Consider the following 72,089-nt stretch of genomic DNA (forward strand, 5'->3'; position numbering starts at 1 on the left):
TGATGAGACTTGTGACTATCAACAGAAACGAAAAGGTCAAACAGGTTATGGCGCTATAGCTCATCAAGGAAACCAAAAAACTTACGAACTCAACTGTCTGCTGGGAAAGATACGCTCATTCTCATCGGAGATGAAAATGGAGGGATTCTGGAGTACTAGATGGATAGGGGAGCTACAGTAACCAGCAATTCTTACTCAGGCATCCTGAAAGATCAACTTCACCGTGCAGTCAGGGGTAAACGAAGCTGACCTCTGACTTCAGGAGTGTTGCTACTGCATGACAACAACGGACTGCATACAGCCAGTAACGAAATTAAATTTGAGCAGCGATAGGTAGCCGCGCGGTCTGAGGCGCCCTGCCGTGTTTTGCGCGGCTCCCGTCGTCGGAAGTTCGAATCCTCCCTCGGACATAGGTGTGTGTGCTGTATTTAGCGTAAGTTAGTTTAACTTAGATTAAGTAGTGTGTGAGCTTAGGGACCGATGACCTCAGCAGTTTCGTCCCAAAAGACCCAACCACAAATTTCCAAAATTAAATTTGATTGTCTAATACATCCTCCTTTTCACCACATGTCGCTTCTAGTGGTTTTCATCTGTTAGATATATTAAAGGAAGAAATGGGAGGCAGGCGTTTCAGAAGTGACAAAGAGGTGAAAACCGCCGTGCACGATTGGTTGCTTATATGGCCAGAAGAATTCTTTCATCGCGGTGTCTATACACTTCCAAAGCGGTGGAATACGTGCATGCAACGTAAGGGAGACTATGCCGAAAATTACACTTGAGTTTTCTGGTCATCCTTACAATAAACATATTCTAGCAATTCTCAGTTTTTAATTTGAATCACCGCGTTTCTCATGGTACACCACATATTCCCCCTACATCGTGTTCGTATTATCTGCCGTCGCTACGAGGTAAGTATCCTGTGAATTATTAGCTGACCTGCGACATGAATATTTTAATAATTCACAGAACACTTTACTTTTTTTGTAGGTAGCCAACTACTGTCAGTATTTTATTCATATTGATAACGGTCTTGCGTTGACACACAACAAATAAATGTTTCAAGTGTGAGACTAAAATTTTAAACTTAATGGTCACCGTCGATCAGTCTGATAGAAAAGAAAGATGAGAAGTTTCCATAATTTATCTCCATCGACGAATTACGTTTGTTTCGTGTTATATAACTCAGATTGGACCACTTGCAAAAGGACCTAAATAAGTCATCCACAAAATGCTGCAGTGGGTCCTCATAATTCAGAACTTACTTCCACCACTGCAATTTGTAAGATTTTGCAATGACATAGATGTATTTATATATAAATGACAGCCTCACCGTCGAAGTGACAGAAGAGAGTGAGTAAACCACAGAGGCGGTGAGTCGACTTTCTTCAGCTCTGTATCTCACCATGGTTAGCTGACAAGGACAGCTGTCGTCAGAGTGGAGTATTCAAATAGAAAGTAGAGTAATCACCAAACTATCTTAGGTACTCGCTGTTATATTGCTCTGATAAAACATTCAAAGATCGCTAAAATGAACGATAATTTGTCCTGGACAGCCAGTGGCAAATCTGTCCTAATGCTCAACATCCGCCACCTGTGGGTGCTGGGAATTTGGGAGCTGGGTGAAACCAACCTGTTCATACTACAGTCTATCATAGCGGTCGGGATGGGCGCTTTCGTCATCGTGGATCGTGCTGTAGCTGTTTACTTCATCTGGGGGAACTTTGAGTTAACCACGCTTGTTCTGCTCATTACTTTCATCGGCGGCAGTGGCGTCGTGAAAATGGCAGTCTTCGTCCACAACAGACGGCAGTACCACTCCCTGGCTAACCAGCTAGACGAGCTGCTGTCCCTCCAACGTGGGTCCTGCTCAGAGGACCCTAACTTGGCAGCCATTTTAGCATCGTCCCGCCGGAAAGCTGCGCGCCTCACGAAGGGGCTGCTACTGCTCATGCTGTCGCAGACTCTCTTGTGGATCTCGGTGCCGCTCGTAGCCTACCCAGAGGAGAGCCGTCTGCCATTTGTTCAGCACCAGTGGGACCACAACAACAACTTTTATGAGATCTCCTATATCGTACAAAGCCTGTCGGCTGTCTGGGTGAGTCAGATAAGCTTGGGTGTGGACTGCCTGTTCGCAGCCGTCTTGATTCTTGTGGCTGCCCAGCTGGAAATCCTCGTACACCGTCTCTTGAACATCAGAAACGACGTGGACATAGTGTGCAAAGAGACAGCCATTTTGGAGAAGACGGAACTTGACAGCAAATCTGATGAAAACATGTACGACGAATTGCGCCTTTGTATTAAAACTCACCAAGATATCCTAAGGTAAGTCACAGGGCACGATATATCTGATTACAAACACATGCTGACACGTATTTTTTTTTTTTTTCGCTTACGAAATATGTCGAAATTTTTCTTTAACTATTATATTGCTTATTAAATGTTGCAACAAATAGTTTGCCAACTTTCAAAATCATGTTGGCGCTACGTCACATTCATTCCAGCTTATTCCCTCTCTGTCGTTTCTTCATTAATTCTGTGCTATTATTAATATCGTTACTATTACTAGCTTCTTGGAGAAGTCGTCCGTCTGTGGAACTAAGTGAACAGCTATTTGATTTCGTGCTATATACATTCAGTAGTTGTATAGACGGACCACATCTCAAAGAATATCCTAACAATAAACTAGCTTACTTTGGACTGTGCTCGAGAAACCAACCGAAATTGTTTATGACGAATAGTAGTATCATCTTAAGTTGAAGAAGCTCGTATCTAAATACTGTTCCATAAAAATATTTCTCTCGTTCCGAAGGTTTAAATATTGGTAGATATTGTTCCATTGCCAAATTATACTAAGTTATAGACACGACATACACTAAGAACATGCAGATAAGCTGTAATACATTTAAATTTATTCGTCAGGAAATGTCCGATACGTGTACTCTGCCTCCCTACACCTCACTGTAATCGAGATGTTGTTAAATTGTCTCTGGCGCTCAGCAGATAAGTTACTGAATGAAAATATTGAAGTTTTCGCTACGTCAGTAAGATAATTGACTAAATGAATCACCCTGATTATTGCTGAAACAGTCGGAATTGTAACGAATTCTTCTACAGTTTATTCGTGCACACTTCATATGAAATGCCTTTACTATCCAGTACTAGAAGTTACAGTTTGGTACAGAACCTTGTAGCTTTACATTTACATTCTACTTACATTTACCGTATACAAACACATGTACAAAGTAGCTTGTATATTAATAAATAACTAAAAACAAACGGAGGGTGATGTGTTGTTCCAACAAGATAATGCTCGCTCACACACTGCCTATGAAACTCAACGTGTCCTGCAAGACATGCAGCAACTTCCCTGGCCAGCATGATCTCCGGGCTTGTCTCTAATCGAGTACGTGTGGGATATGATAGATAACTAAAAACAAACGAAACAATTTTTAGAGTTTTACAGTTTCATGCGTACATTACTGAACTCGTTTATGTACATAGATATAAGCGTTAGTGGTGCAAATGGTTCAAATGGCTCTGAGCACTATGGGACTCAACTGCTGTGGTCATCAGTCCCCTAGAACTTAGAACTACTTAAACCTAACTAACCTAAGGACATCACACACATCCATGCCCGAGGCAGGATTCGAACCTGCGACCGTAGCAGTCGCACGGTTCCGGACTGCGCGCCTAGAACCGCGAGACCACCGCGGCCGGCATAAGCGTTAGTGATTAGCTGCAACTTTTCTCGTGTGCAACTGAATATGTGTGGCCGGATGACATGTCTACCGTAGCGGCAACAAATTATAAATACAGATAACCAGTCTATCTCACAGTGAAAATTGTGTCAAAATCCCTACAACTGCTCTCGAGATTAGTCTTCACATATAGACAGAAAAAAGCGACAAGGGACTTTATAATATGATCCAGCGCTTCCCACCTATTCTTACGCGTATAACTATTCTGCCGGAAGAAATGTAATTGTACGTCCTTTCATAGGTTTCCAATTCACTCAAAATTTATTACTGGAACTGTGCATATGGAGTACAAGAAATGATTACATTTACGGATCAATAGCACAGGCGGTTCTGAGTTATCAAGTACTGACCCATATTGGAACACCCATATTAGCACGTGGTGTAGCCTGCACGGACAGTAATGCAGGATCTGACTTTGATATCCAGTCGATCCCACAGACGGCCAGTACTGTCCTGGGGGACGTTCACGCCCGCTCGACGTGTTCACTTAATTCTCTGACAGTTGTTTGTTGACAAGTCACACGAGCCACTTGTCGTCCTATCATATCCCACACGTACTCGATTAGAGACAAGCCCGGAGATCATGCTGGCCAGGGAAGTTGCTGCATGTCTTGCAGGACACGTTGAGTTTCATAGGCAGTGTGTGAGCGAGCATTATCTTGTTGGAACAACACATCACCCTCCTTTTGTATGAATGGAAAAAGAAAAGGTTCAGTAACATTCTGCACGTACCGAGCGTTCTTTACCATCCCCTCCAGAAACAAAAATTTTGAACGAGAGTTCTGGCTTATCGCACCCCAGGACATAACGCCTGGAGGTGGGACCAGTATGTCTTGGGCGAATTTAGTATCACGAAGGTAGTAGGATTAATCCACTACGTTACAGGCTCATATCGTTAACGTCGATATGCAGCAGGATTTTAGAACATATATTGTGTTCGAACATTATGAATTACCTCGAAGAAAACTGTCTATTGACACACAGTCAATTTGGGTTTAGAAAACATCGTTTCTATGAAACACAACTATCTCTTTATTCACATGAAGTGTTGAGTGCTATTGACAAGGGATTTCAGATCGATTCCGAATTTCTGGATTCCCGGAAGACTTTTGACACTGTAACACACGAGCGGCTCGTAGTGAAATTACGTGCTTATGGAATATCGTCTCAGTTTTTTGACTGGATTTGCGAGTTCCCGTCAGAGAGGTCACAGTTCGTAGTCATTGACGGAAGTCATCGAGTACAACAAAAGTGATTTCTGGCGTTCCCCAAGGTAGTCTTATAGGCCTTTGCTGTTCCTTATCTATATAAACGATTTTGTAGACAATCGGAGCAGCCGTCTTCGATTGTTTGCAGTTGACGCTGTCGTTTATCGACTAATAAAGTCATCAGAAGATCAAAACAGTCAGAAAAACGATTCAGAAAAGATATCTGAATAGTGCGAAAAGTGGCAGTTGACCATAAATAACGAAACTTCGGTTACACGATCAATCAGTCCAATCTAAGAGCTGTAAATTCCACTAAATACCTAGCTGTTACCATTACGAACAACTTAAATTGGAAGGAACGCATAGAAAATGTTGTAGGGAAGGCTAACCAAAGACTGCGTTTTATTGGCAGGACACTTAGAAAATGTAACAGACCTACTAAGGAGACTGCCTACACTACACTTGTCCGTCCTCTTTTAGAATACCGCTGCGCGGTGTGGGATCGTTACTAGATAGGACTGACGGAGTACATCGGAAAAGTTCAAAGAAAGGCAGCACGTTTTGTATTATGGAGAAACATGGGAGAGAATGTCACAGAAATGATACAGGATTTAGGCTGGAAATCATTAAAGGAAGCGTTTTTCGTTGCGACGGAATCTTCTCACGAAATTACAATCACCAACTTTCTCCTCCATATGCGAAAATATTTTGCTGACACCGACCTATATAGGGAGGAACGATCACCACGATGAAATAAGGGAAATCAGAGCTCGTACGGAATGATGTAGGTGTTCATTCTTTCCGCGCGCTGTACGAGATTGGAATAATAGAGAATTGCGAAGATGGTTCGATGAACCCTCTGTCAGGTACTTCAGTGTGACATGCAGAGTAACCATGAAGATGTAGATGAAGCACTCTACGAGCCAGCGTTCACGTGATCTACGTCGTAAGCGCAAACGACCATCCCTTGCGTACAGTCAGAATCCGCTTACATCGCTGAAGGCCACGGCGCACCATTCCAAGTGATGCTCTGACGGCGCCAGCCGAGCCGTGCATGTCGGTGCCGTGGCGTGAGTGGAAGATGGGCTAGAGGGGTGGGTACAGAAATGGCTCTGAGCACCACGGGACTTAACATCTGAATTCATCACTCCCCTAGAACTTAGGACTACTTAAACCTAACCAACCTAAGGACATCACACACATCCATGCCCGCGGCAGGATTCGAACCTGCGACCGTAGCGGTCGCGCGGTTCCAGACTGAAGCGCCTAGAGCCGCTCGGCCACAGAGGGGTGGGTGCCCGTAGTCCCACTGCTAATAAGCGGTTCACAACTGCTTCTGTTCACACCTCTGGCCTCACAAGCCCTCTTACCTGTGCTGTGGTAGCTGTACGATATAGCAATGATGCCCATACGATACGACGATCCTGGCGGGCGTCTGTGGTGGGTAGGCGTCCACAACCTCTTCTACGGGCGTGAGAAAATTCCCCTGAACTCTGATACCAGCACCGTTGCACAACTCACGCAGCACGTCCAACTCCAGTGGCAGGTCTCCCAAAGAACCGTCTAGAGACTCGGAAGGTCAGACTCCACAGTTTGACCCCTTTCAAATTTGCTCACTTGGTTGTAGAGAGCACGAGTGCGTCTCCGTGGCATGGCTGCGTCCTTGCTTCATACGTTTGCACCAAACTAGTTCTCCTGTTAGTGAGCATTCCCTGTTAAAGGGTAGACACAGATGGTGCTCTGATAGCTATGCCACTACACTATCTCTTGGCGGGCGACGTTGAAATCATTATCACTACGTCCACTATATCCCAGGCATAGGCGGTCATCGGATTAAAGTCGACGTCATCTTTGCAGGAGGACTAATTTCTTTCGGCAGTGTATTTGTCTGGCGTAGAGGCAGCTTTGAAGGGGCTCTACGTGGAATTATGAATAACTATCAGTGAACTACTTGAGGTATCTGAGTATCATCGCTTTCATATAACTTAAACGATTTAAGCAGCATGGACCTCTTGCCTGGTGGCTGCTGCGCCGAAAAGTGTGAGCACTCTTTCAGACGGCAACCCACTAAGGGTGTGACCCTTTCATCAAAGGCACCGCGGTCGATCATTTGTCGACAAGGAAGACTGTGCCCCTCCATCGGATGAATCAAAATCTGTACAGTAGTATCTCAGAGAAGCCTTCATATGCAGACATAAAAACGTATTCAGGGACTGTTATTCACCAAATCTCAGTAAATATGCATCAAATATTTATATATACACCAACCTCTCTTGTCTGGAACCGCGAGACCGCTACGGTCGCAGGTTCGAATTCTGCCTCGGGGATGGATGTGTGTGATGTCCTTATTTTAGTTAGGTTTAACTAGTTCTAAGTTCTAGGGGCTAATGACCTCAGAAGTTGAGTCCCATAGTGCTCAGAGCCATTTGAACCAACACCAACCCCCCTCGTTAGTCAATGTCTCTATTCGAGAAACCGTATCAAAATCCCTACTACACTCCTGGAAATGGAAAAAAGAACACATTGACACCGGTGTGTCAGACCCACCATACCTGCTCCGGACACTGCAAGAGGGCTGTACAAGCAGTGATCACACGCACGGCATAGCGGACACACCAGGAGCCGCGGTGTTGGCCGTCGAATGGCGCTAGCTGCGCAGCATTTGTGCACCGCCGCCGTCAGTGTCAGCCAGTTTGCCGTGGCATACGGAGCTCCATCGCAGTCTTTAACACTGGTAGCATGCCGCGACAGCGTGGACGTGAACCGTATGTGCAGTTGACGGACTTTGAGCGAGGGCGTATAGTAGGCATGCGGGAGGGGCGTGAGGTCTCCACAGTACATCGATGTTGTCGCCAGTGGTCGGCGGAAGGTGCACGTGCCCGTCGACCTGGGACCAGACCGCAGCGACGCACGGATGCACGCCAAGACCGTAGGATCCTACGCAGTGCCGTAGGGGACCGCACCGCCACTTCCCAGCAAATTAGGGACACTGTTGCTCCTGGGGTATCGGCGAGGACCATTCGCAACCGTCTCCATGAAGCTGGGCTACGGTCCCGCACACCGTTAGGCCGTCTTCCGCTCACGCCCCAACATCGTGCAGCCCGCCTCCAGTGGTGTCGCGACAGGCGTGAATGGAGGGACGAATGGAGACGTGTCGTCTTCAGCGATGAGAGTCGCTTCTGCCTTGGTGCCAATGATGGTCGTATGCGTGTTTGGCGCCGTGCAGGTGAGCGCCACAATCAGGACTGCATACGACCGAGGCACACAGGGCCAACACCCGGCATCGTGGTGTGGGGAGCGATCTCCTACACTGGCCGTACACCACTGGTGATCGTCGAGGGGACACTGAATAGTGCACGGTACATCCAAACCGTCATCGAACCCATAGTTCTACCATTCCTAGACCGGCAAAGGAACTTGCTGTTCCAACAGGACAATGCACGTCCGCATGTATCCCGTGCCACCCAACGTGCTCTAGAAGGTGTAAGTCAACTACCCTGGCCAGCAAGATCTCCGGATCTGTCCCCCACTGAGCATGTTTGGGACTGGATGAAGCGTCGTCTCATGCGGTCTGGACGTCCAGCACGAACGCTGGTCCAACTGAGGCGCCAGGTGGAAATGGCATGGCAAGCCGTTCCACAGGACTACGTCCAGCATCTCTACGATCGTCTCCATGGGAGAATAGCAGCCTGCATTGCTGCGAAAGGTGGATATACACTGTACTAGTGCCGCCATTGTGCATGCTCTGTTGCCTGGGTCTATGTGCCTGTGGTTCTGGCAGTGTGATCATGTGATGTATCTGACCCCAGGAATGTGTCAATAAAGTTTCCCCTTCCTGGGACAATGAATTCACGGTGTTCTTATTTCAATTTCCAGGAGTGTAGTTCCTGCGGTTAGCCTCGAAGTATAAGTATAAAAGGACTGCGTGGAACTTAGATTTACAACACATATAGAAGGAGGATTTTCGTATAAACACTTTCGCGTGGTTTGTCGTCCCGTGGTGAGTGTTCTGATTCGACGTCATATCGACGAATTGCGTTTTCTTAGCCAGTTATCCAACAGACAAAATGGAATCCAAAACACGTTTTGTTTGTGGTGAATCTCTATATTATTGAGAGGTGATTGCTACATAAAAGACAGACAAGAAATTCGTTTCCCACCTAAGATACGTCCCGTGATGTATCCGTTATCAAGCAAGCGCCTTACCATAGCCCACTTCGTTTTCTTTTCTTTTTTCTTGTGGGAGGCGGGGGTTGGGGAACTTCCTTCTTCCCCTTCAGCCACGTCTTGCGCTCTCCAAATTCGCCTTCTTTTGCGTCGGCATCAACTATCTTGAAATGAAAATAACTTTACCATGAAATGTTTTATTCGCCTTGAATTTGGAGCATTTTCTATTGCGCATCTTCTAATCCTCACAGTAGGAAATTAAAGATTGGTGTGAGATAAACATAAATTGTAACTCAACTCTCTTCACAGAATACAAGAAAATGTCATCCTCCTGATTTAAAAAAATTGTGGGAAAGAATCATGCACTATAAAACGAATAGGATTGCTTTCCTTTCTTGTGTCATCTAGTTTTCTTTTTTAAATAATACTAAACTCTGTTAGTTTCATTCGCAGTGATTAACTTATCCATGTTCTTCTGCACATTATTGTTATCCAAATGAATGAGAAAAAGTAATTGACATGTAACCAAAAAGGCACACTGTTCCATAACGCAACACAATGGTGATTCTACCTCACGTGTTGTGTATTTCAAAAAAATTACATGTGTCTTCTTACATTTTTTCGTCTCGGATAATTTGTGATTCTGCGTGGTAAGATATACCAAAAAACCTTCCTTACATTTGGCATCTCCTGTGAGGATCCAATGAATAGAATGTAGCTTATACCAACTGTAGGCATTCCTTTTCGTTTTCGGGTATTCAGCTTCATCTGTGTGTAAAAGGTCTGCTGGTGTGACACTGGTGCTATCTTAAAGATGCAATCTAACTTCTGCGTAATAGTTTGCCAGATGTCCTACACTTTATCACAAATTAATGTGTGTTCCTCAGTATCTATTCAAATACAGGAAGCATACAGAGAGGGCCCTGTTAGGTGGATGGAGTGAAATTTGGAGTTGGTAGGTGTTTTTCTGTTCACAGCCTTGTACCAAGACGCTTTCACATGCGAAGGTAAGTTCCAGTACTAATGTTTTTTCCAAATATTCTTCCTGTCGTAGTGAGGGTATGTCTGCTCTGTCACATTCCTGTTCTTATACTCTCTTAATTTCAATCTTTAACTTTTGCCACACTTTTAGCAGTGAGTGCCATTTGGATACAACTAAATTATATTAAAAATTACTTGAAATGATAAAAACGGTTTGGAATGTGCTGCACATGTAAGGGCGTATTCACATTAATAGGAGTGATCTCATTCAGTAAATGGGGTGTTAAACTATTGGGCTTGAAGGTGTTACACAAGTATACAATTGCGATTTAACACTGACGTCAGTGAGGTATAGCCCTCCGTTTTCTACCGAAAGAGATAGGCTGCCGAATTTTACTGTGAAATTATTGCCGCAGCTCATGTAGCGTCCCAATGCTGACATTATTCTCATATATATGTCCTTTGGTATTGGTAACAACTGGGCCACATAGTTCATTTATGATATTATGTGTATATTTGCCAGTCCTGCTCTCTGAACATCGTGCAGGTTTCTGAAGCGTGTGCCTGGACTGCAATATGCAGCCAGATGTTCTTGTAGCTGGCCAAGATGGTGTTTGTTATGTTACACCTATACTCGATTACTAATGTATGCGTGTGGGAGACCACTTTTACTTCCTCAGTGCTTTGCCCGAGAAGTCATCGCCCTATATTCATTATCCTTGATTTTGCCTACTTGCACCTGACCCTATTTCGTATGTGCGTATAATGTGTATTGCGACCTGTATGTCGTTTACGTTTGTTATTACAAACTTACATCGTCGGCGTATCCCTTGCAGACTCGCCCGTGTAATCCTCGAAGCTAATGCTGCAGAGTGACGAGCAGAGGTTTAATAGCGATGGAAGGAACACAAGGCCATCGAAATCGGGCAGCAATGCACCCCTGAACTATTCAAATCATAGCTCCTCGACAACTGACCGTTGATCATAATTCTTGATGACTCGTTCTTAATTATTCTACGTAACATTTTAATAAAGCATAGCGAAAACCTCAAGGCGCTCGTTGTTTCTAGGAGATATCGATGGTTGACCATGTCAAAAAACTTTTCAAAGTCAAGTGACTTTATTGTATATCCAATTTCAAGAGCTTCCACTGTAGCTGTAATGCCTATATAACAATACATAGGATCGATATATCCTTGCCTCTACTTGTTTAATCGGCTCGTTTGCCCTCATGTATCATTCTTTTGAGACTACGTGCTATGATGCCGGCAATTATTTTGTAGTCACTGCTAAGCTGTGCGATGTGTCATAGGTGCCCGCATCTCGTGGTCGTGCGGTAGCGTTCTTGCTTCCCACGCCCGGGTTCCCGGGTTCGATTCCCGGCGGGGTCAGGGATTTTCTCTGCCTCGTGATGGCTGGGTGTTGTGTGATGTCCTTAGGTTAGTTAGGTTTAAGTAGTTCTAAGTTCTAGGGGACTGATGACCTAAGATGTTAAGTCCCATAGTGCTCAGAGCCATTTGAACCATTTGTGTCATAGGTTTCCAAGAGACACTCTGTGGGTGTCTTGGAATGAGTACAACCGTTTCTTCCATGTAGTCTTTCTGGATTTCGAGTCAAGTCTCGTAAGTTCGTTATATATTTGTAACAATTTACGTGTCAGTGGGGCCTAGAAGACCTGGAAAACTCTGCAGGTTTGCCATCTTGATCAGGCGATTTCTTTTCCGGACTAAATGCTATTGCGGTATGTGTATCACCTTCATCTATCTCCTCTGTAAGAATGTGAGACTCTATAATGAAAAGTTTCCCGTGAAAATTTCTGCACAGTTTTTCTGCCTGTGCGTTGTTATCAATAGCACTCTGGGACATAATTTGTGCAAAATGTCTATATATTTCTTCTTTAATTTTATGTTGGGTGGTTAAAACGGTTCCATTTTCGCTTGTGTAAAAATTTTCGCTTGCACCCTGTTTCTTTCGCGTGCAACGTAAGAAACCGATGCTTTTTCGTGGAAAACGGTGTCCTGTCTTCTCAACTAAACTTCGTGTTCTCGTAAATGTTTGCGCTTCAGAGCTAAAATTTTTGATTTTATGTTCTTGATCTGGATATATAGTTTCCAGTGGCCGTTGCATCTAGTTTGTAGCGATCTCTCGGACACTGATAAAAAAATGCAACCGTTTTCTTATACCAGAAAGTTTTTTCGCGCGAATAATCAATTACCGCTTTTCATAGTTTCGGTTAAGCTTATTGAATTCACCATGTCAAAGCAAAGTTATAAGAAGTAAACTTCCTCTCATATTTCCTCCTTGCTAGGAAGTTCGCGACCTGCGGCATCCTGCAGATACCCGTCATTTAATGCCCATGTCCCTGCAGTCAACGGCTTTCTGGCGTTCCATATCTAATGTGGATATGTAACTAGCATGGTTGGAAAAGCTTACGGCCCACACCTCGGTTGGAATCATTCAGTTTTTCAAGTTGCTAGACACGTAGATCTTCTCAAGTGGCTCACTGAAGTGTTCGAAATGAAAATAAAGTCAGGCACGTCGTCGTTTTTAATCACTCACATATAATATAGTCCAAACTCTTTGACTATGTATGCTATCTCAATGGACGCGCTAAAACTGGAGTCTTGGTCTTTCTGATTTAAAACACGGTTAAAGTCTCCCGAAATTATGATGCTGTCGTGGCGCACACCAAACAGATGAGTAATTTCCTGTTTGAGAAACTGCTCTGTCGCGTCGGGTACTGCTTCCTTGCGGTGCGTAGATATTGATAATACTCGTGTTACGGAACGTGCAAGCAATTCCTCTACTACTAGGAAGTGTTCCAACGTCATTAACGACAATTCCTTCTTTCGTTAGTATCGCTGACCCTAGTTCACTTCAATTCCCAGAGTTAAAAATAGCATTATACCCATTTACTCTTGAACCAAGCATAGTCGATATCGACTGCATATAAAAAATCGTTCAGGCTATTTAACTTACGTGAACGGAAAATACCATTTATATTCAAGTTTGCAGTTCGGTAGGCTTGAAGAAGAGGCGCATAATTTTTTGTGCATTGTTGATGCCAGCTATGCTTTGCCAGTTTTAGTATGTATCTGACATATGATGACTTCCCATTGTCTCTTCCTTTAGCGTCAATCATTCCCTGTCCTACAGATCCTTAGTAGAGTCAATCTTTGCTTCCTCCGTAGGTGTCGACATTTCGTTCATATGGAGATGATGGAGCTAGCTGCCGCTTAGAAGGGCCTTGTTTCCCATGAATGAGACGCTCTGTTGCCTCAGTAGATGGTGGTTTTGGACACTGCACTTCATTTTTCCCCTGGAACTGTGTAAAGGCTCTATCGTTTTTCGGTATACAGAAGAAAGATAAACTGACAATGGAAACCTGTGTCCATTACCGCCATCCACCAAGGCAACAGTCTATCTTATTCATAGGAGAAAACCGAGCGAGGTGGCGCAGTGATTACCACACTGGACTCACGTTCGGGAGGACGATGGTCCAAACCCGCGTCAGGTCATCCCGAATTAGATATTCCGTGATTTCCCTAGATCGCTTCAAGCAAATTCCGGGAAGGGTCCTTTGAAAGGGCATAGCCGATTTCCTTCCCGATCCTCCCCTAATCCGAGCTTGAGCTACGTCTCTAATGACCTCGACGTCGACGGGATGTTAAACTCTAATGTCCTCCTCCACCTCCTCACGGGAGTAAGGGCTTGTCCACGAAGCAGCGGGCTTCATCTTCCCCACTAGCAGTCACGGCAGTCAGTCGCGGTCACTGCATAACAAGCAACATTCCGAGACGTTCCTCCTATGATTCATTAGCGTAGAAAGGCACGTCCGCGGCCGAAGGGGTGGTCTAATTGCAGGCGCCAGCGCCTACAGCTTCAGCTCTCTGTAGCATCGTTGGAGGGCTTTTACGGACACTGATTGCTCTCCTAGAATTGTTTTTCAACACACTCTCTAAAGCTATTCGAAGCTCGTCACGACATTTCTGGAACACCCTGTGTTAGTCAGGCACAGCGATATCTAATAGTCCATACTACTATTGCGCCACATCATGTACACACACTATTTACAAATAAACTCTCATCTACTCTCAATAACTCAAGTGAATACTGTGCTACCGGGAGGGTTCGGATCATATCGTCACAGATGAACTGTCTGTCAACATGACATGATAGACCCACATTCAGCTGTGATGCACTGTGTACCCCCTTGTCTCTCAGTCGAACCACCACCTAGCGGCCCATATGCTGAGGTCGAGACGGAGAACTACTGACACCACCGAGCAGACACTCCTTCTAATCACTGACTGAAAGTTATTGAGTTCACACGATACACAGCCTTATCCCGACTTTGGTTGAAATTTTGTTTGTTTATGGTACGTATAAACTTTCTATGTAAGCCCCACGAACTTGCCTTTGTGTACGTCTGCATACAATAGCAATCCCCACTGAGAATTCTGTGTTCGAAAAAGAGTAGCATGTCAACATCTTTCGACAGTTAGATGCTGACACATGTTTTTTTATCCACTGTGTCCCACGAAAGCCCTGATGTGGTGTAATAGAAGGCTGTGTCCAGTGTGTATATATGCGCTCACCCTGGAATTTCTCAAAATTATCTGCAAGCCGGTGTAAGTCTGCATTCAGGTATATTCTAGCATACTCCCATACATCAGGAATGTTGAAATCCTGCCAAACATTGACTGCATGCCTGTATCCACCATCAATTGTGTCTGTGCCTGTAAGTTTACTGGAGATTGTGTCTATGCCTGGCAATAGCTTTCCATCGAGTCTCATCTTCGAATCCAGGTACTTTTCACAAGCCGAACTTTGCATCATATGAATATGTATCTGCTATGACATCCACGTTCTCCTGACAATTGTTTCAGAAAGTTTTTGAAGAAACACATGCATAAAACGTAGCGTATCCAGGAAACAGAGCGTTATTCTCAATGCGGTACGCTCGAAAAGTGAAATATATGCTTTGAAAGTGTCACATGCGACCCTGATTTTTTTCATTTTCAGCCCTAAATTATCCCTAGTTATGAAAAAGGAAGTAAGAAACATACTTTCTCAAATTATGGAAGAGAACAGGTAAGTCTTATGGTAGTTGGTATTTCAAGTCGCACCCATTTTCTGCTGAACCAGAGATCTTCCCGCTTGATGACAGTGGTCTCTTCACGGAGTTTCCAATTTTGCTACACAATAGCAGCCAATACAGATGACAGTCAACTGCCTCCTCATAATAAGGCATTCTCCAGCAAATTAATTATGGAAATGTTGTGATAAAGTGGATCAACATGTCATATAAGATCTTCAAGGTTAGTGAGCAACCATTCCACTGCATTATGTTCAATAGATGACACGAGGTATTCCACAGTGGTATCATACGAGCATACAATTTTGTGTGCTACCACATATGGCACATGCTGTTCTGTGAAGGTTATATGGGAGGCAATGTGGTCATCTTCACAGGATTCTACAAGGCGTAGGAAGCATTGGAAACCCACATATACAACAAAGGGACATCCCTACTGCTGGTGTGCATTCTCAAACTTTAAGAAGTTGTTTGTTTCAGAAGGCACTTTCCACATGTACCTGTTCCTGACTGGAGCAATGAGTTAGATGCTTTTCTAAATACTTCTGCATACAGAATCGGTTGAGGCTTCTGACAAAAATGCGTTGGAATGCTATATTTTGACAACTGGAATAAAAATTGGCGAGGCATATTTTTAATCGAGAAGTAGTGTTGTGTCTCAGCCTCAGAGAATAACAACGAATTTGTTACTTTTGAGGAGCAGTCCATCTACTTTACGCTGTCGATCTTTGTTTTTATTTTGCACTGTGTGCTCTTCAACTTCTTTCGGCTTTCTATCGCATAGTTCTAGGCCACTTATGTTTTACCTGTTTGTTCAGCACAGTGTGTTCTTTATCATCTTTTGACTTTATGACATATACCTCCAAATCCTGATTCTTCATATCAAATTTGGTAGGGGAACGTGATATCTTGTAATGCTCCCAAACATTAAATATGTGGTACATTGATGTATGATCTATATACATCGGGCACTTTCTATTGCAAGCTAGATATCGTTATATAAAGTAAAAATCACCAGCAGTAATTTGGACATTAAAGGATGTCTGATTAGTGGAGGTATCCTTTGGAAGAAAGAAAAGGCTGCACCCACATTTACTGAATCATACACAAGGGAGTACTTATAGAGTACATGGCTGAGTGCCTTACCGGATCCTCTTCCCTGGAATTCAGATTAATGGTCGATTATGACACTCATGATACTAGTTCTGAAGAAATGTTCAACTGAGTGCCCCACATGTAGACAATGCTTTTTTGCTCCACATCACTACCTTCTTTCGTTGAATGTGTGACGTAATGACATAGACCTACACTTCATTTAATGGGAGGATACCACTGGCTGTTGACGATTCTGAGAATCACACATTCCAGATTAGTTTGAAATGCATTAAGGATAGAGGCAGGGTCTTGGTAGCATTAGGCTTTTCTGTGTGTGCATGTGAGATCTACCACCCCAAAGCGCCTGCAACCACAGAGAAGTTCAAGCCCGGCTTATGCCTGACCTGTTACTCTTTAACAGGGCAGGCCGCTTTTCCATAATCTACATGTCGATACACAATAATATTTGTGCTATAATTGCTTACAGTACCAGAGTTCTTTAGCACCCAACGGGGATGGAATTGACACACCAGGCCAGCAAGAATCTACAAAGCTACTGCGAAATCACTTGTTCCTCTTCTTTTTGTTCCACTCGTCAAACGAGGAAAAAACCTCCTATTAACATACACTACTGGCCATTAAAATTGCTACACCAAGACCAAATGCAGATGATAAACGGGTATTCATTGGACAAATATATTATACTAGAACTCACATGTGATTACATTTTCACGCAATTTGGGTGCATAGGTCCTGAGAAATCAGTACCCAGAACAACCACCTATGGCCGTAATAACGGCCTTGGTACGCCTGGGCATTGAGTCAAACTCAGCTTGGATGGCGTGTACAGGTACAGATGCCCATGCAACTTCAACACGATACATTACGAGTAGTAACTGGCGTATTGTGACGAGTCAGTTGCTCGGCCACCATTCACCAGACGCTTTCAGTTGGTGAGAGATCTGGAGAATGTGCTGGCCAGGGCAGGAGTCGAACATTTTCTGTATCCAGAAAGGCCCGTACAGGACCTGCAACAAGCGGTCGTGCATTAACCTGCTGAAATATATGGTTTCGCAGGGATCGAATGAGGAGTAGAGCCACGGTCGTAACACATATGAAATGTAACGTCCACTGTTCAAAGTGCTGTCAATGCGGACAAGAGGTGACCGCAACGTGTAATCAATGGCACCCCATACCATCACGCCGGGTGATACGCCAGTATGGCGATGACTAATACACGCTTCCAATGTGCGTTAGCCGCGATGTCGCCAAACACGGATGCGACCATCATGATGCTGTAAACTGAACCTGGATTCATCCAAAAAAATGACATTTTGCCATTCGTGCACCTAGGTTCGTCGTTGAGTAACACCATCGCAGGCGCTCCTGTCTGTGATGCAGCGTCAAGGGTAACCGCAGCCATGGTCTCCGAGCTGATAGTCCATGCTGCTGCAAACGTCGTCGAACTGTCCGTGCAGATAGTTGTTGTCTTGCAAACGTCCCCATCTGTTGAGTCAGGGATTGAGACGTGGCTGCACGATCCGTTACAGCCATGCAGATAAGATGCCTGTCATCTCGACTGCTAGTGATACGAGGCTCTTGGGATCGAGCACGGCGTTCCGTATTACCCTCCTGAACCCACCTATTCCATATTCTGCTAACAGTCATTGGATCTCGACCAACGCGAGCAGCAGTGTCGCAATAAGATAAACCGCAATTCGCGATACGTTACAATCCGACCTTTATCAAAGTCGGAAACGTGATGGTACGCATTTCTCTTCCTTACACGAGGCATCACAACAACGTTTTACCAGGCAACGCCGGTCAACTGCTGTTTGTGTATGAGAAATCTGTTGGATACTTTCCTCATGTCAGCACGTTGTAGGTGTCGCCACCGGCGCCATCCTTGTGTGAATGCTCTGAAAAGCTAATCATTTTCATATCACAGCATCTTCTTCCTGTCGATTAAATTTTGCGTCTGTAGCACGTCATCTTCGTGGTGTATCAATTTTAATGGCCAGTAGTGTACAGTGCTGATTGCAGCCCTTACATGCGCTAAACAACACATTGACTGCAGTGGTTGTGATGTGCTGACTTCAGGCAATTTAAAAAATACACTTTTATTCATACTGATTCATACAAAATGTCACTCCATGACCACATGAGAACGATGACATACATTTGTAGTGTCTCATATGTTAATCAGAAAAAAACAGTCCAACAATGGGTGTCAAAACTTTGTATACACTCTAAAGCTACAAAATGCATGTAACAGATTGAAATAATAAATGAGACACTGGCTTTATCCTATTGTTAATACGCATTGCCTAAATGTGCTATTTTTGTATGTGCATGTGTTGATTACTCTCTTCGGTTCCCCACTGTCCACTGTATTTTAGGGATAGAGTCAGGGGTAGCGTTCAGAGGTGAATCTACCCTGTGTTTGATCTGAGGAAGCTTTTGAGCTGGATCCACCAGTGTTACAACTGTGATAGTCCAGAGGTGGGTGCTCTCCACATTCAGTCTGAGGTAGCTACTGGAGAGGGATCCACCCATGTTACGTCCGAGGTAGGTCCAGAGATGGATACATCGGCGATAGGTCCGAGGGGTATGGTCTGGGAGCCCCTGCACGAGATACAGAAACATGCACACACAGAGTAATTGGGCTATATGTGTTCACAATAGAAGAAAGACAGTTCGTCAAGCATTATCAGTTTCAACTGTTACACAGATACATCCTAGATCTCCAGATCACACTGACCAGCCAGAAAAGTATGACTAACCACCTAATAGCCAGGATGTCCAACTCTGACACGGATAACAGTGGTGATGCATCATGTCATGGAAGCAATGAGGCCCTGATAGGTCGCTGGAGGGAGTGGGCACCACATCTGGACACACATTTCACTTAATTCTCATAAATTATGGAGAGGGGGCAATGATCCTTTGATGCCCCATTCGATCAGATCCGAGATGTGGTTTCAGATCTGGCTGGTTGAGGGAGGGGGGGGGGGGCAGCACATCACCTGGAACTCGCCCTGTGTTGCCTGACCCACTCCATCGGACTCTTGGTCTTTTGATAAGGTGCATTGTCTTGCTGAAAAATGCCCCTGTGATCGGGAAACATTATATCATGAAGGGGTGTATGAGATCGGAAACCAGTGTATGATTGTCCTTGGCCATCATGGTGCCTTCCACTGCTTTCACTGGCCCCATGGATGTCCATGTGAATGTTCCCCAGAGCTTAATGGAGCCGCTGTCAGCTTGTCTCTGCCCTAAGTTTGGTTGGCAAGGAGCCGTTTCCCTGGAAGATGATGGATTCGAGCCATCCCATCGGCAAGGTTAAAGTTATTGGGATTTTTCAGATCATGCAATGATTTGCCATTGTGCCAAGGTCCAGTGCTGATGGCCATGTGCCCATTTCAGTCGTAGTTGGCGATGACATTGGGTTAACATTGATACACGCATGGCTTGTCAACTGAGGGGACACATCGTCAGGAGTGTTCAGTGCACTATGTGGTGAGACACACTTGTACTCTGCCCATCATTTAAGTCTGATATTAGTTCCACCACAGTTGCCGCCTGTCCAGCTTTACCAGTCTGCCCAGACTACGACATCTGATATCGGTAACAAGATGTGGTCACCCAACCCCACGGTGTCAGGATGTGATTTCTCCTTGGTTTGGCCATGTGTTTAAGACTGCACGTCAGCACTCCTTCAACACGCGGCAAGTCGTGTATTTTCTGAAACGCTCATGCCAAGCTTCCAGGCCATCAAAATCTGCCCTCGACAAACAAAGATAGATCCCTCTCTTTCCCAATTCTACACATGGACAGCGCACTCACTGGCTGTACATGCACTGTGCGAGTGTCTGACTAGCAGTCATTCTTCGCCAGGTGACGCTTCTATCGCCTGAATGGGTCATAATGTTCTGGATGATCAGTGTATATTATACCGATAACAGAAGTCACCGAGCGTTCTCAACGCCATGTGACACGTACCTTGCAGTTTCGGATCGTATATACGAAGCTTTGGCAACAGTAGTTGAACTACACTGTGTGTTATTAATGTAGGAGAAAGTCAAAACAGATGTCATCATTCTTAGGTGTCTAAGAACCAATATTTTGTAAGAATCAGAAGGTGTAGAACAGATATCTAAAGACAGCGTTCCTAAACCACAGCAATCCATGTGTGGCTTAGCGTATATAAAGGTTCATTGAAGTTTGTTTCTCGGTTGAGATTTGGAAAAGGAAGAACAGAAATAAGTGACCTGGGAACCACTTCGGGGATTTTTTCTCACTTGGTGGGTTAATCCGAATCCATGTTAGATGCTAAAAAACCTGGTAAGACAAGAAATAAAAGCACAAAAATAATTGTGAATTTAGACATAAAATATGGAAAACAACATTAGAAAGCATTAAAATATTGGAAATATAGAGAAATGTGGAACAAATTTCACTAAAAGCGTTAGAGCAATGGTGAAAGACCAATCTGACTCATCTTCAGAGGCTGCAAGTGCAATCGAATTGAAGACATTGCTCGAATATATTTCAGTCGGTAGCTGCGGACAGAAGTGCACCTTTTCGACTAAAGCATGTCAGACAGTACCTTAGAAGTTCTAGTGGGGGTAATAGGCACTTCAGAAACTGATTAATGGTTCATACTTGGTGAACCAAAACCATTAACAGGTGAATTTTGTGACGGTAAGTAAACGTTTCTTCTCTCTCAGTATGTTTGAATAATAATGATAATAATTATGGTATCCAAGGTGTTGCCTTTTATGTGTAGAATTTGTCAGGGTGGTTGCGGGAATGGGGGTGGATGAAGGAAAGCCCAATGATCGTGCACTCACAGATTATATCCAGTCGTTATGGTATAATTAAAGTTGACACACTGCCCCTACCATCTCCGTGAGAAATCCGACTGAATGATCAGTACCAAGCTGTGGCATCTTTTTCCAAATGGGTTATGGGGAAAGAGACAGATACCTAAGTTGTAGTAGTAAATTACTTTTTTGTCATCGACAATAATAATTTTCCACGCTTGAATGTATTGCTTATGTGATTTATTTCCTACTATTTTGATGGTGCATAAATCAGAAATCCAGACGCCGAGTGTCGACTCAGCAGGCACACCATTTGTTTATAAATCGCTTGTGAGGAATGGCGCCGAAAGCCTTCTGGAAATCTAAAAATCTGGAGCCAGTTAACTTCCGCCATCGATAGCAGTCAGTTCGTGAGGTTAAGGAGCTGGCTGTTTTTCACAAGAATGATATTTTCTAAATCAGTGTTGGCCATTCGTCAATGCGTGTTTGTCATCGAGGTAATTCATAATGTTTGAAAACAGTATATTCTCCAAAAGCCTACCGTAAATCGACGTCAGTGACGTAGGACTCTAATTGAGCGAATTACTCCTATACCACTACTTCTTTCCTGAATATTGGTGTGTCTGTGCAACTACCCAGTGTGTAGGTACGGATCTTTCATCGAGTGATAAGATTGTGAAAAGGGTATCTATGGAAAATTGGTGAAAAATGTAGAAATTTTTTGCCACCAGATAGACCTGTAGCACCTTACAAATATTGTCTCCAGTTTTCAGAGTTTCATCTGTGCCACAAAGGATATAAAAGTTACCTTGTTTCAACCAAAATGCTGTGCCACACCAACTTTTCTACATGACCCTGTCCTTGCTTTCGATATTTTTTTACTTTCTGCGATAAGGGAAAAATTTTGTAGAGTATATGATTCTACGAGCCCATTTACGATGCGACTAATTACGATTTATTATAGAAATGCACATATGTTGCGACATAAAACCCAAACTAAGCCTTTCATGTTCTCGTCTAAAAGAGACGCCGCATACGTTATGCACACCTACTGTTGTTAAGATTTGTTCATGTGATGCTTGTCTGGTGTTCAGTAATGGTAACACTGGATGAATGAGCACCCTAATGAGACTGGGATCTGTTGCATCTTGCTTCACTGAAACATACTGAATAAGGTGGGCAGTGATAGTTCTTTTAGATGAATGCGAGGTGCCTGTTCTTCCGGACATGTCCGAAAGAACAGACACCATCCATTCAATTGATTTATTTGCCTAAAAGGGCAGTGGATACACGACATACAGTGCGGATGCACCACTACGTCAGACCTTCTACGGGAATCTCTCACTTGTGAACAGGTAGGACATAGATGGTAACTGCGCATATGTGGGGCGAGGCGAGAGTAAGGCTCGGCTGATAGGCATGCCGAGTGAGTCTGCGAGGGTGCGACAAACACTGTGTCCTGGTGGCGCAGTTGTTAGTGCAAATGTCTAGTAAGCAAATGGTCCCGAGTTCGAATCCCTGTCTGGCACTCATTTTCAGTTGTTGCCGCTGATGTTGCACACTGCTGATGCAGCTGGCAACGGCAATCCCTTCCCTTTACTTCCTGCCCCTCCTCCTTTAATCTACATAAAGTGCTGGATCTGAAGAGTCAGTGAGGGATTTTGCCAAAAGGATTAGACTAGAGTAAAAGAGGTACATGAAGACAAAAAAAAAACACCTAACGTATGGATATGCCCAGCATTAAGGTACTTTTTTCTGGCATAAATGCAAATAAAATATTTTTTTCTGCATTTCCCGCAGGTCATTTATCAGCTCATAAGAAACATTCTCTGCTTACCCACTGCAGATAAAAAGACCAAATTTTGTACTGACTTTGTAAGTACTATAACGCAGCTCGATGTGATACAAAATTTTTCATACTGCGTTACTGTCAGCTTTATGTAAATTTATGTGAAACAAGAAAACTGCTGTGTATTATGCACATAAACTTAAAAAAATTTTAGCGAAAGTTGTAAGTAATATTTAAAAACCGGTACACACATTTGTTTACCTAATTACTAAGAATAACCTACCATTTTTTTAAGTAACTATTGAGGAAATATTCCTCAGGCGACAGTATGTGGTCTAAAAGTACTGAGCAGCATCCAGATCAAATCATTTGAAAAAAAATGTACATTACAGCAAATAACGTATTGAAAACATGTGCAACATTTGATTGAATTATCTTTCAAACTACGAAAGTTACTTTACCTTATAGCACGTGGTTGTGTATTCTCTCATCCATCCCCCATTAAATATGAACATATTATATCAGTACAGTATGAAAGAAATCTAATTGGAAGACTCACCTATATTAAGTTATTTTAATTGCTTTATTATACAAATAATACCTTTTTCTAAGTCCCTCCTGTTGGCAGTAGTTCTTGATTCAGAGTCGGGACTATTTGTTTCGTGTTCTTTGGCAAAGAAATTTGGAAACCTTCAGTCATTGATTCTGCTTTAATGCCACTATCATCGCTAATATTTACTTTTATTGCTAGATTTAGATATAGAGAAGGACTGTTCACACTCTGTCAACATGGATTCAGAAAGTATCACTTTTGCACAGGTCAACTAGCTCCCAATCACATAAAGTAATGAGTGCTATTGACAGGGGATCTCAAACTGATCCCATGGTTTTATAATTCCAAAGTACATTTGATACGGTTCTCCGCAAACGAATTCTAAGCAAACTGCGTGCCTATGGAGTATCGTACAATTTGTGTGAGTGGATTCGTGATTTTGTATGGGTAAAACAAACAGTTTGTAATAATTATAAAACTGAAGTGATATCTGGCGCTTCCCAAAGAAATTTTATAAACGGTCTGCTGTTTATAATCCATATAAATGATTTAGGAGATATTTTGAGCAACCATCTTCGGCTGTTTGCAGATGATGCAGTCATTTACCATCTAGTATAGTCGTCAGAGAATCGAAACCAAGTGCAAATTGATTTATACAAGATATCTATGTGGTGTGAAAAATGGTAGTTGAAACTAAATAACGAAAAGCGAGTAAATCATCGAAATGAGTACTAAAGGTAATCCGTCAAATCTCGCATTCACAAAAATTCACACAAAGTTCAGAGCTTTTCATTCAACTACATATCTAAAACTCAGAATTACGAAGCAGTTGAATTGGAACGAGCACATCGTTAATCTGGTGGAGATGTCGAACCAAAGACAGTGTCTTATTATGAAGACACTTAGACGTTGCAACAAGCCCTGTTGAGCAGCAGTATAAATTTATTGTTCATATTTGGATTTTTTAAAGTTCTACCAGGTAAACTCAGAACAGAGAAGGTTATCTCTTGGCTGTTGTGTCACTTGGTATGTCAACAACATGCGCCGCTCATGTTGCGGATGTTAGGAGGTGAAGCGAGCATTGTCACAGAACCACCAAGGCATGAAGGCAGAAGAGTAAATGTGTCAGTGGTGCATATCAAAGTAATGTGAAGTAACACTTCGAAACTTCAGCGGCAGAACGCCACTGCAAAGTCAAACGTAGGCACAAAGACCTAAGATCAGCAATCCAGAATAATTGTACACTTACTAAACAAGGCAAGTAGCGCTGATGGCACAGATGAAGGAAGGACCAACGCACTCATACACCCAGAGACACTATTTTATAGGTAGGGCTCGGTTCTTTGATTAGCGAGGCTTTCACAACTCACAGAAACATTCATTCATTCTGCCATTGTGTCCACGTTGCTAGAACCAGACATAATGACGATTTATTGAGCTTCAGTGAAACCACTACAAGCTTATCGATAACGATCTGACAGCCAACTGCTTGATAACTTCAACATGGAGACACAGACAACCCGGTGCATTACACAGCCCTGACCTCCCGTTGAAGTCTACAATGGTTTAGCGAATGAGGAAAATGAGGGTGTGGGGCCAACCCTTCTCCTGTGAGAGTCGTCGCGGAAGATCTGCAACCTGTCATCTCCACACAGACCACATGCAGCGCCTTCGATCAGACCTCTGACCGACTCCAATCCAGTATGGATCGACCAAGGCTGCAGCACTGCTGCCTTGATGGATCCATTCTGGATGACCAGATCCTAATCTTCACCATAACCGACATCCTGTACCACTGTCAGCTGACCTCACCTAAGCACACGAGGAGATGTGTTCGAGAACACTGTCCTGTAAAACGTCTGGGATGACGATGCTTTCATGCCTCCCCTCCCCCTCCTTGCCCCGGCTGCCGCCAGCAGAACTCGTGGCCATGGCTCACTGTCCTATTGGGCGATATCAGCACTCGCTGATGAAACTCAGTTAAAGGGTGTGTGAAATCTTATGGGACTTAAATGCTAAGGTCATCAGTCACTAAGCTGACACAATACTTAACCTAAATTACCCTAAGGACAAACAAACACACTCATGCCCGAGGGAAGACTCAAACCTCTGCCTGGACCAGCCGCACAGACCATGACTGCAGCGCCTGAGACCGCTCGGCTAATCCTGCGCGGCCGAAGCTCAGTACTTCTTCGCAGGACTCGTTTACACCTGGACACTGACAGGCACCCTGAACGCACTGTATAGCTCTGTAAAGTCGACCTCACAAATAAATGTTATTGCTTATACCACTTCGTTACTGATGCCTCTGGGATTAAACTGGTACACTAATACTCATTTCATCCCCTTATTTTTACACACAATTCAACAGTAGCTCTCTGTGTCGCAAAATCGGTGTCGTGATTGGCTGTCACAACAGGCAATTGTGGCATGTCTACTTCATGGACCGTCGTCGATATGTACCAGCACAGTGTTGTGTGGTGGGTAAGCTTTTTCTTTGTTGATGGCCTTTCTACTGCATTTGTGTATCTATTTGGGCCATATCAAGTCACAGAGGCATCAGGAGCACCCTTAAGGTGTAACTTCAGAAACCAAAAGAATCTCCTGATTTGTTATCGTTTAGAAAGAATGTTATACGAACTTATTTAACACTAATCTGGATTAAGACATACGTGTTGTGTCACGAAGAAACATTCCAGCAGTTAGCTAATGATTTTCGGAAAGCATATGAGAAGCAATATAGCACGAATTTTTCCGGGGAAAAACTGAATACGTTAAGGCAGGAGGATAAGGAATGAGTGGAAACCCTATCATATAGGATCCGGAGTATCAATGCGCAGACATAAAATGTGATGCAAAACGCAGAAGCGGACAGAGCCATCCTCCAGGAAACAGATAATGTGGTTTTGGATGTTCTTCTGCATGGTATCACCGCCGAGATGTCACGTAGGGATGGAAAATCCTGGAATTGGTTTGGGGCTCTTATGGGTATAATGAAATTACACGGTCTAGTCACATTAATGTAACGGCCACCCAAGCTATACGTCAACGTACAGTAACGATTCACGGACGGCAGGTGTTAACAGTAACAGTGGAGCATATATAGAGTGGAGTCGTTCTCACAATGCAGAAACAGAATGATTTATCTGGTGTCCAAACAGGAATGATCATTGGATTTGGGGCCAAGGATGGAAGCATTTTCTCCCACGCCCGGGTTCCCGGGTTCGATTCCCGGCGGGGTCATGGATTTTCTCTGCCTCGTGATGACTGGGTGTTGTGTGATGTCCTTAGGTTAGTTAGGTTTAAGTATTTCTAAGTTCTAGGGGACTGATGACCATAGATGTTAAGTCCCATAGTGCTCAGAGCCATTTGAATAATTTTTTGAAGCATTTTCGAAATGGCTAAGTTTGTAAAGAGTTCGCATGGGAAAATAACAATATTCCGAACCGGTGCCTCGGAAAGATTACTGCACCAAAGTCCATACATGACAGGGGTGCATAGTGGCAGCTGAGATGTTTACGGACGAATATACGCGCAACTGCAGCTGACCACTCAGACGAACCAAAGGGCTACCAACAGCGTCTGTCAATGACTTCAGCGAATGTTGCTGAGGATGTGCAGCCGCACAGACGACTGTTTCATGCTCCCATGCTGACCGCTATACGTTGCAGATTCTAACCTACTTTAATGATACACTGAATCCTGATCTCCTACACTCTTCGGGAACAATTATAGCGCCACAGCAAGGCAAAACTTCCATGCATTAAATACTGCAACATATACAGCAATATTGAGTCCGACATACGGTAACCATAGGGAATGATACCACCAGTGTTGCAATATATGTGATAGCAATTTACGTACTTCTCCTTTGTCTCAGACCAGAAGTATCCATTTTCCAATATCACCGACATAACATATACCTGTAGATTGATTAACTAACATAACTCGAGAATTATAGCCTAACAATCTGCGAATATGAACAACCGTAACCTGTTTCCCGCTAACTGCGAGCGTCGCATTACTATTAGGCTAACCTCGCAAGCTCCACGGCTAGACGAAAACTTCCAGGTCATCAACCATCTGTCTACAACCTGTATTAGTTCGTTCACTATGTATATTCCCGTACAGGGGAGACATTTTCACTGAAAGTCGAATTGCGGCGACTACAGCCATTGTGAACCTCATGAAATCTATTCGCAGTTGTAAATATTTACAACCATCGGCTGTATAATGGAATGACGACAACGTAAATAAGTGCCGGATCGGGACTCGGACGCAGATATCACGCATATCACGTGCGGCAGCCTTACCGTTAGGCTTTCCGCGCACGCTCTGCGGCCAGACACGAACTTCCCTTACGTCGCCCACCAGGTGTCTTCAGTCCGTACTCGTACATCCATCCCGCAAAGGAGTTGCCTGTCTGGTGTCGGCAAATAAATACGATACTGCAGTGGTGGTGTTGCTCAGAATTACGATGCAAAGTTCCTTCGGACATGCTTGCATGTGCGAAGGAAAAGGCACTTCTCCGCCTACAGCTCTTATGAAATACTAGAAATGTATTCGCAGGATATATGGAAAACCATCAGCTGTATAAGGGAATGATGGGATTGAAAAATTGTGCCGGACCTGGACTCGAATCCGGATTTTCGCTTTCTGCGAGTGGTTGTCTTACTATTACGCTTGCAATATTGCTTCGTAATTCTGAACAACACATGAACTGCAATATTGTATATGAAACTTCCTGGCAGATTAAAACTGTGTGGCGGACCGAATCTCGAACTCGGGACTTTGCCTTTCGCGGGAAAGTGCTATACCGTCTGAGCTACCCAAGCACGACTCACGGGGCGTGAGTCGTGCTTGGGTAGCTCAGACGGTATAGAACTTTCCCGCGAAAGGCAAAGTCCCGAGTTCGAGATTCGGTCCGCCACACAGTTTTAATCTGCCAGGAAGTTTCATATCAGTGTACTCTCCGCTGGAGAGTGAAAATCTCATTCTGGGAATATTGTATATATTCGCTGACACCAGACAAGCTACCTTTAATTAAAATGCCTCCCCCTAAGCAGGACCACACATAATGAATGTACGAGTACAGATCGTAAAAGCGTGACTGATGACATATGGAGGTCTGGATCTGATCGTGGAGCGTGTTCGTATAGCCTAACGGTAAGGCGACCGCTCGCGATAAGAGGGATATTCGGATTGAGTCCCGATCCGGCACAAGTTTTCCATGTCGTCATCCATTATATAGCTAATGGTTGTCCATATTTGCCACAGCGAACACATTTCAGGTAGTTCATAACAGCTATAGTCAGCGCAGTGCCTTTTTCTTCGCACAAGCATGCATGTTTGAAGGAACATTGTATCTTAATTCTGAAAAATACAGGCGCTGGAGTATCGTATAGCAAATATACACTAGGATAACTAACCCCGGGCCGCTGTAACATGTCACTTCAAGGTCACTCACCGAACGCCGTAGAGTTGGTGGTATAACCTACAAGCAAGTGAGGAACGGGGCGCCGCGTCTACTGAACCAATAACAGTACCGAACAAAAGCCGGTTCCGGCGTCGACGCTACCACGTTGCCAGCTACCGTGTAAACATTTTGTGTTAGTTCGCGAACGCCTGCTGTTGTGTTGTGCTACCGCCTCGACTACAGTTTTTGTTTGTTGAACAATGTCTCCCAAACCATTTCGTTCACCAAGCGACAATCCATTGCGCCGTGGAGTGCCATTAAATAGTCAGGCTTAAGAATTACTACGGAGGACGCGTAAGTCTTATGAGCAAGAAAAAGAATTTGTTTCTCTTCATGGGCATGCGTCAATTCCTGCCGATAGAGTTTCAGAGCGTACCTCAAAAACTCTACGACTCAGTGAAAGAACAGTTATAAGGAAATGGGTGCTACTTAAAGACTTACAAGACTGTGAAATTAATAGCGTGGAAGAAAGCCCCTGTGGAACAAACTGTTTTTAAGTACTCCGGGCAAGAAAAAGAAGCAGCCTCGTCCTATTACAGATATTGATTCTTTCCAATCCGATGCAATTCGTCGGCACATATACGGATACTATAAAAGGAAAGAGCACCCCACAATAGCGAAGTTGCTAATTTCTTTAAAAGAAAGTGATCTTTTCTCAGGGGGGAAACCGTCACTTAAGATGATATTAAAAAGTATGGGCTTCCGTTTTAAAAAGTTAGATGGACGAAAACTGTTACTAGAAAACGCTCATGTCGTTGCAGCTTGTACCATTTTCTTACACAAAATTGTAGGAAAGGACATACACTCAGTCATTTGGTTAGACTAAACCTGGGTCAACGGTGGAGAATCAGTTGAGAAATGCTGGACAGATGATACACCGAGTGGCAGCGGTCATCAGCCAACAGGAAGAGTATCACGATTAATTGTGGCCCATGCAGGATCTTCAGAGGGCTATGTGCCTGAAGGACTTCTAGTTCTTCGATCGAAAAAATCCGATGACTATCATGAGAATATGGACCACCCACGGTTTCTACAGTGGTTTAAAAATTTGTTGCTCCAGTTTAGTGTTCCGACAGTTTTTGTGATGGACAATGCACCGTACCATTCCGTGATCTTAGATAAAGCTCCCACCACTAGCGACCGTAAAGAAAGTATGATGCAGTGATTGCAGGAGAGAGAGATTGTTGCGAACATGAGCATGATAAAGCTGCTGTTATTACTCGCTCGTGAAAAAAACTAAGCCTGTGACGCCTAAATACATCGTAGATGAAATTGCAAGCGAGCAGCGTCACTTTGTAATTAGGCTACCGCGTTATCACTGTCATTTTGATCCAATTGAATTGGTATGGAGTGAAGTCAAGGCGTACATTACAAGTAACAACAAGACTTTTACTGTAACGGAAGTGGAAAGACTGCTACATGAAGGTCTTGCTACGGTAGACGCCACCTCATGGAGGAAAAAAGTAGACCATGTTGCTAAACTAATAAGAGAAGCACAGACTATAGATGGTATTATAAATGAAAACGAACAGTTAATGATTTCTCTTAATGATGATGATGATGACGAAGACAACGGTTTTGGCGCCGATTCCGATGACAGTGAAGGAGAACTGGATGGAATTGCGCCATTGACATTTCAAAAAATGGTTCAAATGGCTCTGAGCACTATGGGACTTAACGTCTGAGGTCATCAGTCGCCTAGAACGTAGAACTACTTAAACCTAACTAACATAAGGACACCACACACATCCATGCCCGAGGCAGGATTCGAACCGGCGACCGTAGCAGTCACGCGGTTCCGGATTGAAGCGCCTAGAACCGCTCGACCACCGCGGCCGGCATTGACATCGTAAATTGGTGAGCGTAAATGTGTGCAGAATTAATTCTTTTTCTCTCTACAGTCGGGTAGGCTACGTATTTTTTGCTTTATTTCTTTCTATGAGTGTGGATAGCGAGTTATTTGGCATGCTTAGATTTGCATTATTACTGCAACAATTTGGATGACTTTTCATAGATAATGTCATTAACTCAAGGTGTTGTCATTTCCCGGTTTAATATACCATCAAACGCTTAGTCTTCGTCGTCGTTCTCTCCATTGTTAGAAAAACTTACTTTGTTGCACTTACGTGTTTTTATTGCGGTTTTCAGTCCAGAGACCGGTTTGATGCAGCTTTACATGCTACTCTATCCTGTGCAAGCTTCTTCATCTCCCAGTACCTACTGCAACCTACATCCTTCTGAATCTGTTTAGTGTATTCATCTCTTGGTCTCCCTCTACGACTTTTACCCTCCACGCTGCCCTCCAATACGAAATTGGGATCCCTTGATGCCTCAGAATATATGCTATCAAGCGATCCCTTCTTCTAGTCAAGTTGTGCCACAAATTTCTCTTCTTCCCAATTCTATTAAATACCTCCTCATTAGTTATGCGATCCACCCATCTAATCTTCAGCATTCTTCTGTAGCACCACATTTCGAAATCTTCTATTCTCTTCTTGTCTAAACTGTTTATCGTCCACGTTTCACTTCCATACATGGCTACACTCCATGCAAATACTTTCAGAAACGACTTCGTGACATGGCTGTTGATATACTTTCCGGGATGTGACGTCGTGGTCCAAGAACTTTTCTGCTCCTTACGTTTCGTCCAGGACTGCGCTGGACTTCCTCAGAGGTGCTGCTCAGACTCAGTCGGCAAGACTCAGCGGAGCAGCGCCTCTGAGGAAGTCCAGCGCAGTCCTGGACGAAACGTAAGGAGCAGAAAAGTTCTAGGACCACGACCTCACATACCGGAAAGTATATCAACAGCCATGTCACCCGGTCGTGAAAGTCTTCATTCTACGACTTCGTGACACGTGTGAACGTTGATTGTAGCTTACGTACTTGGGAGTTGTGGGCGTGTGCGGTGGCAGCTATTGCAACCTCGCAGTCGCAGTGAGGCCAACCACACGCGAGCTGTCAAGTACATGTTTCACTGGCCCTGGTATATAGTACTATAGTAACTCGCAAACACGAAAATAAGTAATATGCAGAATGACTGTGCGAAGGGCTTAGTTAACTGAAACGTAAGAACAATGGTATATAATTAGGAAACAAAGACAAAATTAATATGAGCCAGCACTCACGAGCAAAAAGGTTGGTACTGTTACGTAAGTAGATCTGCGTGATAGTTGCAGAGGATAACCACAGGCAACATTCGGGACTTTTTTTTTAAATAAGGGAGGAGTATTGCACAGCAGAATAGCTTTATGGTACATGTTTAAATATTTTAAAGTTTTACCAGGCGAGCTCACAAGAGAGAAGGCTGTCTCTGATTCGTTGTGCCAATTGGAATGTCAGCATGAGGTACCGCCGACGTAACGGACGTCAGAACATGAATCAGGCATTGCCAGACGACGCCAGCGGTAGAACAGCCGGAGAGCAAATATCGCAGTGCTACACAACAAGGTTATGAGAAGTAGCACCTCAGAACTTCAGCAGCGGAGTGTCACTGCAAAGCCAAACATAGACAGCTATTGCCTTCTTCTTTTCAGTGTTTACCAGATGTCCCACTCCACGCCGATTCTTCGGAGAACCGCCTCATTCCTTACCTTACCAGTCCAAGTGATTTTTGACATTCTTCTGTAGTACCTCGACTCAAAGGCTTCGATGCTCTTCTGTTCTGGATTTTCCACAGACCAAGTCAGTAACAATGCTGTACTGGAAATATACATTCTTAGAAATTTTGGATACCAGCAGACTTCTCTTGGCCAGGAATGCCTTTTTCCCCAGTGTTAGTCTCAATTTTATGTCCTCCTTGCTCCGTCCGTCATAGGTTATTTTCCTACCTAGGTAAAAGAATTCCTTAACTTCGTCTACTTCGTGATCCCCGGTTGTAATGTTAAGTTTCTTGCTGTTATCATTTGAGCTACCTCTCATTACCATGATCTTTATTCGATGTCCTCTTCATTCAATTTACTCCACAACCTATACTAATTAGAGGGTTCACTCCGTTCAAAGCATACCGCAATTCCCCTTCACTGACGATAGCAAAGCCATCTACGAATGTTTTCATTGAAATACTTTCACCCTGAATTTTAATCCTACTCTTGAACCTATCTTTCATTCCCTCATTCTTATTCGATGTAACTATTGAACAGTGGGAGGAAAGACTGCATCTCTGTATTACGTCCTTTTTAATCCGACAACTTTGTTCTTGGTCTTCCAGTCTTAATTTTCCCTCTTGGTTCTTATATATACTGTATATTGCTCGCCTTTTCCTGTAGATTGCCCCTATTTTTCTCAAATTTCAAACATTTTGCGCCATTTTACATTGACGAACGCTATTTACAGGTCGACAAATTCAATGAACATGTCTTGATTTTCCTTCAGTCTTAGTTCCATTATCAACCGCAACGTTACTGCTGCCTCTCTGGTACTTTACCTTTCCTAACCCTAAAATGATCGTCATCTAACACATACTCAGTTTTCTTTTCCATTTTCCTGTATAATATTCTTGTCATCCACTTGGATCTATGATCTGTTAAACTTATTGCGCGATAATTGTCGCACTTGTCCACTTCTGCAGTCTTCGTAATTGTACGGATTATATTTTTCCGAAAGTCACATGGTATGTCACCAGACTCGTACGTTCCACACACCAACGTGAATAGTCGTTTTGTTTTCACTTACCCCAACGATTTTAGATATTCCTATGGCATGTTAATTAACCCTTGTGCCTTATTTGATCTTGTGTCTTCTGATTATAATACGAGACAACCTAACTCTTCTCTGTCGACTTCTGTTTCTTCTATCAAGTCATCAGATAAGTCCTCTCCTCTGCCATTTTATGGTGGAATTCCCACTGAACTCGTGATGTTGCCACACTTGCTTTTAATTCAACTGAAGACAGTTTTGACTCTCCTGTGTGCTGAAGCCATCTTTCTGGCAATGATTACTTTTCCGATGTCTTCACATTTTTCATTCAGCTTTGTGTCGTATCTTCCCTGTCTGTCTATTTCTTTTATAAGTGACTTTTATTTCTGTCTTCCTGAATTTCCTTGCATATTTTTTGTTCTTTTTCTTTCGACGATCAGCTGAAGTATATCGCCTGTCATCCATGCTTTCTTCTTTCCATCTTCTGTGGATGTCCGAATTCTGAGTATCTGCTGCAGTCTTTCGGGATCCATGGTGGATGACTAGAGCCTTGTCTTCAAAACAACTGGCATCCTGGAGCACAGTGGGCTGCACTCACCTAAGTGCCCAACGGGCTGTATTTGAGAGTAGTGATGTGGGGGGCGTGCACTGTGCCACAGAGTGTCTGGGTAGGCGACGTCTTCTCATCTCCCGAACTACCGCCGAACAACTCGTGGCTGTGGCTCTCTGCTTTACAGGGCTACGTCACGTCTCGCTGAGGAGGTGTTAGCAAGTCTTCGGGGCACGAGCCTATGCCTGGCTGCAGACTCTGCCAAGAAGATGCAAACGCAGCCTGCGAAATGAACGTTATTGCTAATAACACTGTACCAATGACACCTTTGGGCGTAAACCCGAACTCTCGGTAACACTCGGTGCCTGAACTTCCCCATACAATGCGACCAAGCTGTGTGGATCGCAATGGTGCTAAAGAAACTGCCTACACTATGATTGTTCATCATCTGATAGAATACTGCAGTGCGGTATGGGATACTTACCAGATAGTACTGACGGAGGACACTGACAAAATTTGAAGAAGGGCACTGCGTATTGTATTGTGGCGAAACAGGGGAGAGACTGTTATGGACATGATGCTGGAGTTAGGGTTGGAAAGGCGGTTTTCGTTTCGGTGAGATCTCCAACTTTCTCCTCCGAATGTGAAAATATTTTGTTGACACCCAACTTCATAGGGAGTCATCATCATTGTAATAAAATAAGACAGACCAGAGCTCATACGAAAACATGTAAGCGTTCATTTCTCCAGAGCACTGTTCGATAGTAGAATGGAAGAGAAATTGAGTGAAAGTTGTTCTATGAATGCTCTGCTTGCCCTCATGCTTTCCTCGGTCGTTTCTTGTTTCATCCCGGACCTGTCCATTCACCTCAAATGTCATCCACTGAACAATTTGCCATCTGCTTACGCTTGGCGCTCATCCACAACCAACCACATGAGTTCGTTGACTATGTGGTCTGTCGATCCTAAGACTTAAATTAAGTACAAGTTGATGAATTCAGAATCTTGGCCGTATTTTGATTTATTTAAATATATTTCCTGTTACGGGTTTACAGCCATCATCTGAGAGTAAAAATAGCAACAATGTGTTGTACCCACAGCAGTCAAATCGGACATAAAACATTGCATTCTGTGCTTTCCTGAACATGCTACGATTTGAAAAGGTTGTTGGGGTCGTTCCACCAAATTCCAGTGTTGGGCAACGAATCCCATTCTGTTGCTGTAAACATTTAATCTCTAGTAGACATACAGACCAATTTCGCTAATTAATAACGTTTTCTACATATTTTGTGAAAGAAGATTAAATAATTTAGTTCAGCAGGTGTAACTTATTTTACTTATTTAACTTCAAAAGCGTTCGGGGCATTTTATACATACAACACAGCGCAAAATTCAGAAATCTGTGACAAAATTGTAATACAGCAGGACATGAAACACGCCTTAAGAAAATTAATATCCGCATACTTTATCTTGAATGTAAAGACGTTGAAGATTGTGTCATTCAAAGTTAAGTTGACCCACTACCTAATCAAATTAAAAAATCACGATGTTTTGTTTATCAGAGAAATAGCATTATTTGCATTTACCCATCGCCTGTCTGGCTTCTAGACTGCATAATCTCAGAAAATGAAATTAACTTACGAATTTCACGTTCTATTAATGTTCTCGAGTGCATGTTTGATGACTACATCAAACTTGCTATAGTACATTTCGTTTTATGGTGTTGCTTAAAACATTTTCTTATTCCAGGTTCGTCGCGTTCCTCCAGGACATCATGAGCCCCATTGCAATGACGCAGTTCGTCATGAGCGTTGTCATCACATGCATGGCGTTATTTCAGGCAACTTATGTAAGTATTCTTCTTCACGATATCACAGTATACATTTCATAACTGGCACCAAAGCAACAATTTGAAGAAACGCCATTCCTATAAGGCTACACCCTAGATTAAAAATGGAAGTTTTCCGTGAATCAGTGCTTCCATTGTCTCCGTACTACCATTCTCCTACTTCGACGGAGTCTGGCAGGACCACCCCTGAAGCTTACATCAAATGCCCTTCTTCATACGCAATTAATCACACTGTTCTTCGGTTTCTATTCACTTCCTCGAAGGGATATTAAGCTAGGAATGACTACCCGCAACACTAGTAAAAACAACGAAGTCTCCTAGAAGACTGAAAGAGACATCAAGTGAGCTGCTGCTGAAAAATGTTCCAAATATGTAGCAAGAGCTCAACGTCTGTTACATCAAATCCACATAAGATTTGGAAACATTGTTTATTAAAACGTGATGAACTACCAGAAACAAGTCATTCTAAAAAGATTGGAAAGGATTTAGGAAACGATAATCGTATGTCTTAAGGACACTACCAATTCGTTGGCTTCGCCTGGACACGGTAGTTTACACTTCCCTATCACACACTTGTAATAACAGAAAAAGTCATACATATGAACTTACGACCAGTAAACATGTTCTTGTCGCAAAGAAATCTATACGGACTAATGTTTATCTTTCGTCCGTTAACCATGAAAGTCTTGAGTGTGTGTAAATGAATTTAACTGAACTAGAACTAATCGTGATACGGACACATCCTTGAGAACCAAGACTAGAATAAACATAGGCCACGAACTGACAAACACTATGAAAGATCGTGGCCCTAGCATTGAATCTTAAGGTGGGGACTTTACATTTTATCAGATGTAATAAGGGAGACCAAATTTACACGAATCAAGGACATGATTTAAGTGAACTCTTCGCATTACTACTAAAAGCATTGGAATGGACTGACATCTAAACAATTCATTGAGCAGAGAGATGTACAAGCCCAGAACATGGTCTACGAGAGTCAGAAAAGTAGACTATCAGTTGGCAATGTGATTTGGTGGGAGTGCTATACATATCTGGGAGTCACATAAGTATCAGACTTTGTGCATTTATGTCAACCTGGCTACTGTATCTATTACGGTGAGTGTTTGTATGTGCGGAAAGCAAAAGAAGACCCATGCAAATGAGAATGCACTGACGAACGAGAGAGAGAGCGATATAAATCATGAACCTGTGCTCCTAGCTTGTGATAGTCGTAACATGCCTCAGCTCCTAATTATGCTCACCACTTCGGTCCGCGCGATATGTGCAGGGCGGCGACACCGTACGATGCTAGAATCACCCTGCCTAAGAGTCGAATACTGGTCCCCAGCCTGCTGAAGGAGTCTGCTAATCCAGTTGAGAGTGCAGCTCGTGGAGTACCAAGTCCAGAAATGAAGACATTTTCTCCGTTGTCAGTTAAGAACTGACTGTACCGTTATTCCCACCAAGAATCTTGGCAACCAATGATCTTTATAGTTATAATGGTCCACCAGTGCATTAATTGTTTCCTTAACAGAGTATTCCTTCAAAAAGAGACAAAACGTAAATAAAAACAGCAGTCTTCATTTCTTTCCCACTATTCTAAAAAGCTTTCAGCTACCTGTTAATACCTAATGATGACACAACAATGTCAACAGTCAGTGCCCTCTCAAGCAGCGGCCAGCCTTGCATCACTGGTTCCGGGGTAAGCTAGAAACGCTTTTCTCGAGGCTAGCTGCAAACTCTACGGCGTCATCTGAACCTCTGGTATGTCAGAGCTGTTTTACGAAGTTTTTTGGGAAGATGGGAGACGTTTATAAGCTGATTGCACCTACCTAAACGTGGCTATAATGCTAAGCTCCTCTCCACAGGGTTCTGACACGTGGAACGAATTCTTGCGACTTGGCCGTCCAAACTGGATACTTGCAATAAATCGCACAGTATGCTTGGGGCCAGTATGTCTTGGAACATAAGACACAAACAGCCGATTGAGATGGCAGAGACTGGACATTCGCACGTGCAACATGAAGCTCGGTTCATCTGCTGAGCAGAGCTGCAACTCTGGGTCAGCGCTGGTGAGGGACCGATGCATAACTAAATGGACTGAGATGGGGGACAGCCGGTTCTCGGAAGTGAAATCTGCAGGTATCTTTTCGGAGGACGGCGCTCTTGTGGCCACGGACAGAGGGTTTTGTATAGGAGTAAGCGCATGATTGTATGTATGTGCTGGAGCGCTGTATATTAAATGAATATATATATATATATATATATATATATATATATATATATATATATATATATATATATGTTGTAAGCGTGTAAGTGTAAAAAACGAATTGTTCGTATGGCATTGACGGACGGTAGTTCCCACCTGGGGGAGTTCGGGAGTCGAGTTGCAAGGCTTTCCAATTGACGGCACACTCGACGATTTGCATTCCATGATGATGAGGACAACACAATACCCAGTCCCATGTGGAGAATATAGATATACACCATATGGTACTTTAGTAGGTATATATTAACACACGAATGTTCGAGTGCAACATTGTGTCAAAATTTCAAAGCCGTCATTGGAGAAGTTCAATACACGTATATAAATAATAATATAACGTATAAATATATAAACACAAATTTAAGTGTTCTTCGGTTCAAAGTCTTAAATCTCCTATTCACTGACAGCTTTGAAATTGGGACACAGTGTTGCATTCAAATACATGTATGTTTCTACATATCTTCTACAGTATCACATATAACGCGAATATGTAAGAATCATTGGGAAATAGGAGATGGGTAGAAACAGGGGACAGAAGGAGATAGACAAAGAGGGCGACGAGAAGATGCACATAGGGGAGGTGGACATAGACAGAGACGGCTAGAGAAAGTGACAAGACGAGATGTAGTGAGAAGGGGAGGGGAAGATGGACAAGGAAAGGAAAGAGGAGGCGATGGACAGAAAGAGGGGAAGAGAGAGGGGCAGGAAGAGATGGAGAGAGAAGGGCAGGGAGAGATGAGCATAGGAAGAGAGGAAGAGATAATTTTAAGAGAGAGAGGGGTAAGGAAGAGGAAGTGGGCGAAGAGAGGGGAGGGGTATATGGAAAGAGAAAAGGTGGATAAGGATTCTGTACATCCAGTTCCCATACACGTTAGAAACGTGTTCCCTTTTCACTATTTTGTTTTTAACCAGACTGAACTACAGCAATACTTGGCAGGGAATAGCTAGATATAAAAAGTCCGTGTAGTACAAGAGTAACGATATTGTTCTTTGATTTTGAGTGCTATGATTCAGTGCGATAATTAATCTTCTATTTATTGTAGGCTTTGTACTGAATAATCCGAATGTGTAAAATTGTCAATCTAACAACTAAATAGAATAGTCTGAATATCGACTCAGAAATTCAGCCTCCTAGATAAGATTACGCAAATTTACAAATCATATTATAAATTAATCACAGTTTACTATTACAATCACCTTTCTTTCTTAAGTACTTCAGTATTGAGGGTATGTGATGCACACATTAGTTAACAACACAACATTTATTCCTTTTATTCACTGGAAAAAATACTTTGCCTGAGAATGCATTCCGCATAGCTACTTTCACAGTGATAAATTAAACATTTTCTCTGAAAATTCTTCAAAATATGTAGCAACTAATCGACTCATTAAACTCTAATGCTGAAGTAAGGTCTAATCAAAATCCATAGCATAAGTGAGATTCGTAAAATTTCTGTTGTGTCTTTTATATTTTCTAATAGTCAACGTGCAGAATGAATGTGAATACATCCATGTTTTATCCATGTGTATAAATGTCTCCCGAAGCTAACTACACTGACAGTCAAAGATATGCAGCTTGCAGTAAAAATGGCTCGAAATAAAATAGTATTGTGTTATAGAAACATTTGTTCCAGTGTTGCAATGGAAGGGCTGGCTTAGTTTAGTTTAGCTTTAGTTATGTCATGTTCCGTGGACCATTTTCGGGATTATTTTATCGATATAATGTGGAGCAAATCAGATTACAAGATATATATACACACATGAATAGTTCTAGTACTGAAAGTTTTAGTTCTACACATGCAACTACATTTAGAGGTACATTTCATTTTTTTCTTTTTTTTACCATTTCTGAAACAAAAACTCGTCCATGGAGTAGACGGAGTTTTCCAAAAGAAATGACTTTAATCTAGATTTAAAACTTGATCTCCTACCTGCCAGACACTTTATGTTGATGAGGAAATGATCAAAGATTTTTGTTGCTGAATAGTGTAGTACTTCTTGAGCAACCTTGGACGACTTTACCTTCGGGATGACGCCAACTTCGTTATTTTCGCCCTCAGGAATGCTAATCATACATCTTCAATCTCCGAAAATGGTAAATAAAGTGAAACTGGTGTTAGAAATTTTTTGGGTTGGTGTATGTGCACATAATTATTCTGTCTCTTGGTGTGTTGTCTTCTCGAAACAATCAGCAACATAGAGAGCTACGCTAGACAATATTTGTTACGAAATGTGGAGAAAGTCGGAAGAAAGAAGATATATGTCCAGTTAGTGTACAGAATTTTCTCCTTCTGCGGATAAAATAAGGATTTATTAGAGGAGCAGGAAGATCTTCACTTTCATGTACATGGAAGAGAGTAGAAAGAACACAAAAACAGACTATGTATTGCAATGAATTCATGAGAACCGTAACCAAGAACATTGTTTTTCACTTTGTTACTGCCTTCGTGATTCAAGCCACACATTTTTTTTTCAGGTTCTTACGTATGTCTCTTGATTTTTCGCAGAGTGAAGAGTTCAGTGCGGTACTGAAATGTGCATCTTTCCTTACAATTCCTGTCGGCCAGCTGTATCTTTATTGTTGGGCAGCGACTAATGTAACAGCACAGGTGAGCATGGGATCAACCTCGAACGCTGATAGACCAACTTGTGTCCATACTTTTGTCGGCAATGTCCACTACCGTCATTCATCTGATATGAGGCTCATATCTCTCAGGAAACCAAACCAAGGTGTTTCGTTTATTAACGCTATCATTTTTCTGTAACCAATTAATGGTGGCTCAGAAAGAGAGCCGGTTTTGATACACCAAAGTAAAGAAAATTATTTTTAAGTAAAACATAAACAAAATACCGAAACATATTCATCTAACCTTCCTGCATGATAAATGAAAAATGTGAGGCGAATGACCACTACTTAGCTGGCTTACAATAGCTCTGTCCATAAAATTCACTATGACTCCACGACAAGATTCCACATCCATTCAGCTGACAGGTTGTCGAATTTCCTGCTTCAAATCATGGATGTTTCGGAGTCTATTGGCATACAACATTGACTCAAACGATCTCAAATGAAAATGTCACAAGGAATTAAATCCTACGACCCTGGTGGCCATTGCGCAAAACGGGGCCATCCGGGAACCACTCATGGAGCAGCTGAATTGTTTCGCGGGAAATTGGGCAGATGGCTGAATTTTGTAGGGGTGGTAAAGGTGAACACACCGGAGAGTTCTCCGTAATGAAGAACAGCTTATGCCCAATTGTTGAGAACGGTAACGAACTCTTTTCATTGGGCTAACATTCACATTGTCACGAAACTTCACAACGTTATTCTCACTTCGGCTAGAAGCGAATAATTTCTTATCCACTGTCACTCAATTAGAGAACAGAACCAATATATATAACAAATAATAGCAAAATTGGACTTTATTGAACTTACGACATACACAACCGATCTACGTACGTTTGAGGTACCTCATCATCACCATCGTCATCATTAGCCTTTAGACATCCACTGCTGGAATAAGGCCTGGTCCAGTTCTTTCCATGCTTCCAAGTCACTCCTGCACGTTTTCTTGTGTCAGTTATCCACCTCCTATTAGGTCGTCACACAATATTACTTTTACCTCGTGGCACTGAGCATAGAATTTTCTTGAGCCATCTACCATCGATTTGCCTAGTTATATGTCTCATTCACCGTTTCGTTTTCATAACAATCATAGTTACATGTTCAGCTGCAGTCTGTTTCGTGATTCATCTGTCCCTCCTGAGCAAGACTCAGTTTTTGATGGTTTTCACACTGAAAAGCCAGGTCTCAATATCCTAAGTCAAAACTGTTAATAGCCACTCATGATACGCTTTTCTTTTCACAAACATAGGAAGTTAAGTTTTGCTTACTCTACTCATTTTATCGAGATACCTTAGGTCGTTTTTATCCTGACGCTTATTTCCTTTGCTGTCCACCCAGTCGCTAATTTCAGTTACCCTAAATACGAGGGCTCTTCCATATTGATTTAGAATTCATTTCTCCCCATCAGTGAAGGTGCCCCATTTGCCTCGTCATTGCATTTGCAAATATGTAGTACTTGGGTCTAACTGCATACTGTAGGTTAGTCATCAGAAGTGTTATCCCTTCTAACTCATTTTCCCAACTTCTGTCATTATGTGATCTAACAACATTGACTGTGATAATCGTGGACAGCGCAGGCAAGCCGGTTTTGTGGAAGGAGGGCGTAAACATTGAGGATGTAAACAGGCAGCTGATGTCAGTGGGAGGAAATCGACAACTCTTCTCCACATAATAGTCGAAAAACCATGGTTACCCTTACTGAAGTTGTGTTCCAGATACTGCCACACCCACCGTATTCTCCTGACTTGGCCTCTTCTGGTTGCCTGATTACCTACTATTCGCTGCTATGAAGGAACTCCAGCTCGGACATCTTTTTCTACAGAGTTCAATGAATTTCGAGTTGCTAGTGGGCGCGAAACACTCCACAAAAGTAGTTCAAGAGCGCCTACAGTAATTACAGGGCCTAGTCAGGAGAATATGGCGGTTGTGGCAGTAACTAGAGTGCCATTTCAGCGATGGCAGCCATGGTTTTGCAGCTCGTACGGGGACGAGCATTGTCGTGTTACAAGAGCGCTTTTCGTAATAGAGTTCTTTATTAATTGACGAAAAGTTATCGAGTAAAACTGAAGTAATATCTGGCGTTCCTCAAGATATTGTTATATATCCTATGCTGTTTGTCATCTGCATAAACGAGTCAGAAGAAAATCTTAGAAACATTGATTGCTTGCATATGTTGCTGTCATTCACCGACCTATAAAGTCATCAGATTAACAGAACAAATTGTACAACAATTTAGACAAGATATCTGTAAGGTGCAAAAGTAGCAATTGAATCTAACTAATGAAAAGTGTGAAGTCATCCACATGTGTACCGAAAGGAATCCGCGAAGTTTCTATTACATGATAATCCAAACAAAACTAACGCCTATAAATTCAATTAAATATTTAGTGATTACAATTACGAATAACTTATGTTGGAAGGATCACATAGATAATGTTGTGGGTAGAGCAAACCAAAGACGCGTTTTATCTTCAGAACACTGAGAAAACGCAACAGCTGTATTAAAGAGACTACCTACATTACGCTCGTACGTCCTCTTCTGGAGTACTGCTATGCAGTGGAGTATCAGCGTCAGATAAGATCAACATAGGCCATCGAAAAAGTATAAAAAAGGGAAGCTTGTCTTGTAGTATCGCGAAATAGGGGAGAGAGAGCCGTGGATATAATACGTAAATTGGGTTTCAATCAATAAAACAGGCGATTTTCGTTGCGGCAGGATTTTCTTATGAAATTTCCGTCACCAAGTTTTTCCTGAGAGTGTGAAAATATTTGGTTTTGCGCACGTCTACATAGGGAGGCACGATCATTGTAATGAGATAAGAGAAACCAGAGCTCACATAGAAGGATTTAAGTGTTCGTTCTCCCCTCGCGGTGTTTGAAAGTGTAATGGTAGGGAAATAGCATTAAAGTGGTTCAATGAATCTTTACCATGCACATAATTCTCAGTGGCAGAGTAATCAAGTAGATGTAGATGTACTAAACATGAAAGTCCGTGTGCCATGTCACACATGTTTAGTTTTTCCTAAATCTTCGGGAAGTCGGAATTTTGCATGAACTCGGTAGGTAATCGTTAAATGCTTTATTAATTAATACTGGACAAACGTTCACCACGCAGCTACACCGCAGCTGTTTGAACACTTGTGTCGATAGAAATCAGAGGGACAGTGCTACATCGACACACAAGGTAGCACCCGTTGTTCACACTAAATCTTATTGTTTATTGTTTTGATTATAAGAAATTGTTTTTGAAAACCTTGAATTTAAAAACAAATTATTTTGTAAAAAGTGATTTCTAATTCTATGTTTCATCACAAACTCTGAAATAATGGAAAGATGTGATTTTTCTGACGGGTGGGTGATGGGGAAGGAGCGTTTGTATGGTTTTGAAGATGTGCGTTATGGCACCTAACATTTTAGAAGTTAGGCTCTGATCCACAGAAAATGCAATACATTATTTTATGTGTGCAGCTCTAGCAGAACTAGGTGACTGATCAAGGACTGTAAATATTTACTTTGATTTAACAGAATCATTTCATTGTGAAGATAATTCAATACATTCGCGTAAGTTCATCAATGGTTCGCTTGTTATCGAAATTCAATCGTGCCAAGGTGGATCATACATCAGTGAGGTCGATCATTGTAGGTCTTTGGAGCTGACTGCAGGCGGAAAGACTTGCAGGTACCGTGCTCAAGATCTCGTACAGAAACTGAATGCTGCTATCTTTACTATACGAATAATCTCCGCTGTGTCTGACACAAACTCGAACGCTTGTTTACCTTTCGTACTTTCACTCTGTTATCTCATATGGTGTTATGTTTAGCGGACTCCATGCATTCACTCAGAACATTCTTTTCTCAGAAAACCACAGTCAGATTAATAAGTGTAAGTACTCGAACTTGGTGTAGGTCGTCCTTGAGGTGTCTCCGAAATCTAATTCTGCCATTTCTGCACATATATTTCATCTTGAGGTTTGCTGTTGACAAGATTGACTCATTCAGAGGAATTTGTAACATTCACTCAATGAACGCTAGATAGAAAGATGATATGAACTTAGATAACATTTCCTTAATCATTGATCTATTTAGGAATTTCAGTTTCTGTAGGCTTACAACCAAATCATTGAAGGGGAACACGAACAGCATCTCTCTTACTACACACCCCTGGGGCACAGCAGCCATCACATCAGCATCTGAAGATGACTCCCCGTCCAGGTTACTGTGCTCCATCATGTCCTTCAGGAAACTTTAGACTGCCGTAAATCTTTCCAGACATCAGATTGGATAGTGTCTTCTTTATAAAGCATCGATGTGATACTGAAGCACAAGATTGCCGGAAGCACAGAAATATCACATAATCCTATCTGTACCCCTGGCACTGAGGATACCATTCTTAAGAATAAGACTTGAGTTTCACATTATCAGCATTCTCAAAATACGAGCTGCTTTTTCTAAAGCATGTTATACTTTTCCAAGTAAGTCATAAGGTCTGAACTAGCAATTTTTTGCATGGTTATGCTACAGATACATTTGAAGGATGTAGGACAGCACTACGGTGGATCTATTCTGCTTACTATATGTAGCTAAATGAGGCCAGTGTTCTTTCATAATAGGAAGAAATGGGTATCAGTTGCCCAGAAATCTGGAACTGTCGCTGGTTTCCCGAATTACTTGGGCGCCGTTGCTGTGAAACACGTTAAGAATCGTCTACCCTGTCAAATCGATCCATAACAACTATAAAGCATATTCGTCTATAGTTCTGAAGGCAATAGCTGAAGCAGAATACCGAAAACCTTATGCGATCGATTGCGATGCTAACGTTTTCCAAATCTGCCGACTGTCGAGATCTATCATTAATGGCTCCAAGGACCCACCTGAGAACCAGCGCGTTCCACGCACACAGAACCCCAAAACGCCCTATTATCTCATAGGAGTTAATTCTAATAGTTCAGAAGGACGTGTAATGTACTTTTAGAATACTTAGAAACAAATTGAGAATCTTCCATCGCGCAATTAACTAGTATCCTGACTATCCTACGGATAAAGTGAAAACTTGTGGAGTTTTGCACAATTTCGAACGAGAGCGAGATGGAAATCACATTGTCCATCCCGGGTTTTGAAGATGTTCCCTGTGAAAAGAAGAAAAATCTGTCAACTTTATTAAGAAAAAATGTAAGAGATGTGTTGGAAGATGACATCATGACTGAAGGGGTTTCTATGAGATAGCGATAAAATATGATTCACCTTAATGGTCATAAAAGACAGTATACTGTATTATAATTTGATATGTATTTTAAATATATGTCACTGGTAATTTTCTTAGATTTCAAGTCATTTCGCTTTAAATTTCCTCAGAATCGCGATGAGTTTACAAATTGTCGTAATGTTGTTATTGTAGTGGTCTATAGACCAAAGACTGGTTTGATGCAGCTCTCCATGATGCTCTATCCTGTGCAAGCCTCTTCATCTCCGAGTAACTACTGCTACCTACATCCCCCTACCCCCCCCCCCCCCCCGGTGCTTCCCGTACTAAATTGGTGATGCCTTCATGTCTCAGAACGTGTCCTACCATACGATCCCTTCTTTATTACCACAATTTTCCCTTCTGCCGAATTCTATTCAGTACCTCCTCATTAGTTACGTGATACACCCAACTAACCTTCAGCATTCTTCTGTAGCACCATATTTCGAAAGCTTCTATTCTCTTCCTGTCTGAACTGCTTATCGTTCATTTTTCAGCTCCACACATGGTTACACTTCATACAAATACCTTCAAAAAGATCTCCCTGGCAATTAAATCTATAACCGACGTTCATAAATTTCTCCTCTTCAGAAACGCTTTTCTTGCCATTGCCAGTCTACATTTTATATCCTCCCTACTTCGACCATCATCAGTTATTTTACTTTCCAAATAGCGAAACTCATTTACTACTTTAAATGATTCATTTCCTAATCTAATTCCCTCAGCATCACCTTATTTATTTCTGCTACATTCCATTATCCACGTGTTTGCTTTAGTTGATGTTTATCTGATATCCCTCTTTCAAGATACTGTCCATTCCAATCAGCTGTTCCTTCAAGTCCTTTGCCGTCTCTGACAGAATTAAAATGTCATCGGCTGACATCAAACTTTTTATTTCTTCTCCGTGAACTTTAATTCCCACTCCAATTATTCTTTTATTTGCTTTACTTGTTGATCAGTATACAGACAGAATAACATCGGGGATAGGCTACAAGCCGGTCTCACTCCCTTCTCAACGTCTGGTTACCCTTCGTGCCCCACGGCTCTTATAACTGCCACATGGTTTCTATACAAATCGTAAGTACCCTTTCGCACCCTGTATTTTACACCTGCCACCTTTAGAATTTTAAAGAGAGTATTCCAGGCAACACTGTCAAAACTTTCTCTACATCTGCAAATGCTTTAAACGTAGATTTGCCTTTGCTTAACCTATCTTCTAAGATAAGTCGTAGGGTCAGTATTGCCTCGCGTTTTTCTAAATTTCTTCGGAGTCCGGACAGCTCTTCCCCGATATTGGCTTCTACCAGTTTTTCTGTTCTTCTGTAAAGGACTCGTGTTAGGATTTTGCAGCCATTACTTTTAAAATTGATAGTTCGGTAATTTTCACACCTGTCAGCGCCTACTTTCTTTGGAATTGGGATTATTACATTCTTCTTGAAGTCTGAGGGTATTTCCCTTGTATTACACATTTTGCTCACCAGACTGTAGAGTTTTCGTAGTGGCTGGCTCTCCAAAGGCTATCAGTAGCTCTAACGGTATGTTTTCTGTTTCCAGGGCCTTGTTTTGACTTAAGTCTTTCAGCTCTTTGCTAGATTGTTCACGGAATATCCTATCTCCCTTCTCATCTTCCTCTAAGTCCTCTTTCCATCTCCATAGCATTGCCCTCAAATACATCTCCCATTTACAGAATACACTCCTTCCACCTTTCTGCTTCTCCTTCTTTGCTTAGGACTGGTTTTCCATCTGCGCTCTTAGTATTCCGCACGTGGTTCTCTTTTCTCCAAAGATCTCCTTCATTTTCCTGTTGGCGGTATCTGTGTAACCCCCCATGCTTTTAAAACCTTAAATTTGTCCTGTAGCTATTTCTGCTTAGCCATTTTGCATTTCCTGTCGGTCTATATTCCCTTTCACCTGCTTCGTTTATTGCATTTCTATATTTTCTCTTTTCATTAATTAAACTGAATATGTCTTGTGTTACCCAAGGATTTCTACAACCTCTCGTCCTTTTCTGCCTGCTTGATCCTCTGCTACCTTCACTATTTAATCTCTCGAAGCCACCATTACTCTTCTACTGTATTCCTTCCCCCTGTTCTACATCTACATCTACATCTATACTCCGCGAGCCACCTTACGGTGTGTGGCGGAGGGTACTTATTGTACCACTATCTGATCCCCCCTTCCCTGTTCCATTCACGAATTGTGCGTGGGAAGAACGACTGCTTGTAAGTCTCCGTATTTGCTCTAATTTCTCGGATCTTTTCGTTGTGATCATTACGCGAGATATATGTGGGCGGTAGTAATATGTTGCCCATCTCTTCCCGGAATGTGCTCTCTCGTAATTTCGATAATAAACCTCTCCGTATTGCGTAACGCCTTTCTTGAAGTGTCCGCCACTGGAGCTTGTTCAGCATCTCCGTAACGCTCTCGCGCTGACTAAATGTCCCCATGACGAATCGCGCTGCTTTTCGCTGGATCATGTCTATCTCTTCTATTAATCCAACCTGGTAAGGGTCCCATACTGATGAGCAATACTCAAGAATCGGACGAACAAGCGTTTTGTAAGCTACTTCTTTCGTCGATGAGTCACATTTTCTTAGAATTCTTCCTATGAATCTCAACCTGGCGCCTGCTTTTCCCACTATTTGTTTTATGTGATCATTCCACTTCAGATCGCTCCGGATAGTAACTCCTAAGTATTTTACGGTCGTTACCGCTTCCAATGATTTACCACCTATGGCATAATCGTACTGGAATGGATTTCTGCCCCTATGTATGCGCATTATATTACATTTATCTACGTTTAGGGAAAGCTGCCAGCTGTCGCACCATGCATTAATCCTCTGCAGGTCCTCCTGGAGTACGTACGAGTCTTCTGATGTTGCTACTTTCTTGTAGACAACCGTGTCATCTGCAAATAGCCTCACGGAGCTACCGATGTTGTCAACTAAGTCATTTATGTATATTGTAAACAATAAAGGTCCTATCACGCTTCCCTGCGGTACTCCCGAAATTACCTCTACATCTGCAGATTTTGAACCGTTAAGAATGACATGTTGTGTTCTTTCTTCTAGGAAATCCTGAATCCAATCACAAACCTGGTCCGATATTCCGTAAGCTCGTATTTTTTTCACTAAACGTAAGTGCGGAACCGTATCAAATGCCTTCCTGAAGTCCAGGAATACGGCATCAATCTGCTCGCCAGTGTCTACGGCACTGTGAATTTCTTGGGCAAATAGGGCGAGCTGAGTTTCACATGATCTCTGTTTGCGGAATCCATGTTGGTTATGATGAAGGAGATTTGTATTATCTAAGAACGTCATAATACGAGAACACAAAACATGTTCCATTATTCTACAACAGATTGACGTAAGCGAAATAGGCCTATAATTATTCGCATCTGATTTATGACCCTTCTTGAAAATGGGAACGACCTGCGCTTTCTTCCAGTCGCTGGGTACTTTACGTTCTTCCAGCGATCTACGATAAATTGCTGATAGAAAGGGGGCAAGTTCTTTAGCATAATCACTGTAGAATCTTAAGGGTATCTCGTCTGGTCCGGATGCTTTTCCGCTACTAAGTGATAGCAGTTGTTTTTCAATTCCGATATCGTTTATTTCAATATTTTCCATTTTGGCGTCCGTGCGACGGCTGAAGTCAGGGACCGCGTTACGATTTTCCGCAGTGAAACAGTTTCGGAACACTGAATTCAGTATTTCTGCCTTTCTTCGGTCGTCCTCTGTTTCGGTGCCATCGTGGTCAACGAGTGACTGAATAGGGGATTTAGATCCGCTTACCGATTTTACATATGACCAAAACTTTTTAGGGTTCTTGTTTAGATTGTTTGCCAATGTTTTATGTTCGAATTCGTTGAATGCTTCTCTCATTGCTCTCTTTACGCTCTTTTTCGCTTCGTTCAGCTTTTCCTTATCAGCTATGATTCGACTACTCTTAAACCTATGATGAAGCTTTCTTTGTTTCCGTAGTACCTTTCGTACATGATTGTTATACCACGGTGGATCTTTCCCCTCGCTTTGGACCTTAGTCGGTACGAACTTATCTAAGGCGTACTGGACGATGTTTCTGAATTTTTTCCATTTTTGTTCCACATCCTCTTCCTCAGAAATGAACGTTTGATGGTGGTCACTCAGATATTCTGCGATTTGTGCCCTATCACTCTTGTTAAGCAAATATATTTTCCTTCCTTTCTTGGCATTTCTTATTACACTTGTAGTCATTGATGCAACCACTGACTTATGATCACTGATACCCTCTTCTACATTCACGGAGTCGAAAAGTTCCGGTCTATTTGTTGCTATGAGGTCTAAAACGTTAGCTTCACGAGTTGGTTCTCTAACTATCTGCTCGAAGTAATTCTCGGACAAGGCAGTCAGGATAATGTCACAAGAGTCTCTGTCCCTGGCTCCAGTTCTGATTGTGTGACTATCCCATTCTATACCTGGTAGATTGAAGTCTCCCCCTATTACAATAGTATGATCACGAAACTTCTTCACGACGTTCTGCAGGTTCTCTCTGAGGCGCTCAACTACTACGGTTGCTGATGCAGGTGGTCTATAGAAGCATCCGACTATCATATCTGACCCACCTTTGATACTTAACTTAACCCAGATTATTTCACATTCGCATTCGCTAATAACTTCACTGGATATTATTGAATTCTTTACTGCTATAAATACTCCTCCACCATTGGCGTTTATCCTATCCTTGCGGTATATATTCCATTCTGTGTCTAGGATTTCGTTACTGTTCACTTCCGGTTTTAACCAACTTTCCGTTCCTAATACTATATGCGCACTATTTCCTTCAATAAGAGATACTAATTCAGGAACCTTGCCCTGGATACTCCTGCAGTTTACCAATATTACGTTAACTTTTCCTGTTTTTGGTCTCTGAGGACGGACGTTCTTTATCAACGATGATAATGTCCTCTCTGGTAAGCCGTCAGGTATTTTATCGTTTCGACCAAGGGGGGGTCCCTCTAACCTAAAAAACCCCCGTGTGCACGCCACACGTACTCTGCTACCCTAGTAGCTGCTTCCGGTGTGTAGTGCACGCCTGACCTGTCTAGGGGGGCCCTACAGTTCTCCACCCAATAACGGAGGTCGATGAATTTGCAACCATTATAGTCGCAGAGTCGTCTGAGCCTCTGGTTTAGACCCTCCACACGGCTCCAAACCAGAGGACCGCGATCGACTCTGGGCACTATGCTGCAGATATTAAGCTCAGCTTGCACTCCGCGTGCGATGCTGGTTGTCTTCACCAAATCAGCCAGCCGCCGGAAGGAACCAAGGATGGCCTCAGAACCCAAGCGGCAGGCGTCATTCGTTCCGACATGTGCTACTATCTGCAGCCGGTCACACCCAGTGCGTTCAATAGCTGCCGGAAGGGCCTCCTCCACATTACGGACGAGACCCCCCGGCAAGCACACCGAGTGCACACTGGCATTCTTCCCCGACCTACCCGCTATTTTCCTGAGGGGCTCCATAACCCGCCTAACGTTGGAGCTCCCTATAACTAATAGGCCCGCCCTCTGTGACTGTCGGGACCTTGCCGGAGAATCGGCCACTGGCCCAACAGGCGAGGCATCCTGTGGTGGCTCGGAAACGATGTCATCACCACTAGGAAGCACCCCGTACCTGTTGGAAAGGGGTAAGGCAGCTGCCACGCGGCCAGATCCCACCTTCGCCTTTCGGCCAGGCACGCGCGAGCCCACCACTGTCCGCCATTCACCCTGGAGTGATGGCTGACCGGTAAGATGCTCACTGCCGGAAGACGCAGCGACATCAGGGGTTCCATGTGATTCCAAGGCCACCGAAGTAGGCATAGGTCTCACCACAGTTGCCCCAACGCCACTACGAGCCGACGCCTGCGCCTCGAGCTCGATGAGCCTAACAGACAAAGCCTCCACCTGCCCCAGAAGAGTGGCCAATTCTCCTTGCGTCCGCTCACAACAACCACAGTCCCTACACATGACTATGTTCTGGTCAATCGTTGCCTAATGCTCCCTCTGAAACCTTCTACAGTCTCTGGTTCTTTCAGTTTGTCCAGGTCCTATTTCCTTCAATTCCTGCTGCTTTGTAGTTTATTCAGTTGTAATCTGCAGCTCATAACCAATAAATTGTGGTCAGAGTCAACGTCTGTCCCCGGAAATGTCTTACAATTTCAAATCTGGTTCCAAAATCTCTTGTAACTATAATAATCTTTCTGAAACTCTCCGGCGCCTCCAGGCCTCTTCCATGTATACAACCTTCTCTCAATATTCTTAAACCAAGTTTTAGCCATGATGAAATGCTCCGTGCAAAATTCTATCAGGGGGCTTCCTCTTTCATTCCTTTCCCCCAGTCCATATTCACCTTCTACTTTTCCTTGTCTTCCTTTTCCTACTATCACATTCCAGTCCCCCATGAGTATTAAATTTTCGGCTGCTTTAAATGTCTGAATAATTTCTTTCATCTCGTCATAGATTTCTTCCTTCTCCTTCTAATCTGCGGAGCTGTTTGGCATATAAGCTTGTACTACTGTGGTGGATGTGGGCTTTGTATCTATCTTGCCTACAATAATGCGTTCACTGTGCTGTTCATAGTAGCTTATCGGCGTTCCTATTTTTGTACTCATTATTAAAGCTACTCCTACATTATCCCTATTTGATTTTGTACTTATAACTTCAACAATTCCCATTATATCCATTTCCCTTTCTAAACTTTTTAACCTACCAGCCCGATTAGGGGATCTAACATTTAACGCTCCGATTAGTAGAACGTCAGTTCTGTTTCTCCTGATAACAACGTCCTAATGTACCATGTCTCTTATTAGACAAAAATGCATTTTTCGATATCTACCAAATTTTAGTTTTAGTGAGCCCATAATCATCGAAGTCGTTAAAAATTTCAAAACAAACGTCTTTCCATGCTTTCTGCGTCTCTCATACTTAAATTTTTCACATGTTGTGCCCGACAGCACTGGTTCAGATAGCACTGCAGAAATCCGGGGATTCACCTCAACATCTAATAAATGCCTCATTTCATCAGAAAAACTGCTGTACACCCTTCAGATAGCACTGCAGAAATCCAGGGATTCACATCAACATCTAATAAATGCCTCATTTCATCAGAAAACTGCTGTAACAACTTTCCAAAAATAATAATAAAATATTAAGAGATCCAGTTGCTATCATGTTAAAACAGAAACTGAACCAGACGTGTGTGAATGCCTGATCGCTTTCTGTCCCCTGAACATGAGTTCTCAGCTTATGGAAACCTGATGGAGCCTGTTCGTGTCGAGGGAGTATTCGGTACCCTACTGTTACCACTAGGTACCGAATAAAAAGTGAAGAAACATTTCACATCTGTGCAAAGCGACCAAAAAAAACTAAAACCAACCGAATCTAACGGAAATGCACATGTGTGAAACACCAGGCCTAAGGCACATGGGGAGAAAGACAATCGGTACACCACTGTAAGAGGACAAATACCCGTAATTTTCGCGACATAATAATTACGATTGATTTACGCTGAAGGACGCAGTATGTTTCTTTTACTCATTTTGGATCGTGAGTAAGCCTCTCCGCTAACTAGAACATCTTTCTACGAATGCAGTCAGTTTGTTGGGCAGTACTTCGACACTCTAAAACACACTAAACAAACTTGTGACGCATCATGTGTTTTCTTTCAGTATTTATGTATCCCTAATCTAACGTCGTAATGGCTCCAGAAAGAAGAACAACACCTAAAAATTGGCGTAATAAGGCCACTGCAAGCGTGCCCCCTACATGGGTGAATTACATGTTCTTCGGTTTATTGCAGTAAATGAGAAATAATTCCTTCTTCTTGTGGTGTTCATACAGCTGTCGTTGAATCCCTCATATCTGTTGCATCTGATTCTATCTTCTAAAGCTTCCTCTCCTTCTACCAATCCTCTTTTTTTTCATGGTCCCATTTTCTCCATCTAACATTCACTCTTCGTCGTTTCTTTTTCCTCTAAGGACGGTACATCAAGGTTTGCTTTCGCCATCTGTCGTCCGCCAATGTGTTATATGTCCACAGACGAGACCTGTTCTTCTGTTCTATCTGCCATACTCCCTTGAGTCTCGATCATTGCCCTAATAGTTCTGTTTTTCATGTGATCTCTTTTTTTCTGGATGTATTCCAGTCTCTGCCTTCTTCTAGCGTTTTTGCCCTCTACAGCTCTCTCGAGTACTACTGAAGTTATTGTCTGATATCTTAACAAATGTACTGTCATCCCTTTCCTTTTTCTTTCCAGTGTTCTCCATATATTTCTTTCCTAAGCGATCCGCGCAGAAGCTCCTTATATCTTACCTTACTAGCCAACTTAATTTTCAGCACTCGTCTGTAGCACCACATCTGAAATGCTTTGATTCTCTTTTGTTCTGGTTATCCCACAGTCCATGTTTCACTACTATACAATGCTTTTCTTTAAACGTACATTCTCAGAAATTTCTTCCTCAAATTAAGGTATATGTTTGATACTAGTAAGACATCACTTGGCCAGGAATGTCCATTCTGCCAGTGCTAGTCCGCTTTTGATGTCTTCCTTGGTCTGTCCGCCACTGTTTATTTTGGTACCTAGGTGGTAGTATTCCTTAACTTCATCTACTTAGTGAATATCAGTTCTCATCTTAAGTTTTCGCTGCCTTCATTACTTTCGTCTTTCTTCGATTTACCCTCAGCCCGTGTCGTTTACTCATTAGACTACTCATTGAACTCAGCAGATCATGTAATTCTTCTTCACTTTCACTGAGGATATCAGTGTCGTCAGCGAATCGTATCACTGATATCCTTTCACCTTGAATTTTGATCCCTCTGCTGAAACTTTCTTTGGTTTCCATCATTGGTTCTTCAATGAACAGATTGAACAGTAGGGACGATAGACTAAATACCTGTCTTACACCCTTTTTAGGCCAAGCACTGCGTTCTTGGTCGTCCAGTCTTATTATTCCCTCTTGGCTCTTGTACAAATTGTGTGTTACTCGTCACTCCCTATAGCTAACTCCTATTTTTCTTAGAATTTCAAATATCGTCCACCGTTCTGCGTAGTCGAAAGCCTTTTTCAGGTCGACAAATTCTATAAACGTGTCTTGATTTTTCTTTAGTCTTGCTTCCATTATCAACTGCCACGTCACAATTGCCTCGCTGGTGCTTTTACCTTTCCTTATCCCGGTCTCATCGTCATCTAACACATCGTCAATTTTCTTTTCCATTCATCTGTGTATTATTCTTATCAGCTATTTGGATGCATGAGCTGTGAAGCTGATAATGCAATAATACTAGCATCTGTCAGCTCTTGCAGTTTCGGAACTGTTTGGATGAAATTTTGCTAAAAGTGACGCGATGTGTCACCAGAGTCATACATTATTCACACTAACAAAAATATTCGTTTTGTTGCCATTTCCCGCAATGATTTTAGAAATTTTGATGGAATGTTTCCTGTCTCTTCTGCCTTATTTGGTCTAAGTCCTCCAAAGCTCATTAACATCTTGATTATAATAATGAATCACCTTTATCTCCTAAATCGACTCCTCTTTCTTGTTCTATCACATCGGGCAAATGATCCCCCTCTCAGAGGCCTTCAATGCACTGTTACCACCTATCCGCTCTCTCCTCTCCAGTGGCAATCTTTATGTTAGCACCCTTGCTTTTAATTTCACGAAAGGTTGTTTTGACTCTCGTATATGCTAAGTCAGTCCTTTCAACAATCATTTCTTTCTTTGCAACATCTGTGATTGCCCTTTCTAGGGGTATCCATTTCTCTTCAACTCTACTGCCTAGTGAGCTATTCGTTATTGGTACATCTACAGCCTCAGAGAACTTCAAGCTTATCTCGTCATTCCTTAGTACTTATGTACCCCACTTCTTTCCTTATTTATGCTTCCTGACTAATGTCTTAGACTTCAGCCTACTCTTCCTCCCTGCTACATTGTAATCTGAGTCTATATTTGTTCCTGGGTACGCCTTAGAATCCAGTATCTAATTTCGGAACCTCTGCTTGACCAAGAAGTCTTCTAACAGAAAATTTCACGTATCACCCGGTCTTTTCCAAGCAAACCTCTTCCGCTTGTGATTCTAGAACACAGTATTCGCTATTACTAGCTGAAACTTGTTACAGAACTCAATTAGTCTTTCTTCTTTTTATTCCTTATCCGAAACCCATGTTCTGATGTAATCTTTTCTTCTGCTCCTTCCCCTCTAACTACACTCTAGTCGCCCATGACTACTAGATTTTCATCTCCATTTACGTAGTGTATCACACTTTCAATATCATCATATACATTCTCTAACTCTTTTCTTGCAACGTCGGCATGTGTACCTGGTCTATCGTTGTTGGTTTGGGTTTGCTGCCGATTATGATAAGAAACGCCGTATCTCCGAACTGTTTATAGTAACACACTCTCTGCCCTACCTTCCTATTCATAACGAATCCTATTCCCCTACTCTTCTGCTGTTGTTGATATTACCCAATATTCATCTGACCAGAAATCCATCTCTTCTTTTCATTTCACTTCACTGAGCCGTACCACACCATGGTTGAGTCTTAGAAAACCCCTTTTAAGATTTTCTAGCTTCGCAACCACTTTCAAGCTTCTGGCATTCCAGGCCCCGATTCATAGTACTTTATCCTTTCGTTGAATATTCAGTCGTTTTCTCATTGTCACCTTTCTCTCTTTCATAACAGTCGCATCTGTGGATCATTATAAGCTCCACAATAGTTCTACAGCGCATACTCTTTACTTTCCAACTCATCTTACAAGACGATAACAGACGGTATAGCTCCTAAGTAGCTGTTTTAACATAAACTACTTGTTGCTGCACTCCATGATTACTTTTTGGGTCTTCTTAGGTTACTCTTCAAACATTTAAATTTTTACATATTTTTAAATGCTGGCCATTTACCAATGTGCGTTCTACATTTGTCCAATGCGTAGGTATCCAGGTTTCTGAAAATTTACTTTCAGTCCCCACTTATCATAAAGTTCCTCCTGCCGATTCTAGATGGGCCAGTCGGGCGCCCCCTATTGCATTGCCGTTCTTTCCAGCGATGGTATTGGATGCGGTATGAAAGGCCATCCTTTACCTCTTTGATAGCTTAATCACCACAGTTTTGCACTGGTTCTATTCGAATAGACAACTAGACAGTCAAATATCTCTACAATAGATGAGATTTATATTGCATTAATTCTATGTGATCTCATTCGTGAAGTTTGTACTAAAGTTTGATTTTAAGGTAAGTACGTACTAATATAAATTTCTGTATATTAGAATACTTAAATGCTCACTTATGTACATATTTTCTGTCACTAATTTGCTTGCACATTTTATTCCACAGATTCAGTTTGATGATAATATTTTGAAATGTTTAACGACTAGTAAAGAACTGTGCTATTAAGACCTTCCTATATTTCAAAGTTGTGCCAAATCTGTGTGGTCACCTGCCTTTAGCATGGATGTATTTCTCCATCCAGTAATAATTTCAGAAATGGAATAACCCATGCTTCTGACTCCGACTACCATTTTCCGTTTAAAGACTGTTAACTGTTGTCGTGGAGCCATAATCGCTTCGGAAACCTTTTCACATGAATCAGCGGAGTCCAAATGACTGCTCCTCCAATGATCTGCCCTGTTATACCTTGTGTACGCGATTCCACGACTATCTGTACATGCGCTCATCATTATTCCATGATTTTTCTCACTTCAGTATACTTCCCACATATGTTCTTTAAGTCAAATATAAAATAACAAAACTGCTAAAACATACACCCAGTAATGCTTACGGTTTTCAACAGGCAGAGGCGGTCTCGGCAGCAATATACAGCTGCTCTTGGGTGGACGCTAGTGAGCGTTTCAAGCGTGCTCTGAGGCTCATCATCAGTCGCTCACAGAAGCCGCTGGTTCTCACCGCCGGACACCTCTACCCCATCGACAAGGGAGCGTTCCTCACGGTTGGTATACTACTGTCTCAACTGAGTCAGTAATAATGGCTAACGTAAGATAATCCACGCTAATATAAATCAGAATCACCTCGGATAGTATTTTTAAAATTTCATACCGTTATGACCGATTGAGCTAGTAGAACATCCTCAGGTGACCATGCCAACAGTCTCTAAAAGACATCTCGATAGAATTGAGTCAGTATTGTAATCATCCAGCAACTGGTCAGTACGTTAGCTGACGGTATGGGGTTGTAGACGTCAGGATCAGACCTGACAGTAATCCTTCGGAGATGGATGAGTCGTGGCTCGATGACAGATGGCTTGCTGCGCCCAAAGACTGTAATAAAACACTATTAGCAAAAAAGCATATGTTGGTCCCCAATACACGGTCACTATTCACGGTAGCCAACAGTAGCGGCGTACGGCAAGGTGCTAGCCTCACTGGAATGCTCTGAAACCACGCGTTTTCCGCTCTCTCGGTCGCTGCAGCAGTGGAAGCACGTACTCAGCACCCTACGACGTCGCAGCAAATGGGCGTAAATTGGCCAGTATTGTCTGCACTGCCTCTGGTGTTAGCAGCAAAGGTCAGTGAATTAACAGAGTGCTCTCTTAAAACACTGAAGATTGCTCCTCAGAGAGCATTCATTGTCTCTATTCAGAATGTGCGACGATGGACTGTGTTAAAAGCAAATGCCGGAGCATGATGAGCTCATAGGCTATACATCAACCACCAGGCTGAAGCATGGTGAGCAGTGAGTGGAGGCAACTTGGTATCCTGCGTACACTTGATCCTAGAGTCCTGCTTTCATCCCAATTTTAAAATGGTCTACGTAGTAAGGGGCAGCGGGACTTAGGGTATGCACGGAATTCCGAACAACAGTGCAGCTCGTCGATTTTCACACTGATAAACACGGGCAGATGTGAATGAAGTGATATAAGAACTAAGGATCAGGAGCTCGAACCCCAGATCTTCGACTGTGTAGTCTGGCAGGTAACCATGTTACACATATTCTCTCCATCTCTGACAGATAATAGCAAGCAAGATGACTGTTAAGACGTAATGGCGCAAATTAGATAATATCAGTTTCTCTTATACCGTATTTTAACAACATTAAACGGTTGTGTATTCAATTTCAAGGGCTTCCGTATCACATGACATGTCTTTCATTCATCTATCATTATTTCTATCGATACATATTTTTTGAAGCCTATTTTTCATGCATGTAATGTAAACTAACTCGTTCCGGACACATCAATGAAAGAATAGTTCAAATGATCCATGGAATACATAAATAACAGTGAGACATCAGAGATAAAGTTACACATTATTATGGCAGGCCAAGTAGTATCTTTTGAATAGTTCACTGAACATTAAATTTAATTTTGTTACTATACAGCCAGAATTCCTATGTGCAATTTTCCCGTTTTGTCCACAACAATCGTACTGTCCCACGCACTTCAACTCTGGAGTACGACCTAAGTTGCCCCGCCATTTCACTCTCACATTATGCTGCTCCTGCTGTCCACACCACAGCAGTGCTGTGACTGCAGGAAACCAGGAACGTATACTCTCTTCTGACAATGTTCCACTGTTGCTGTGCAATGGTCTTAGCCTGGGACATCAACTGTAACTTGCTGTTTGAAGTTCCCTCGTAACTAACACAGACTTAAGATACATTTATGGTGCACATTTAGGATTGCTGAACAACCGAAATCACAGTTAGTTTAAGTACGTCATCTATGAACTAGTGTAATTCATACGTGTATTTCAAACAGATGTATGTTCAATAAGAAATGTGTAGGCATCGGAATAAGATAGAAAATAATAATTTCATTAGTGTACATTATTGTTTATGATGTTCACATTAAAGAATTCTTTTTTCAGTTGGTAAATGCCTCTTACTCATACTACGCATTGCTGAGTCAAATGTACAATCGCTAGAGGCGTCAACGACAAGAGCCAGCACGTATGACATAGCCGAAGAAGAAGGAACGGGCTTAATACATACGACAAAATTGTCTACTTCTTCATTCATCCAATACACAAACCCATTTTCAACTAATAATACTTTAATTAAATTCTTTTCTGTGACATAATAAGCAGTGTCCTTTTTTAATCATATTACTCTGTTGTGAATGCTGTCAGAGCATATTATCAGCTATGTAGTTCAAAATATTAACCTTTTATATTTTTATCAATTTTTTTTTAAAATTCTGAGATACAAATCTAGACAGCTAACAAATTTTAAGTAACTGTACAGGCTACATAATTGAGCCAAATAAATAATGATTTACGATATTGAACACCAAATGGAATAAAGAGATTCCAACTAAAAATGTACCATTTTCAGAATTATCAATATTTCAAAAACGTTTTAATTTGTTGGTCTACGATGTACCTTCTGGAATAGCAAAAAAAACCTAATTTATTTAATTTTTTCACCGAAAACAAATACTGCAAATCAAATGAAGCTATTCCTCTCCGAATGAGTTAATGTCTATTGTAAAAGCAAATGAATGCTCAAGTCTTATATACCACAGTACTGAACGCTGTAATATCAACGTGCAGGTAAGTGTGTTTTGAAGCAGAGTACGGATGCTACGTTACACTAAGTTGTTCTTTCTTGAGGAGTTTCACGCAGTATAAAAATTGTTATTACTGAGTACAGATGATTTAATAGTGCAAGAAAATTGTAAATAGGCGGTATAAAACAACATTACGCTACTGATATCTCACGAGACATGGACAGGACATACCGTCGAGTGCCTAGAGGAAATGAACTAACAAGGTGGAGAAGATTTTTACATCAAAATATTTCTCAAACAACATGACAACTGATGACAGAATATTCAGTGTTAAAAGCTGGAGAACTGACTTTTAATTTATGCCAGTTGGTTAAAAAAGTATATTTAATATAGAAAGTTAGTTAACATTCCTGACTTACATCAACTGGATTATCTTTGCTATCACTATCATGTAAATCGATTATTCAGCTCCTCAATATGTTCTTTGCATCAGGAGTCAATTTTTAAATCTAAAAATGACATTTCAGTGTCCAATCATTTGCCTTCAAAGCACTCTCACTTCCTTGTACGACATGACTGTAAACAATATAGTCCACAAATATCGTGTGAAACACACAAATATTTTATGAAGTTGGTGTTTGACTTTGGCCTATTGACTGTAATCAGACTCTGATTGACTTTCTCTCCTGTTCTCTGTCTCCATTTTCACATTATGTTAATTTTATTTGCTTCTCCTTGCTGTTCATTATACTGTATGTGTTACACTGGATACGTTTCTCATTTTAACTGGTATGCTTCGCTATCTACATGATGTGTGTTCATCAGCCTTAAGCTATTATTATCTCATAGCACTTGTTTTCTGTTTATTTGTGAATAGTATTATCACCTCAGGACACAGCAGTAGAAGTATAAAAAACCACCATGAACATTTCCAATGCAGATTCTCTACTTTGCAGTTAAAATATGAAACTAGTTAAATCTAAGAACTATTTAAATATGATGTGTACACCTATAGTTATGGGAAATCTTTAGAAAAGGTCCTTCCTTATTGATGCAATTTGATATTAAATACATTGCATTCTGTAATTACCCATATGAATGATAATATGAGTTTTTAGTAATTATGCCAAAATTATCGATTTGCACTTTTGGATTCGCGTGTTTTGAACAACATGTGCCAGTTAGCCCCAACATGAAATCAAGATTATTAAGTATTTTTACACGTATTAGCTAGATGAAGCTTCAGCCATACATTTCCATGAGGAACATTACACGGATTTCTGATCACTGTTTATTCGTTTTACAAAATATTTTCTGCATTCTCTGCCGAATTATTCGACAAATTGAATGCAATTCCTTCTCTGAATGAAACTACCTTCTCATAGTGTCAGTTATAGTTATTTTATATCCTGTATCTTACTATTCCAGCATTAATGACAGCAGATGCTTACTCAACCGCTACATGTAAAGTAATAGCAATAATACAGTTTTGTAATAAGTAAAACAAACGAAGTTACATCAAAGATTGCACCCTCATTTGTGTTGGCAAAACAGTCCAAACCTTAAGTATTTTTCTTTGCATCCTGAAATACTTTTCTCGAACATACTTTTTCATCAGGTGATAATGGTACTGAAAAGAGACCTACTCTAAAGTGAATAGAGAAAAACCAGAACCTCGTAAACTGGATGGACATTTGAACTGCCACTCTTTTCAGCATTATGTATCAGAAGTGTTTGTGTGTGCGTGTGTGTGTGTCTTCTTAAACTTTGCTTTGTTGTTTGCAAATGTTGCATGAGGGCCTGGTGGTATTTTGTAATAGAGTCCTTCCACATGTGAGACTGAATATGCTGAAAGCCAAAACTTACTAACATTTTACCGTAACTTGGCAAAGAGAATACCCTACACCATATATAAAAAAATACAAATATATGTAGACCTTTATTTACTGATTATTGACTGACTAAAATTGTTTCAGCACTTAAAAAGGCATATTAGTTTAGTGAAAACAACGATTTTCAATCTCAATTGGCACATGTTCCTTATTTTTCCTGTTCTCAGAATGTGGAGAGCTTACCATAGTATGTGGTTGGCTACAGCCCCTTTTACACAAGTGACTTTTTCTCAATCAGGACTTTTCTAATTTTTTATATTAATTGTATGTGATCTTCAGATGTCAAAATCAGTATTCAAAAGCAGTTCAGTGCAACTCTAAATACTTCTAGGGAAAATCGTATATGAAGTTTCCCGAGGGTTTAATGCACTAAAGTAAGGTCTGTATTCAATAGGTGGAATGAAGTTGTGGTATAATGCTGTTGTGTTACGTGTGGAAGGGATGGTAAGTCTTCATTTCCTGATGAAACAGATTTTTAAACCACGTTGCATGTTCTGTGAGAAACTACGTAAAGTATAAAGTACTTAAATTCTGGAAAAAAATCTCGAGCACTCGAGAATGGAAATTGCTGGATCAAGTCTTGTTTGGTAATTATTATTTCATATCTTTTTCTCTTTTTTTTGTTCAGTTCGTACATCAATGTCATTCAAATGTAAAATTCGTTAAATATGCTTATTAAAACGTACCTTATACTCATAAAACTATATTACTAACAGACCGAAACCTAAATACAGAATCACAACCAGTTGGTCCAGTTGTTCAAAACCGTTTCGAACAGACTGCAAAACGACAACTATACGATCGTCACCAACGCAGACAAAGTGCCATCTGGGCAGCACGCGGACCGATATAATTCACCGAACATTAATGAAGTTGCAGTTGTTACGGTTGGCTATGCATTCGAACATCGAGATCAAAGCAGAGATAACACAGTGGATACGACTGAAGACAGTCATCGATCTTAGGACGTTTTGCAATATCCATTGATATTTTTGGAAGGACATGATGGATATCATACAAATCTCAAAGAAATCCAGCAACAGGTACAATCTACACATGTCATTACATAATATTTTATTTTTATGCACGATTAATTTCTTTTTGTCTTCATTATATTTTTACTTTGCAGATGAAGAAACCAGCAAGAAAGTGAGCGCGATGAACTTCTACGCATATGGGTTGGTGATTCGTGCCAATGAAGACAATAATATTCTCCTATGCCGCCAACTGTTTCATCAATATATCGTTGATATGTATGCGAAAATTGAAAGCGAGCGATTACGATACATCAGGTATAATCAAGCGAAACTTCGAGCTGAGGAATACATTCATTTGCGTGATGCTGTTGTTGGTAACGTAGATGGAATAATTAATATCAACGACATCGGTACTTCATAAATTCTTCCATCATCATATATTGGTAGCCCACGTCATATGCAAGACTCCATGACTTTTGTACTCGCGTACGGACGACCAGATTTGTTCATTACATTTACGTGTAATCCGAAATGGAATGAAATTAAAGTTGCGTTTTTGCCAGGTCAAACTGCAATAGGTCGGCACTGCATCACTGCAAGTGTATTCAGGCAAAAGTTAAAATCGTTGACGAACTTGATTATACATTCCTCTGTATTTGGCAAAAGACGTTTCTGGCTGTATTCTGTTGAATGGCAAAAACGAGGTTTGCCACACGCGCACGTTTTTATTTGGTTTGTCGACAAAATACAGTCTGAAGAAATTGATAAAATTATCTCAGTAGCAATTCCGGATCGGAATATCGATCAAGCATTGTATGAGATTGTTACAGCTAACATGATCCATGGTCCATTCGGTGCTATAAACGTGACGGCGCCGTGCATGGAAAATATACGAAATGTTTTCCAAAAAATTGTATAAGTGATGCAATCATTAATATCGATGGCTATCCATTGTATCGTCGTAGAGACACTGACCATGGTGGTCAATCACATCAATTACACATGTCACACGGTACAGCAGTTGACATTGACAATCACTGGGTGGTTCAGTATTCACCATTGCTGTGTAAAATCTACAGAGCACACATAAACATTGAGCTCTGCAGTTCGGTGAAGTCCACAAAATATATATGCAAATATGTCCATAAGGGCAGTGATATGGCTGTATTTGCTACTCACAATGTTAATGAAAACGATGAAATAACACGGTATCAAATGGGGCGATACATCAGCAGCAATGAAGCAGTTTGGCGTATTTTGGGTTTTCCGATTCACGAAAGAGACCCTGCTGTTATACATTTGGCCGGACACCTTGAAAATGGACACCGTGTTTATTTCACGGAAGAGTATGCTCCACAACGTGCATCAGTTGCCCCAAAAACCACATTAACCGAGTTTTTCGAGCTATGCAACCGACCAGGTATTTCCGGTCAATTCGCAAAGACATTAACGTATACTTATCGATGTTGTGCCACGATATTTCACATGGAACAAACAGCCAAAAAAGTGGGAACCACGAAAGCGAGGTGTTCCGGTTGAAGGATACAACGGCATATTTATGGGAAATACATTAGGCCGATTATACACAGTCATCCAAAGCAACACGAATGTTTCTTCTTGTGTTTGTTGTTGGTTAATGTTGCTGGACCGACGTCCTTCGAATACTTGCAACAGTCAATGGCATTTTGTACGACACATACCATGATGCATGTCGCTATTTACATTTGCTGTAACAAGACAACCATTGGGATATTACACTTGCAGAAGCAGCATTGAGTTCCACTTCTCATCAAATTCGCCCATTATTCGCCATATTATTGACGACATGTTTTCCATCTCAAGGTTCTGTCCTCAGGGACAAATATAAAGATTCCATGAGCGACGACATTCTGTATCGCATTCATATCGCTGATCATGATCCCAATGTCGATTTTTCGCCGGATATATATAACGAGGAGCAAATAAAGGTTGAAGATATTGGCATTCTGATTTCGAATATTCCACTTATTCATTTTGGAATGCCCTCACTTAACCGCCCAGCAACAGACATCATTAACAGCGGGCTTCAGTGCGAACAACAGTTCAATACGGTCTCCTTAAATACTTTTGTTGAAAATAATAAGCAACTACTCACTGATGGACAAAACGATTTATACGATCGAATTAATTTGTCAGTTGCAGCAGAACACGGTGGATTCTTTTTTTTGGACCCACCAGGTGGCACTCGAAAAACGTTTCTCATCTCACTAATACTTGCGCGTATTCGATCACTAAATCACATTGCGTTAGCAGTTGCTTCGTCAGGTATTGCAGCCACTTTGCTTGATGGCGGACAGACTGCACATTCAGCACTCAAGTTGTCGTTGAACATTCACACAAATCCAGATCCGGTGTGCAACATAAAAAAGGATTCCGGTAACGCTTAAGTGTTGCAAAAATGCAAAATTATTATCGGGGATGAATGCACTATGGCCCACAAGCATTCACTTCAAGCTCTCGATAGAACGTTGAAATATATATGCGGATGAAATTAACGCAAGTATAAAACAATCTTATCTATGGCCAAATATCAGTACATTACGTCTTAAAACAAATATACGTGTTCAACTGCAACGTTTGCAGCTGAACACGTATATTTGTGTTAAGACGTAATGTACTGACATATAGCCATAGATAAGATTGGCACTATCATTATCCGAGCAATTGCTCAACATAGGAAATGGAACAATACCATTGCATGGAGACACAGAATGCATCAAATTGCCAGACAATTTCTGCAACGTGGTAAACATGAAAGATGCTTTGACTGAAAGCATATTTCCAGATTTACAAGCTAATTATGTTAATCATGCGTGGCTTCGTCAACGAGCTATTTTAGCCGCAAGAAATATCGATGTTGGCGCTATTAACTTCAAAGTACAACAGTCATTGCCCGACAATGTAATATAGTTCAAATCGATCGACACTGTTACCGAGCCTGACGAAGCAGTTAACCAACCTGTTGAACTTTTGAATTCGCTGCATTTACCAGGAATGCCACCACATAACTTGCGATTAAAAATTTGCTCACCTAGCATTTTGCTTCGGAATTTAAATGCACCTAAGTTATGCAACGGTACAAGACTAGTCATAAAAAGTTATTGGGAATGTTCTTGAAGTTATAATTTTGAAGGACAAATTTTTAGATGACGTTGTTCTCCTGCCACAAATCCCAATGATCCCTTCAGACTCACCCATTCCATTCAGGCGTCGGCAATTTCCAATTCGCTTGGCATTTGCCATGACTATTAATAAGTCACAAGGTCAAACAATGTCCATTTGTGGGTTGGATCTAGAGAATCCGGTCTTTTCACATGGTCAATTATATGTGGCGTGTTATCGTGTTGGAAAATCGTCTAGTTCATTCATTTATACTCCTCAGGAATGGACTAAAAATATTGTTCATCAACTCGCATTAAGATAAAATTTGACAAACATTATTGGTTATAACGAATTGTTCTTAGAAAAATTGATGTATTTCAAAATAAGGAATAATGAAATTATTATATTATTTGTCTTTCATTTCACTCTTTGTTTAATATCATAATCGCTTATATATATATATATATATATATATATATATATATATATATATATATATATATATATTCACCATTGGTGGGTATATAAATGATTATAGATGCAAATCTTCATGACAGGTGGGATAGCTGTGAAGTGCACTAGTGCTATTTATGTGTAGTTTCAAGGACTGGTGCGCTGCATAACAAATGAGATTTTGAGTGAACACTATGAAGGGCTTGGAGTAGCTGCATACTTGTGTCAGGAAGTATTTTAGCACCTGCCAGGAGTTCGAAAGAAGCCTCATTATCAGTCTGCATTTTGTGCGCTTGTATAGTCTTACAATATCCAGTTTTGTGTGGCAGTTGGATGTGACAGTGGTCTGAATTTGACCTGCATTAGACCATAAGGGCATACTTGTTGTCAGGGTTTTGGTCAAAACCAACTAACACGGCAGGATCGCCGTATTGTGCACAAAGCACACTGTAACCACTTCACAATCGCCTGCCATCAGGGAAAAAGGAAAGGACTCCCTGCAACCTTGTAAGTTCAAAATGGCTCTGAGCACTATGGGACTCAACTGCTGAGGTCATTAGTCCCCTAGAACCGAGAACTAGTTAAACCTAACTAACCTAAGGACATCACAAACATCCATGCCCGAGGCAGGATTCGAACCTGCGACCGTAGCGGTCTTGCGGTTCCAGACTGCAGCGCCTTTAACCGCATGGCCACTTCGGCCGGCCAACCTTGTAAGTCATCCCAAACCACTGGTCAGAGACTAGCAGCAATTGGACTAATTAACTACCGCAAATTAATCAACTTCATTAATATCACAACACAAATAGCTTCGATTGTGGTAGAGACATAAGTGGTAAGGGTAGACCTTAGTGAATGGCATATTCTGCTCGTCAATGAACTGGTCAGGTGACCATCATTGAGGAGTATGACGGGTTCGTGGTAAGAGACCTATTATTCCAATAATTTGGAGAGGCACGGCAGTGCTACTTCTGGCCTCACCAAATGGGGAGCCAATGGATGCGATTCTGGTCACAGCCTGTGACGGACAGAACTCTAAAGGCACAGTAGTACGTCACAGACGTTCTACTTCTTAGTATGCTACTTCTCATGTGACAGTATCGTTGCGCCATTTTTTCAGCAAGACAAAGATCGACCACAAAAGCCCATATCGCTACGAACTATTGGTGCTATGACCATGGAGACTCCCAGATATATGCCCAATCGACCCTTTGTTGAATCAGCTCTACCATTAACTCTAATCAGCGTTAGTATCTAGGGTATCAAGGTATCTAGGTGTTTTATACTCCATGCTAAAAATATGTAACTCCCAAAATGGAGTGAGGAAATCAAATAGAACTTAACAGTTTGTGAGGGTATGAGATACCGTACCACTCATCAAAAAGTCGTTAAAATTTGGAAAGAACTTGGCACTATCAGTCCGCTTGCTAGTAACATATCACATCCATATGGACCAGTTTAAGTTGAGTGTCTGGGTAACAGGGTGACGTATTTAAGTAATTAACATTACAAAATCAAAGGGTAATGTAAGTGCAAGATAAACCAATGAAAATGCGAAATGCTGGTTGATCAATAACCGGTGTAACTGCTAGAATGTTGAACGCAAGCATGCATATCTGCAAGCACTGTGTTATAAAAGTGCCGGATTTCAGTTTTTGGAATGGAGTATCATGACTGTTGCAATTACTCGGTCAATAAAGAGATAGTTAATGTTGTTTGTGGATGACACTTACGTTTTCGACTGATGATGTCCCATATGTGTTCTGGTGATCGAGCAGGCGAAGGCAACACTTCGACACACTCCAGAACTTGTTGGATTAGAGCAGCGATATGTTCGCGAGCGTTATCTTGTTGTAAAACACGCTCTGGAATGCTGTTCATGATTCGCAGCGCAACAGATCGAATCACTAGAGTGACACACAAACTTCAAGTTAGGGTGCGCGGGATAGCCACGACAGTGCCCCCACTGTCATACCAAATTGTACACCAGACCATAACGCCAGTTGTATGTCTAGTGTGTCCAGCATGCAGACAGGTTGGTTGCAGGCCCTCAAGTGGTCTCCTGCTAACCAACACGCTGCCATCACTGGCACCGATGCAGAACCACGTTTCATCAGAAACACAACAGACCTTCACCCTTCCCTCCAATGAGCTCTCGCGTGACACTACTGGTTTTAAATGACCATGGCAAAACAGGTTTATTGGGAGTCTGTTACTTGCATTTCTGGAATTTCTACATACTTCTGATGTCTCAATGACTAAACAACAATTCTGAATCGCTTATTATTCGCACGCAGTGTTTAGTCGGAGTAGCTCTGTCGCTGGAAGATGTGTTTCTTTTGTCATTTCTGCTTGACAGCGAGGAGCACGGGTGTTCTGTCGTTTGAGTAGTAGTGAGGCAGCAAAGAACTCGTGGCAATGTACACACACCAAAAAAAGTTTTGCATCACCTAGGTTCTGAGAGTTCCGGAACCTGTACAGAAAATAGGATTAGAGATTAACATACACATCACTTCCGCCCTTTTTATTGCTGATGAAAACCACACTTAGCATGTTGTATCACCATACAGCGAGACGGTCAGCGGTGGTGGTCCAGATTGCTGCACACACAAGTATCTCTAATACCCAGTCGCACGTCCTCTTGTAAGATGTATGCCTGTATTCCTCGTGGAATACTATCCATAAGTTCATCAATGCACTGTTGCTCCAGATTAACCCACTCCTCAACGACCATTCGGTGTAGATCCCCCAGAGTGGTTGGTGGGTCACGTCGTCAATAACAGCACTTTTCAAACAATCCGGGGCATGTTCAATAGGTTTCACGCATGGAGAACATACTGGCCACTCTAGTCGAGCGATGTCGTTATCCTGAAGGAAGTCATTCACAAGCTGTGAACGAAAGGGCCGCTAATTGTCGTCCAACAAGAGGAATGTCACGCCAATATGCTGCTGATATGGTTGCACTATCGGTCGGAGGATGGCATTCACTATCGTACAGCCATTGTGGCGCCTTCCGTTACCATCAGCGGCGTACGTCGCCCCAGATAATGCCACCCCAAATCAGCATGGAACCTCCACCTTGCTGCACTCGCTAGACAGTGTGTCTAAGGCGTTCAGACTGACCGCGTTGCCTCTAAACACGTCTCCGACGATTGTCTGGTATAAGGCATATGCAACACTCATCGGTGATGCCAATCCTGAGCGGTCCATTCGACATGTTGTTGGGCCCATCTGTACCGCGCTGCATGATATCGTGGTTGCAAAGATGGACCTCTCCGGGGACGTCGGGAGTGAAGTTGCGCATCATGCAGCCTACTGCGCACAGTTTGAGTAGTAACACGTCGTCCTGTGGCTGCACGAAAAACCTTATACAACATGGTGGCGTTGCTCTTACGGTTCCTCTGAGCCATACTCCGTAGGCAGCGATCATCCACTGTAGTAGTAGCGCTTTGGTGGCCGGAGGGAGGCAGGTCATCCACAGTTGCTGTCTCTCTGTATCTCCTCCATGTCCGGAGAACATCGCTTTGGTTCACTCCGAGACACCTGTACACTTCCCTTGTTGGGAGCCCTTCCTGGCACAAAGTAACAATGTGGACGCGACCTTCTGGGCATGGTTGAACTACAGGCAACACGAGCGGTGTACCTCCTTCCTGGTGGAATGACTGGAACTGATCGGCTGTCGGACCTTCTCCGTCTAATAGGCGCTGCTCATGCGTGGTTGTTTACATCTTTGGGTGGGTTTAGTAACATCTCCGAACAGTGAAAGGGCCTGTGTCTGTGATAAAATATCCACAGTCAAGGTTTATCTTTAGGAGTTCTAGAAACTGGGGAATTACAAAACTTTTTTTGGTGTGTGTGGATGAAAGTTAAGCGCATCTGTGTTTAAGTAAAATGATTAGTGTTTGAATATTGTGAAACACAGGAGAAAAATTCGATTAGTGATTTAGGATGAAATGAGACATAATGAGATTCGAAAAGAGCATGAAGGGGAATGAAGGTAATATTTCCATTTATTGACACTACACTCGTGAGTAGTTACAATCATTGTTGACTGAGACATCCATAACAAAAAATGGTTCAAATGGCTCTAAGCACTATGGAACTTAACATCTGATGTCATCAGTCCGCTAGACTTAGAGCTACTTAAACCTAAATAACTTATGGACACACATCCAGGCCCGAGGCAGGATTCGAACTGCGACCATAGCAGAAGCGCGGTTCCGGACCGAAGTGCCTAGAACCGCTCGGTCACAGTGGCTGGCACTTCCATATCAGGGAAGTTCAGATTTTTCTTTGAAGATTGAGTAACTTTTCCTGTAAGGTATATCTCTTGCTCATTAATGGTTTGTCTAAAATTTTTGAGAGTAAGAGTTTCGTATGAATGTTGAAGTTTGTCAGTATCAGTGAGTGTTGTAACATGAATTGCATACAAGTAATAATATATGAGACATATTAGAGACAGTTTGTTAAAGGAATATTTCATTTAAGAGCTTTGTCCACATCCTTGATGCAAGTTATAAAGGAGTGCCTCACTCAGTGATGTGTACAAAATAATTCCTTGTTGTGTGGAGCATTGCACTAAGTTCTCAGCAACTGTACTTAGATATTTGCAGCCGGCGCACAGAGAGCAGCAAGCACCGTGATTCCAAGCAATTACATTAACAGGTAAGGTATTTTCACTTCAGTGTCGATTTACTACAACAGTTATCACTGCACAGGGACCATTTCATGAACAGCATTATTAGGGAGATCATTAACACACAGGAACCCTTTGTTTAATAAAGATGTTAATAGTAAAGTTCAGGCTTTAATCAGTTTGTACATTTCTTTGAAAAATTATAAAACACAGCCAGTATGTTGTATTCTTGCAATCAAATATATTTTGGTTTCTCTCACAGTTGGAAATTCATAGCCATCCAAAGCTAAACGACAGTTAAATTACAATCACCAACCAAACCAGAACGAATTCCAAAACTCAAACAAACGAAAACAAGTTTTCAAGGGAACTTTCACTTGGCG

At 42.0% G+C, this 72,089-nt stretch overlaps 1 protein-coding gene across 1 annotated transcript; it reads left to right on the forward strand.

The window, feature by feature from the left end:
* Nucleotides 1-1,573: 1,573 nt before the first annotated feature.
* Nucleotides 1,574-60,103, forward strand: LOC126419485 (odorant receptor 43a-like). Its single transcript, XM_050086673.1, has 5 exons — nucleotides 1,574-2,322; nucleotides 35,886-35,985; nucleotides 40,762-40,863; nucleotides 57,935-58,090; nucleotides 59,967-60,103. Exons 1-5 carry the CDS (start codon nucleotides 1,574-1,576, stop codon nucleotides 60,021-60,023), a joined length of 1,164 nt encoding a protein of 387 aa, XP_049942630.1. The 3' UTR covers nucleotides 60,024-60,103.
* The last annotated feature ends 11,986 nt before the right edge of the window (nucleotides 60,104-72,089 follow it).

The sequence above is a fragment of the Schistocerca serialis genome, chromosome 9, assembly GCF_023864345.2.
Source record: "Schistocerca serialis cubense isolate TAMUIC-IGC-003099 chromosome 9, iqSchSeri2.2, whole genome shotgun sequence".
In the NCBI taxonomy this organism is placed as follows: Eukaryota; Metazoa; Arthropoda; class Insecta; order Orthoptera; family Acrididae; genus Schistocerca; species Schistocerca serialis.

What these genes read in the sequence shown, in the direction of transcription:
- LOC126419485 (XM_050086673.1), top strand. Translation starts at nt 1,574, where the DNA reads ATGCTCAACATCCGCCACCTGTGGGTGCTGGGAATTTGGGAGCTGGGT. An exon ending in CGACTAATGTAACAGCACAG is followed by an intron (nt 40,864 to 57,934) that starts GTGAGCATGGGA and finishes GGTTTTCAACAG; the next exon opens with GCAGAGGCGGTCTCGGCAGC. An exon ending in ACAAGGGAGCGTTCCTCACG is followed by an intron (nt 58,091 to 59,966) that starts GTTGGTATACTA and finishes TTCTTTTTTCAG; the next exon opens with TTGGTAAATGCCTCTTACTC.